Source organism: Amblyomma maculatum, chromosome 10 (assembly GCF_055883805.1).
Source record: "Amblyomma maculatum isolate TAMU_Amacu chromosome 10, ASM5588380v1, whole genome shotgun sequence".
Classification (NCBI taxonomy): domain Eukaryota; kingdom Metazoa; phylum Arthropoda; class Arachnida; order Ixodida; family Ixodidae; genus Amblyomma; species Amblyomma maculatum.
The window spans coordinates 166362315-166434403 of NC_139353.1; the positions used below are offsets into that span (position 1 = coordinate 166362315).

Consider the following 72089-nt stretch of genomic DNA (forward strand, 5'->3'; position numbering starts at 1 on the left):
GCCGGCAATTGTTCCTGAAACCCAGATATGTTCTTTACATGATGATTTAATTCTTTGCGAATTTGTTCCCTGGTCTATCCACATACCTACCCTTCCACCCTTTTTATTTCCGTTCTCGTTCTGTTGCACCCTTCCCAGACGTAGCCTTCTATAAACGGTGGATCTTCTAGTCCCCTGAGATGAGTCTCGCAAAGAGCGTACACACCTATTTTGTCATCCTTCAACTTCTGTTCTATCTCTAGCCATTTCGCTCTTTTTCTACCTCCTTGCATGTTTATGCAGCTGATCCTAGTGTAAAATTTCTTTTTTCTACTTCTCTTTCTCGACCTTCTCCTTGCCATGTTCTGGGGCTCAGCCTCCGTTATTACACTTTCTTCTGCTTCACTTCTAACTACCTCTATGCCGGAGTCCTTGCGGACCCCCTAAAAATAAAAACTACAGCCCTGCCTGCCTGGGGCCAGCCGATCTCTGCTCCCACCCTTCTGTTAAAATGAATGCCATCTAGCTGGAAAGCCCTACCAAAACCTGCTTTATGCACCTCCCTGTTTACCTCAACCACATCGAAACGCTTCTCCAGGCTTAACTTTCTTATGTCCTGATTAACTGTCACCGCGTCCTTTTCCAGCTTCCCGTTCGATCCTAGCACCTCCGGTACTGTGCATACAACTATCTGCGCTTGCTGTGCTATCTCCCTGATCTCGTCAACTCCCTAAGCTAAACTTTCCACCACTCCTGCAGCGTCACCATTTAGGACATCGTTTAGCCCCGCGGCTACTATTACCATACTGCGGTCCGCGGAATTCTTCAACAGCCTATTTTTACTCTCTTGTAGCACTGCCCTCATTGTTCTCCCTGGGAAGACTCCAACCAACACTCTCTTATCACCCCTTACACGTTCCAAGATATCTCGCTTGCACCTGTTCAGGTTAGAATCTCCGGCGATAAGCACCTGGGCCTTCTCTCTGCCTCTCCCAACTGTTGGCTCCTGCTTTCGGTTATCTTATGTCTCTTGGATTTTCATTCTTCCTTACTTCTTCCTTTTTTTCCGGCTTCTTAGTAGCTGCTTCTAAATAACTCTGTCGGTTCGGATCCGCCTGACCTACTTTGCTTATGCCTTCCATGCCAGTGCTGGTCCCAGCCTCGTGGCCCGCACTGGAATGTTCGTCCTCGTTGGTTCCAAGGATAACGTCAGCCACTTTTTTTTTTTTAATTTGAGGAAGCTGTCCAAGCAGTTTCTGATTTTCTGCCCTTAACAAACGTACTTCATTTTAGAAATCATCCACACGAGACACTAAACTGCCCCTTTCTTGATCAAATCTATCTAGACGCGCACTCAGCACGCAACACCGACACAAAACGTCGCTGCCTTCCGCTTCACTTACAGAATCAAAACGCGTTTCCTTGAGATTAACCTGCGCCTCACACTGAGTATACTCTACCTTCTTTTGATTGCACATCTTAAGCATGTATCGACTGAACTATATCTGTTACAAATTCTCAAAATATACAAATTACGAAAAGAAGACACAACAAACGACTAGAAAACACGTGTTAAAATCATTTCTGCGAAAGCCAATAGCCTAGAAAAAAAGTATTTATCTAAACAAGATAGTTAAAGAATGAACGCCGAGAAAACCTAGCTGCTGGCACGAAAAACCAGGCCGCTAGGACCAAGAGCTAATATCCATTCTTTAGTCTGCACCTAACCTAACTAGCTGAAAACGAAATAAAGTTAATAAAAGAAAGAACTCGGCTATTTGACGCTTCGGAAGCTCCCGCTGTCGCCAGTCTGTCCGTTCCGTTTCCGGTAGCCACATGCAATCGGAGGAGCGATGGAACACGCGTCCGCACCACACGGCTGACAACTGTCAACTGCCGACATCAAGTATGTGGCGCCATCTATCGGCGTCAAGGGGATCTGGGCATGCGCAGTGGAACGCGTGGTGGCGGATCACGGTAGCGGATCGCGGGTCGGGGTAAGCTAAATCTCTCTACAGACTTTGAGGGGGGCTGCAGCCTGTGTGAAGCCACTTTGTCGGACGTTTTCCACATGGTCCGGGCCTGTCCACCCAATCCCCACCGTTCCCAATCCTTCATTACCCACCCTTCTAGGGAGGCTTGGGAGACGGCGCTGCTCAGCTGCCATGACCTAAAGTCCCAGCGGACCTTGGTCGCCAGGGCGCGAGCGGCGTTAGACGCCATTGGGGCTCCGGAATAGGAGCTCCACCTAGATTTGTGAGGGCTTGGGCCAATAAGGCCTCGGTCCAAACACCTCCTTTTGCAAAAGAATAAATAAATGTTTGTCACCACCAAGCCTTTATTTCTAACCTCTACTGCGCATTCACGCACACTTACTTTCTTACATCTATATTCCAATGCCTCGTCTAGACTGACTATGTCCCCATGGACATCTGGATCGATACTGCCACACTCTAGCAAAATATGTTCAATTGTTTCTGGGCATCTACCACACGCAGTACAATTTACTTTTGTAGCTTCGGGTTCTAAGGCACCCTGATCTAGCTTCAAGAAGGTCACTGTCTGTCGAGTCGTCATAGAAGGTTTCCTTCCTATTATGAGTTTTCCATTTTTTATATGCGCATATAGGCTGGACTTCATTTCCATTGAATTATTCCAGTTTTTAGACTCTGTGTTCTTTACCGCTCATTTAATGTTTTTTATTTCTCCGTCCTATCGTCTTACATACTTACTCTAGTTTCTTGGTCTTTTTCGCCGCTGTGAGTCAATGTCCTTTCGGTATATGTATTTAAGTACTTTATCTGCTGATCTATGGTCGTCCATTTTGCTGAGGCGTTGTTCGTGCAATATTTTGTGCTGAGCCTCTAGTACCTCGTAAGACGCCCAGTCCATGTCGTCTTGTACTGTGTTTGTAGTTTTGCCGTGGGCTCCAAGTGCTAATCTTCCCACAGGTCTTTGATTTATTTCTAACCCCGACTAGGTTTCTGCCCTTAACCACGAAACCGCGTTCCCGAAGGGAAGTCCTCGTACCATTATCCATTTCCGAATACCTCGATGTACTTCATATCTGTTGCATCCCATAATACCCTGTGCTTCATTAGTGCCACACCTCTTCGCCCTGGTGGCCTGCTCGTGTTTTTCCATGTATACCTGCCCTTCGGTTTTCCATACTCTGAATTACCTACATTCTGCCAGACTTGATATCCCTTGTATTGTAAACGTTTTATCAGTCAATTTGTTGAACACCATTAGACTCGACTTAAATACACCGACGGTAAAGCCGACTGCATCTCCCTGGTATCAACATATATTAACCAGTGATTCTAAATCTTCATGGCTACTGGCTAATAGAACAATGTCGACCGCGTACATTAATCTTGGTAGCGTTTGTTCTAAGTCAGTTTCCCCTTGCTTATACGAGTGATTAAAACCAAGGTTACTTTCCTGCACACTCTTTTCGATATTCTTTGAAATTCGATTTCGAAATTATGAGCAACAGAGGTGATAGCGGACATCATTGTCTTAGTTTTTTGCATAACTCAACAGTATACGTATTTTTAACCCCTCCCATGCAGTCTCAACTTTATTATCTGTATACATTTTCTTTAGTAATTTATGATGATGCTTTTAGATTCAAGTATGTTCCATAGAAAATTCCTATTTACGCTGTTTTATGCACCGCTTGTGTCCAGAAAGGATAAATACAGCGGTCTGTTTCCCGCCCAGGCTATTTCTATGAATTGGAGCATTACGAAAATGCTGTCATCTAGGTGCCTACCACTCCTGAACCAGTTCTGCAGTTCACTCAGTACATTTTTTCTTTCTATCGATGCCTGAATTCTTAATTACGAGCGCAGCGACGGAGGACAACAACGAGAGTGTAATGACAAGGACAGGCGCTGTCCTTGTCATTACTCTCCTTGTCATTTAGCGCCTGTCCTTGTCATTACCCTCTCGTTGTTGTTCTCCGTCGCTGCGCTCGTAATTTGCAATCATGTACCAACTAGCTCAACTTTCCGTATTACTGAATTCTTAGTTTCGCTGCATGCGTTGCCAGCCTGTACGTAACTGACGTTATCCTGATCGACCTAAATGATTTAATGTTCTTCCGTTCTTGCTATACTCCTTTTCCTTCAAAAATTAATTTTACCCTACTCAGTCGCCAGCTGTCCAGATTTTTTTTATCTGTTATGACTGTTTCCAATGCCTTTAGCAACGTGTTTTCGCTTATTGGACCTAGCCAACTCATTAGCTTGATTGGAATTTCGTCCATGCACGTGGTTGTAGGCACAGGAATATTTATCTCCGCTTCCTTTCATTTAAGATTCGTCAATTGTAAGCTCCTTTCCTTCAAGTAGCCTGATACTGTTTCTTCATTAGGGGCGACTATCCTATCGGCGCGCTTAAATTATTCGACAATAACTGATGTATTATATCCTATGGCATCATCTCCCCCTAGACATTTTCCCTCGGCTTCCTGAGTCTGTTCCTGCACCCTAAGGGTGGCGCAGTGGTTAGGGCGCTCGACTGCTATTCCCACGGATGCGAGATTGAATCCCGGTCTCGGCGGCCGCTGTCCGATGGAGGCGAAAGGCAAGGCGCCCGTGTGCTGTGCGATGTCAGTGCACGGTAAAGAGCCCAGATGGCCAAAAATTCCGCAGTCCTCCACTACGGCGTCTCTCATAGCCTGAGTCGCTTCGGGACGTTAAACCCCACAAAACAAACAATTCTTCAGTTGAGCCGTGCACCTCGGTCATCCGGCGATCAGTGTGCTGTTTTATTTTACTCTGCACAAGTATCTGCACTTTCAGTTTCTTTAGCAGAGAAGAGTATCTGCCTACCTTCTTCTCAGATAGCTGCGCTTTCTTAGCTTCTCTGTGTTTCAAGCCATCCATCTTCGATCGATTGCCTGTCTAAATTCATTTATCCACCAGCTTCGAGGAGTCTTTCCACCAATTAGACTTTTACGGGTGAATTGTGCTAACGTATAATCCCGCTCCTATTTTCCTATCGTTTCCTCAACGCCTCATGCTATTAGCTCTAAATGCTTATCGATGAAATTTGCACGAGCTCTTTGTATTTCCTAATTTCTCTTTTTGAGCAAGTGTCTCATCAGCAGACTAATACATTTTGGTCACTCCACAGTCTGAACATAATTAACGCCTTCCTCATCTATTAAAGCGAAAGCCTCTAATGGCTCATACTGTCTTCCGTTCGCGAGAAGCGTCACACTTATTCGCGAGATTCCACGGGATATCGCAAGACTGGGACGTCATGACCTGGTGATGTCATCGACCGTGACCGAACGGGAAGTTAAAATAGATGAATAAATCTTATCTCCACCGGGAATCGAAGCTCAAAACCTTGAATCCCCAGCCTAGGGCTTTAACCAACTGCGCCAAGCCCCACATCGTGAGACGATCGTCATGATTCCCCCGGTCTACCCTGAGGATGATTGCGGCATTTCGCGAGTGAGAGATGCTGCGCCTTTCCTTTCCTGTAAACGAAATATAGAACGCCGTTGAACTTTGATGCGTTTAATAGAATGATGGTTGTGTTTGACAAGGGGCGCGCGATGTACCGTCACTAATGGTCATGATGTCACCAGGCGATTTATGTAAAATTGTTTTGAGCGGCTTTGGTTGACTGTCGCGCAGGTTTCGATTTGCCTTCTCATTCCCATTCTTTTTGTCCCTCCCTTTTGTAGGCATGTGTGCACACTGCCTATAATAAAAGCGGCACTGAGGCGAACAAAATCAGTTGATAGTTTGCGCTCTTACTGTCTACCTTGGGCTTTTTCCTGTGTGTGTCTTTCTGTGCGCAACTCGTTCCTACAGCAGAATACGTGTCGTGAGCAATCACCTTCAATATCGCCCTTTACTACCTATGCATGCAGGTTATTGCAGTGGGTAGCCTACCATGCCGGTTACGAACTGGAAGTCACCCTCTATATGCGTAGAAATGCGCTGATGTTTTCGTTTTTTTTTCGGTGGCTTCCCTTAACCCGTAATTCGCACGTTTGTCTTTTTATTTTTTTCATTTTTTTTGCATCAATATGTAGATGTTTTGCCTTGACGCCATATTGCGAGAGGTAAACGCAACGGCGCGCTTCGCGCTGAAGGCGAAACGCGTGTTTTCAGCTAATAGTCGTTCGTCTTTTGCCATTCTTTTACGGGGATGTAAGCATCACCACCAGCCATAGAGTTTCTTACTCTTACCTAGAGGGAAAGCTGTGCTGCCGTCTATGGGAGTTTACGTGGAGTTTTCAGACAGCCAGTTCAGCCACCATGGGCGCTCAAAGCATCATGGGCCGGAGAGCTACCGAGTGCAGAACTACAACTTTTGGCCAGAACTAATGCAAAGATAAACATTGTTTTACCATTGTCCTAAGATTGAATATTGTGACTATAAATTGCAAAAAGAGAGAGAAACAGAATGCCAGTGTGAGATTTATCCAATATAAGCGATGGCTCTTTCTCCTATTGGCTTAGTTTTGAGCAGCACAAATACCAATATTTCGCACTTAATAGGCACACTTTGAAATAAAAAAAATGTTATGAAAATATTTATCGTTATGCAATCACATAAGGAAGTTTTTAGTGGCATTTCGGGAAACAGAAACCATTTATTGGCGACGTCTGCTTTTGCGCCTTCGCTACTATGGCTTTCGCAGTCTATGTACGCACCTTCAGATGATGATGATGACGAAAAAGAAACATCGCAGTAAGGCCACTCCACGTACCCGAGAAAAACCGACTGTCCCGCAACAAGTAGCACACCGGCCCATGATTCTTAGCGCGCCCATGGTGGCTGAAGTGCAGCGCCCTCAGCTTTCCCTCTAGGTAGTGTAAGGAACTCTATGCCACCAGCGATTCAAATTGTTAGTGCGGCAGCACTACAGCCGCATTCTGCACAAAACCCGATGTCTGAAGCCGACTTGAACTCTGACCTTTCCGAGTGCTGACGGATGAGAAGCGTCCTTGTGCCAAACAACTTTACAAATTGCGATTCATATCTAATGCCATCGCCAATTAAGGTGTTGCTTTAAGCACTCCCGTGATTTTTCTACTGCACTGAGTTAATGATTATTTATTTTGCTGAAGGCTTGGTCACCACTTTAAGCGGTTACATTTTTTACAATATCAAGAAATAATTTTACATAAGCAATAAACTTCAATCAAAATTGACACTCCCACGCGGGGCCCGTAGAGCACTGCCTTGCGTGGCGTCACATGATGACGACACAGGCGCACAGCCGCGCCGCATGCTCCCGCTGGCGTTCTGACGAGGTGTGCAAATGTCAATCGCTGTCGCGTATAATCGTCATCAGCATCATCAGCCTGACTATACCTAGTGTAGGGCGAAGGCCTCTCACATATCTCTCCAATTAACCAGGTTCAGGGCTAGCTGCATCCACATGACTCCTGCGAACTACTTAACCTCATCCGCCCACCTAACTTGCTGCCGCCCCCTGCTACGCTTTCCTTCCCTTGGAATCCAGCTTGTTACCCTAAGCGACCATGGGTTATCCTCTCTTCGCACTACATGTCCTGCACATGTCCATTTCTTCTTCTTAATTTCCGTTAGAATCTCGGTAACCTGGGTTATTTCTCCGACCCACTCTGCACGCTTCCTATCTCTTAATATTACCCCTACCATTTTTCATTCCATAGCTTATTTGGGTTGTCTTCAACTTAAGTAGAACCCTCTTGGTTAGCCTCCACGTTTCAGCCCCATAGGTGAGTACAGGTAAGATGCAACTGTTGCATACTTTCCTCTTGAGCGATACCGGTAAGCTGCTAGTCATAATCTGCGAGTGCTTGCCAAATGCGCTCCATCCCAGTCTTATTCTTCTTGCTATTTACTTTTCATGGTCCGGAACTGTGGTTACTACCTGTCCTATGTAGGCATATTCGCCTACTATTTCCAGTGCTTCGCTACCTAACGTAAACTGCTGTTCCTTCCCGAGGCTGTTGAACATTACCTTAGTCTTCTGCATATTGATTTTCAAGCCTACCTTTCTACTTTTCCTGTCTAGGTAATCAATCATTATTAGCAGTTCATCCCCCGAGTTACTTAGCAAGGCTTTGTCATCAGCAAATCGCAGATTACTGAGGTATTCTCCATCTATCCTTATCCTTAACTGCTCCTATTCGAAGTCTGTGAATACTTCCTCTAAGCAAGCTGTGAATAGTACTGGGGAGATGGTGTCTCGTTGCCTAACACCGTTCTTTATGGGAATTTTGTTACTTTCTTTATAATGAACTATGGTTACTGTGCAGCCACTATATATATCCTCCAGCACTTTCACGTACGGCTCGTCTACCCCCTGATTTCTCAGTGCCTGCATCACCGCCGAGGTTTCAACTGAGTGAAATGCTTTTTCCTAATCAATGAATGCTAAGTATAAGGGCTGGTTATATTCCGAGCATTTTTCTATCACCTGGTTGATGGTATGGATGTGATCGATTGTAGAATACCGTTTCCGAAACCCTGCTTGATCCTCTGCTTGATTGCTGTCTAAGGTTGTCCTGATTCTATTAGCGATTACCTTAGTAAATACCTTATACGTAACCGACAGAAAGCTGATTGGTCTAATTTTAAAGGTTCTTACAGTCCCCTTTCTTAATAATGGGGATAATGTTTGTATTCTTCCATGGTTCCGGTACTGTCGATGACACCAGGCACTCCGTATACAGGGTGGCCAGTTTTTCTAGCACGATATCCCCCTCGTCCTGTAACAAATCTGTAGTTATCTGATCCTCTCCAGCTGATTCCCTCCTTTTCATAGTTTCTAATGCTTTCTTGACCTCGTCCTCGTCACTGCTGGAACGTCTGACTGTGTTTCCCTACCGCCAATCTCATTACGGTCCTGACTACTTTGGCTACAGTAGTCATCTGTATAGAATTACTCGGCTACTTTGACTCTCTTGTCCCTAATCGTGATGACGTTGCCCGCCTTGTCCCTTATCCCATATATCTGGTGATTGCCTATGTCCAATTTCTTCTTTACCGCTTTAAGGCTTCCCCCGTTCTGTGCAGCATGCTCAATATTCTCCATGTTTTACTTTCTTATATCGGCCACCTTGCGCTTATTGATTAGCTTTGATATCTCGGCCAATTCTATCTGATCTGTTGGATTGGATGCTTTCCTTTTCTGGCGTTTCTTAATCAAATCTTTCGTCTCCTTAGACAGCTTACCGGTATATTCTCTAACTATCCTACCCCCTATTTCTGCGGCGCACTCAGTAATGATATCTCTGAAATTATTGTTTATTGCTTCTGGGGTAATGTCGCCATCCTCGGTTAGAGCTGAATATCTATTCTGTAGCGAGATCCCGAACTCTTCCGCCCTCTCCCTCACCGCTAATTCGTTGATGGGTTTCTTTCTTACTAATCTGTTACTTTCCTTCTTCAGATTTAGGCTAATTTTGGACCTCACCATCCTGTGGTCACTGCAGCGCACTTTCCCGATTACCTCTACATCTTGCATAATGGCAGGGGTTGAACACATTATGAAGTCGATTTCATTTTTAGTCTCCCCGTTAGGACTTTTCCATGTCCATTCCCGGTTCTTCCGTTTGCTGAAGAAGATATTCATGATTCTTAAGTTATTGCGCTTTGCAAACTATACTAGTAACTCCCCCCTGCTACTCCTAGAGCCAATGGCATTGCCTGGTCTCCTGCCTGCTTTTTTCCTACCTTGGCATTGAAGTCGCCCATTAGTGCAGTATACTGCGTCTTTACTTTTCGCATTGCCGATTCTACATAGAAGCTTTCAACTGCGTGGTCATCATAACTACATGTAGGTGCACACTCTAAGAAAAAAAGGTGTGATCTTACCCCATTAGGGGGGTAAGTCCACTGACGCACTGGGGAGCCCCTTTGGGTGCAAAGTTACACCCTCGACGGGGGCTTAAGTGCGTCTGGTGTAAAGTTTACGCTACAACGAGGCTAACGTTATGCCATATGGTGAAGTGCAAGTATATGCTTCTGGGGAGTAACGTTACCCTTTCTCAGAAGGACTAAAGGCTAGGCCATGAAAGTGCAAAAATATGCTCTAAAATCGGGTGCATGTTTGCTCCCAGCTGGAATAAGCTTATGCTTAATCATAAGGCGTAAACTTACCCTCACAGGGTCTGCATTTATGCCAGCGTAATGAGCTTACTACAGCACCCCGTAAGTGCATCTTTGCACCCTATGAATGTGCCTAACTTTGCACTTTTACGTTCATATTTATGCTTCGTTTGGAAGGGTAATAATACCACCCAGAGGAATAAAATAAATTCATATTATAGTGTTTTTTACACGCATTTAAGATAATGTTCTTTTCCTTCGAAGGGTATGTTTGCACCCTTCTAAATATAGTCTAGGCGCGCACTGGTACGTTAGTAATTTGAAAACAACCACTCTTCGACTGATTGTGCAGTCAGTCACAAGACAACGCCGCTATCGAAGCGATACGAGACATACATTTTCTTTATTTGCAACGCAAGCGACTCCGTTTGGTATATGTGTGGTAATGCTGCCTCCGCTGCAACATTAGACAGCCTTAATATACGCCCTATACAGAAGAAAAACGTTTGGTGAAAAGATGTATGATGTCTTCATCAGCCGGTCACAGACGCCCTCGCTTCCGCAGTGTTGGTTTCTTCGTGCTAGAGCGACATATTTGTGACGGGCCATGTAGGCATTCAGGGTGCAGTTTGCACACCGATATTAGTACATGAGAACGGAAGGCAGGGTTTACTTTTTATTGCGTTTGGAAATGGCAGGATAACCGAGCAATCTTTTGTCATCGTCGTGGTTGAATCCATACTCCGAGGGAACCTGTGTGAGAGAAAAACGAGAGAAAAATGAGATGTGGAGGGAATAGACACATTCACAATGTATACACATGCAAGCGATGGAAACACCTCGGCGACTAAACTGCGGCGGCGCGGCAAAAAAACAAAAACAAAATGGAAGCGTGTTGGAACCGCGTCGAGACTGCAGATACAGCAAGCGCTTTCTCTTGCATGGAGAACATTTTTCCAGCACCGCATCCATCTTGTGGCCGCCAAGCGAGGAAAATCTGACGGGGCGGGTTACCGAGGATCGTTCCTATCTTTTCTGCACAAATTCTTTCGCAGTAGTGGTGCCGGCCTGTTTTCCAAGCAGGATATATAAGTGCTGGGCTACTTTCAGCTAGCATGTGTAGTGATATGCTTGAGGCATCTGTGGACACACCCTGATATACCTTCCCCCTGCACTTAACCTGCTTCATACATGACAGCCCTGCATTCAACTACTGCTCAGAAAATAAGCCCACTCAACTATAGCGAAAAATTTTTGCTGGAAATATGCGTGGGAACCTCAGTAAGCCGTCCCGTCAAGGGTACTTCACCTGGCTGTCACAAGAGGGGTGCGCAGCTGAGAAAAGGTTCATTATTGTGCAGCAGGCTAGGGCGTCGATAACTGAGGGAACGTTCGTGAAAAATCACGCTCAGAAAACTCCTCCATTTTCGCAAGCATGGTCATCAAAAATGGTAGATGAGGGGGCTTTGTGCAATCGCAGGAAGCTACTGCAAAAATGTCCATTATGAGACATGAAATTAAGCTGCGCGAACTGGCCTGAAGTTCAAAGCTGTGTGCATGATTCTGTTAAGCGGTTTTACTGTAGGAGACAGGATATGACACAGTAATCAACAACGCAAGCTCTCAACGCCAGATAACTCTGAAGGACATGTCCCAAAACTAGACCAAACTTAGGTATGCCTAAATAAGAGTGCAAGGAACCAGAAGGAAACACACAGAAGAATGACGGACACAGGCGCTCAATAACAACTGAAATTTTATTTCGGAGCACAACATATATAAACATGCATAAAGGTGTGAAGCCAAGGTGATGCTGTGCGTTCACCGAAAGCAGTCTATAGTAACCGCCCTGGCTCCACCTCTTTATGCATGTTTATATATGTTTTGCTCGGTAATAAAATTTCAGTTGTTCTTCGTCTCACAAGTTATCTCTGTGGATTTCCACCTGGATTAATCACCGACAATTCCACCACTCGGATTTTCACCGTGGTCCACTGAGGAAGCGCATCGCCGCCGCCGGCCCCTTCGGGGTTGTGCCGGGCTTGCGGCTGCATGGTCCCGCCTTGCCGCTGGGTCCAACTCTTCGTCCTACCGTCGCTTTCAAGGTGAGCTTATAGCGCACTAATTTGCGGTTTCGGCCGCTTTTCTCGCTTGTAGTTTTTTCAGGTTTTTGTTGCTATGGAGCAACATACCACTCGCCGCGGCGGTTCCCAACCGGTCCGCCGCCGTACTCGCAGCCTCGGCCGAGATCCGGCATCCTTCCGTGCCGACATCGAGTGCCATGTCCGGGGACAACTTGAAGACTTCTATGATAGTCTTCGGTTGCTGACAACCCCCTCCATTGAGGAGTCCCGTCGCAACCTTGTCCCCCCTCCTGCCTCAGGGCCTCCACCGCCCCAGGTCTCTTCATCTCCGACCGGTAGCCGCAGCCCATCTCCCCCTGTGACCCGGTTGAGAGCGGCGCAATTCCTGAAGGATCCTGCCGACAACCCACCTCCCAAGCCTCAGCGCAAAGGAAAGGCCAAGCGCCAACAGCGCAAGGTCACCGACGATGCCGCTGCAACAGCCGAGTCGTCCGACTCGTGCCGATCACCTGTTTTGCTCCCTACCGGACAGCCAGAGGCGTCTCTCCAGGCACTCGAGGCTGTCATATCTGGTGAGAGCAACACTTCATCTACTACCTTTCCAGCTGGAAAAGAAGACCTTGCCTCCAAGCTCAAGGCACTGGACGAGGTACTCGCAACTGCGAGCCGCCTCCGCAAGCCTCGTTCCTCCGGACCCTCGCAAGAGCTCACTTCCCAAGGTGAAGTAACTCTGCATAACTCCTTTGCAGCCTTAGCCGAGGATCTTGACCATCAAGATTCTGACAAGACCGCTGCCCTACCATCCTCCGGTTCGCCTCCTGAGGTCCCCTGGTTTACCTCCTCTGATTTAACTCAGGACCAGGCTAACAACTCCACCACGGCACAACAGCCTTCCCGCTCCAACCATCCGGCTCCTGATCACGATCGGGATACCGGTGGCTGGACTACGGTCACACGCCGTATCAACCGCCCCAAGGTGACTCGTGTGTCCACGGTGCTGTTCACCCCTCGAGAGAAGAACACTTCTTTCAGGGCAACCATCAAGGAACACATGAGTGCCTATCTGTATGGCCAGCCAGGGGTCATCGAGGTCCGGCTCAACCGGAAACGAAACATCGTGGCTGCTGATGTGTCATCGCAAGAAGCCCGCGATCACCTCCTGACCCTCAAGTCCCTCCTCGATATTCCCGTTCGCTCGTTCGAGGCTTCCCGCATGGACTTCCATGTGGGCACTATCTTCGGCGTCGATCGCGAGGTCCGGGAACAGGACATTGCCGAGGGCATTGAGGCTGATGTTGAGATACTCGGCGTCCGTCGTCGAGGCCACCCTGTCTCCGTCCGCTTCGCTGCCCCTCCACCTGACCATGTCTACATCAATGGGATGAAGTTTGCTGTTCGACCACTGAAAGCTCGTCCCCTCCAGTGCACCCGCTGCGGAGCCTTTAATCATGTCTCCGCCGCTTGCACCAGGCCTGATCGCTGCTCCATCTGCGGCGGATCACACCACACTCGGAAGTGCACTTCTAGCACTCCCAAGTGTTTCCATTGCGGAGGTCGGCACCGGGCTGCTGATCCCTCGTGTCCCAAGTGGCGACACCAACAGCAGCTAACCACGGCTCTCCGCAAGACAACAACACCTGAAGATCGGCGGCAAGTGCTCAATGAGCTCCACCCTCTTCAGCCCACTGGGTCTGGGTCTACCCAGTTTGAATCCTACTCAAAGGCCCTCCAGTCACGGAGTCCTAAGCACCCCAGCAAACCAGCTAGGGAGCCCCCTCAGCAACCTGTGGCGGTGGATATCCAAGCCACACTCACTTCGGTAACCGAAGCGCTACGACTTGCTGTCCAAGCGCTCATGACCCAGCTCCCACCCAACTCTGGTGCTCGCCGATTGGGAGAAGCTGCTGCTCTCATTACTGGGAGCCCTACCACTCGCCATCATGGCCAGACGTAGGAACAGACGCAACCCTGCTCCCAGGAGACCGCGTGTCTTGCAGTGGAATACCAACTCCCTGCGAGTACGACACGTGGACCTCAAAGATTTAATCCTCCAGAAATCTCTGGAATTTGATGTCTTTGCTTTACAGGAGACCCGAGTCCCAGCGGAGAACCTCCGACTACCAGGATTCACCGGGTACTCTGGCCGCTCATGCTGCTCCAACCAGGACTGCAATGATGCCCCCTGCCTGGATCTTTCGCATCCACAACACAGGCCCCGCACAGCCATCTATGTGAGGAGTGACATACCCCACACACTGATGGATGTTGCCCAACCTGACCTAGGACAACTGGAGATCTGTGCCGTGCGCGTCCGTATGGGTGACACGGACACTACAGTTGCTTCAGTATATGTCCCTCCAGGAGTTCCTTGGGACCCCTCCTGCCTCATTGCCCTTCATTCCCGTCTAGGTAAGGATGTCCTTATCTGCGGGGATTTCAACTCCCACCACAGGGCATGGGGCAACCAGTCCAGCACCACCCGAGGCAAAAAGCTCTTGGACGCCATCAACGCTGCTGGCCTTCGTTTCCTACAGCCTACCTCCCCAACCTTCATTCGGCCAGGACGATCTTCTTTCATCGACCTGGCTCTCATCTCTGATGCCTGCCACTATTCGTGGGCCAGAGCACCTGACTCTTTGGGCTCGGATCATTTTCCCATCTTCCTTAACCCCTCTGTGAGGGGCAGGAGGAGGGAAAAGCTCTACCCCATTACCAAATGGGCCGAGTTCAGAGAACGAGTGAAAGACATCCCACTTGCAGGTGACTTCCTGGATTTTCTTGGACGTTGCGCCAAGAACTCCACAATCACCTGCGCAGTACCACTACATGCACCAGTCCCGGACCTACGTCTACTCGGACTTAGGGCCTCCAGACGAAGGGCTGAGCGAGTGGCCGAGCGAACCCACCATCCCGAGCATTGGAAGGCCTTCCGCAGGATCGATGCTTGCTGCCGTCGTCAGGCCAATCGTCGTTCCCGGGAAAGCTGGGCCAGCATTTGCCGGTCCATACAGTCAGCCAGACAGTCCTCTGCTGCCTGGCGCATCCTCAAATCCCTTTTGCAGGTTGCCTCCAATCGACAACCTGTCCTGGGAGCAGCCATCGCAAGAGGCATTTCCTTTCAAGACTTGGCAGAGCAACTTGCCGACTTCCTTTCCAAGTCAGTCACGCCCCCCCCCATCCGCTGGACTTCCAGTGGCGAATCCCCATTCGCCCCTTCGGGCTACCCCTTCACCACCAGCAGCTTTGGCACAGACCATCTCTGCCCTCTGCAATGAACCCATTGCCCCTCATGAACTTCACCGTGCCCTCAACCGCTCGAAGAAGAAATCAGCTCCTGGCGCTGACGGACTTACACTCCAGATGCTCCGTAATCTGGATGCCCCGGAGAAGAAGCGCCTCCTCGCAGTCTTCAACGACACATGGGACAGCAGCATACTACCGGACAACTGGAGAAATGCCATTGTTGTTCCCATCCTTAAGCCCCGTAAGCCGGCTAAACAACTATCCTCCTACCGTCCTGTATCTCTCACATCTGCAGCCTGCAAGACTATGGAGTTCATTGCCCTGGAACGACTCACATGGATCGCCAGAGCAACCAACTTCCTTCCAGAGATGCAGACAGGATTTCGGAAGCACCGCTGTACTGCAGACTCTATAGCGGATGTGGTCTCCACCCTTGAGGAAGCCAAATATGCGGGCGACGTTGTCTTCCTGGTTCTTCTGGATGTCCAGTCCGCTTTTGACAACCTGCCCCATACCATCATTGAGCAGGCTCTGGATGCCCTTGGAGTGACTGGGAAACTGCGTCGCTTTGTCTCGGCATTCCTCTCCAATCGCTCCTTCCAAGTTCGAGTTGGGCAAACACTTAGCTCTCCTCGTCCTGTTACATCTGGGGTTCCCCAAGGATCAGTCCTCAGTCCTTGGTTGTTCAACCTCGTCCTAGCTGGCCTACCGAACTTTGTTCAGCAGATCAGAATCCACAAAGTTTCCTGCTCCATCTATGCAGATGACATAGCCCTCTGGATCCGAGCTCCAAAGAGACGTATTGTCTCCGCTAGGAAGGCTATGCAACGGACACTGGACGGCGTCCAGTACTTCCTATCATCCAAGGGATTGACCCTCTCGGCTACTAAGTCTGAGGCCCTCGTCTACCATCCCAGAGGAGCACGGAGTTCCCGCCGTCTTGCAACTTTGCATATCGAAGGAACCCTCTTCCATGGAAACGCCAGGTGAAATACCTAGGTCTCACAATTGACGACCGTCTCACCTGGATCCCAGCTGACAAAGCCCTCATTCCCCATCTTGATCGTGTGGGAAGAGCAGTCCAGCGTCTCCTTGCAAATGGCAATGGTTGTTCTTCCACTTGGGCAATCAAGCTCTTCGAGGCAGCGGCGACATCGGTCATCCTATATGCCCTTCCCTTCGTCTCCCTTCGGTCGACTCGAGTCATTCGTCTCGACATGATTCGAAGGCGCTGGATTAGAAGATTCCTCGGAGTCCCTCAATCCTCACAGATTCCCGCTACCCTTGCGGAAGCGGGTATCTATCCTCTGGATCTTCTACTCGCCCAGAGGGGACTGACTCACATTGATCGTCTCAGCCATGCTCCAGATGGTGCCTCACTCCTAGCACGGCTGCACAGCAAATCCCATTCTCGTATGGGTAAGCTGTATACAGTGTACAGAGAAATCATCGGTCCTGTCCCAGGTTTCTCAGTCCTACCCCCTCCACCCAATCGACCCCCAATTCCTGTCTTTTTGGATACGGATGGTCTCACCAAACGTCACACCCCTGCAGCTGCCTTCCAGCAGGCAACTGCAGCCCTCCTTGAGGAGTGTAGAGGATCTACACTCCTCTTTACGGATGGCTCGGTTCGAACAGCTACCTTCCAAGCAGCTGCTGCTATGACAGCACCGCAGCTAGACCAGTCTAGGTCCTGCCGCCTGTCATTCCCTGCCAGTTCAACAGCTGCTGAGCTGGCCGGTCTACATCTAGCCGCACAGTTCATCGCTTCCAGTGTCCCTCCTGGACCTGTGAATGTTCTGTGCGACTCCAGATCTGCTCTGCAGCTCCTGACTATCTACCACGGCACCAACCTCTCGGTGAACATTCTCCGAGCCCGCCTCCTAGACCTTCAGGACTCGGGGTATCAACTGGCCCTACATTGGGTTCCAGGACATACTGGAGTCCAGGGCAATGAAGAGGCGGATGCCCTGGCCAAAGCGGCGCACGACAACGGCGCCCCAGTCACTGAAGCTGTCACACCTTTTGACTTTTCAAGACCCCTCTTGAGAAGGTCGATAAGGTCTTTCCATCCTGACCGTCGTATTGCCGCTGGTGAACATCTCCAACGGCTCTCTGACAAACTTCCACGGAAGGACAAATCCCTCCTCCTACGACTTCGAATAGGCTGCACGTGGACTCCGTCCCGCATGTATGCCTGTGGCCGAGCTCCCAGCCCAGCCTGTCCCTCTTGCGGCAATACTGGCACACTGGGACACTTGCTCCTCGTGTGTCCAGCCTCCGCTGGCCATCGCCAGAAACTTATGAATGGCTATCGGAATCTTGGTCTCCCTGCTGATACGGAAGGGCAATTGCTCTTCCCAGCTCGGAACCAACTTTCTGCTCACCGGCTCCTCCTGATTTATCTGGAAGAGTCTGGCCTCAGCTCTGTTCTGTAGGCCTGCATGGGCCTATAGTGCTTCGTGCGAAAATGGCGGCGACATAGGCGGCGTCAGCAACCTTCCCCTCCCCAACCTTCCCCTAATCCCAACTTCCCCTTCCCCCTGGTCACCAAGAGTGCTGCCACAAAGATGGCTAACATAAGACGTGACCAGTACCCCCTCCCCAAAAATAAACCATAGTCACCACCACCACCACCAGGTCGCACCCCAAACCTGTTTATGCAATTTCAACGACACGCGGATTTGTTTTTTTTTATCTGGTGGAGAATTGCCCGGCACCATGATTTGAACCCCAGTGCTCTTGCATGCGAGGCGGATGTTCTACCGCTACGCCACCGCTGCATCACCGCTGCGCCACCGCGTATGGCACCATGTAAAATATATTTTATGATGTCGGCGAGTCGCCCTCAATATCGCCGGACAGGGACAGCTAGGACTATAGTCATTCAAATGCAAATAAAAAAACAAGAAATATTTGGGAAGCATGAGCAATCGAGCGAGCCATCTTGAATGCGTCTAAATGATTGCCGTATGAAGCATTCATACCCTGGAATGTTTAAGCCATTTATGCACTCACAAACTCCGATACAAGTGGCTGGCGTATATAAGGGCGACTGATCGGTACTACAATTTCCCGTATTGTTTTCCTCGATACCAACCCTAAATCCGCCTCGCTGCTATTGAGAATATAATCCACAAAGCAATATCCTTGTTGATGTTATTGCCACTGAATGGCATTTGTTCATTTTAATATTATTTTTTCTACGCGCTGCCTTTTACAAATATTATTAATTGCAATGCATAAAAATTAGAGAGTAGACAAAATTTTATAGGCCTTCGATATGTTACGAAAATGATTTCGCTTTGAAAGAAAACAGCTTTCAAGTTCCGGTGACGTCTTAGCCATACGTAACCAACCTGCTGATCATAACTATCCCTTACGAGGCTCAGCGGCGGTGTGGGTGTTTCGTTACGGAAGGTGCGCCGAGCCCGGGGCAAAATTGTAAAGGGCACGGGTTGGCTACGCAGTTTCAACTAATTCGCACACTAAAGCGTTTCAATTGTCTATTGTGTGCTGACAGATGGACACGAGATTACGCACCCGACGGCGCAGCCCCGTTCCGTCCTCTCAACGCTATAGTAAATGGAACAGCCTTACTGTCAACCTAACCGTCTCAGAGCAAAAGAAAGATGCAATCTCGGCGACGCCTTAGCAGCGGAGCTGAGTACGTAATCTGATGAGCTCAGCCACATATATCGACACACATTCTCTTGTATTGCAATTGTCCCCATGATCTCGTTGCTGGTCAGCGATCCTCAGTAAGGATTCTTTTACATTATTTCTCCAATCGCGCATAATTTAAAGGATCAACTAATTTTATGTGCTTTTTTTTCTTTCGGTGGCTAGCAAAAAATCCTCCGTGCCGGCACCGGCGGACTGCGGGAGGCTTATGTCGTGTGAGGAAAGATCGTCGATACAGAATCCGATTTCAACCATCGCCTAGTACTCGCGAGGCCAAACTCTTCTATCATAACCCTCCTATGCTGGTATCAGGCCCGCGGGAAATGTTCAGAGCATACCTGCGTTCTTATGTGCAGAGGGTGCGCCGGATCGGACGATTCAATTTATTGGGAAGCTCTTTTTTCTCGGGAAATCGGTGATAATTAATCACTGTGTTGTTTTTCATAGAATAACTTGTGCAGCCAACAACACAACACTAGCTACCACGCATCGTTGAAAAGGAATGCATTGTAGTGTGAGCTGAAACTAGAAGACAATGATTTCAAAATCTATGCTGTTTGCAAGCAGGCTGTCGGCCGTGTCTGCGTCGTGCCACGTTGTTACTGAGTAGCGCCGCCATCGCCTTGCCCCAGTGTGATTAGCATCTCATAGAATCGTACAGGCGACGCCCCACCGTACACGCCGCACCCAGTAGGGGAGCGTTGCATTGTCTTCGTCGTCTGCTTGAAAACCAATGCACGACTGTGACGTCATTAAGCACAGTCTTGGCTATAAAAATTTCCTGTCCGGCAGCGCGAGTCGCGGGTTCAGGAGAGCTATCCGCGGGACCGGCTATGTCCCGGAATTACTTTGCTAGAAAACTATAAAGCGCCACAAATGTTGTTTTTGGAACACGTAATGTTGACGTTGAGAACAACACCTGATGCAAATTTCGTTGATATCTGTGAGCACCGAAAAATCCCCGGAGTTGTCCTTTAAGATTGCGTTTGTGAAGCAGATGCAATGTGTGGTCTGAACGCATGGTCACCTGATTGAGACAGCAAAAAAAAAAAAGTTTAATAATTGAGACACAACAAACAAAATCGTGTCAAAACGTCCTGCTGCAGCGCAATATTCCGCTATACACCGAATTAAACCATCTGTATTTTTCCACATTTGAGGGAGACGTTGGCGCGGAATACGGCTGGTCATAGTGTCTTTTTGCTGTTAGGAAGTTCCTGAGCCGCAACAAATAAATATAGTGTAAAGAAGACGAAGAAGAAACAACCCTGCGGCATCACCATCGCCACCATCGCTGGTCTCCGGCGCCTATCTCTCTCGCGCTGAAGCTGTTCCCTGCGGCTGGTATTCCGATCCCTCTGTGCCCGAGTCACTGCCAGCGCTAGACGTTCAGGCCATCTATTAAATCCACATTTCACTTGGTGGAGGTCAAGCTGAGGTTCTCTGTACCCATCTCGCCCTGGAACTTCGGAGCAGAACGTTGACTACCCCAATGACGGAGCCTACTTCATCGCACCTACATCCGCCAGTCACCTGCACAGGTTCCCTTCGCCAACGGGACCCCGCTACCTTCAGTGGAAGCAGTGATGACGACGTCGACGATTGGCTGTCCACTTACGAAAGGGTCAGCCGCCACAATAACTAGGACGACAATCGTAAACTTAATAATGTCATTTTTTACTTGAGCGACGTCGCTAATCTGTGGTTTCGAAACCACGAGTCCGACTTTACCACCTGGGCGCATTTCAAGACCAAATTTTCTGATGTCTTTGGCCGCCCCACCGTCCGAAAACTCCGCGCGGAACAGCGTCTTCGATCGCGACTACAGCTGCCCGGTGAATCGTTCACCAGTTACATTGAGGACATTGTTGATTTGTGTCGCCGCGTTGACCCGACCATGACCGAGGCCGTTAAAATACGTCATGTCCTCACAGGAGTTAATGACGGCGCTTTCAACATGCCCGTCGCCAAAAGCCCCACTACGGTCAAGGAAATATACGACCTCTGTCAAAGCTACGACGAACTCCGCAAGGAGCGTGTTTTGATTCGCCAGTCTCAAGCATCACTTGCTGAACTTGCCGCGGAGAGGGAGTAATCTAGCCTCTCTGAAGACGTCAAGGCTTTTGTACGTCAGGAGGTCGCGCGACAACTGTCTCTGCAGCCATATATTAAGGAGTCGACACCAACTGGCCTTGTTCCGGAGCTTCGCCGTGCCATCCAGCAGCATGTGTCTGAAGTCGTCCCTAATCCTGTTTCTCAATCAGCTCCGGTCGCACCCTCGATGCCGTTCCCCACGCCCACAATGTCATCGTCCGGCGCTGCGCCACTGAGCTACGCTCCAGCATTCGCGCCGGCTCCTCCTCAAGTATTGCGTCGCACGTATGCCGAAGTCACTTCAAGTTCACCCCCTGAGCCAGCATATGCCTATGCTTCGCCCCCCATGCGGTCGGCACCAACAGCTTTCGCTCACCCCTTGCTTCAGACACGATCTCCATGGCGCACATCAGACAACAGGCCTATTTGCTACCACTGCGGCATCCCTGGACACACTACACGCTACTGCCGGCGCCGAATAAATATGGCCTTTGCTGCACGGCCCTCGCCTCCTTATTTGGCCCCTCAGTTCCCCGTTCCATCGGGTCCTCCAACAGCATCCCCGGATCCTCCGGACTTCCTGCCTCGTCGTTCGCCATCACCACGTCGCCGCTCCATTTCGCCAATGCGCCGACGACCCGCTACTCAGCCGGAAAACTAACCGCCGCAGTTCGCGAGGCGCGAACTGCGTATTCGACAGAATTTCGAAGTCCTCGTCTTAATCCCGCGAATGTTACTGCTGTCATCGTTGAAGGTGTTTATACTCTTGCGCTCGTCGACACCGGTGCCGCTGTATCAGTTATCAGCCAAAAACTCTGCCGCTCCCTCCGAAAAGTGACTACGCCCCTCGAGGGACTATCGCTTCGTACCGCATCCGCTCACAGTATACAGCCGACAGCTGTCTGCACTGCTCGCGTCGTCATTGCTGCAGCCTTGTACATCGTCGAATTCGTCGTCCTCCCCACATGTTCTCATGACGTCATTCTCGGCTGGGATTTCCTGTCCAAGCATCATGCTATCATTGACTGCGCCAGTCCTCAAGTAGAGCTCATTGAATCGAGTGATGCACCGTCTGATGCCCTGCTCCACGAGCCGCGTCCTCGTTTTGCGGCCAAACTCCTCGTAGCTCATGACACAACCATCCCACCCGTTAGCGCTGTTCTGTTTCCCCTCACTGCCTCTTTTACCACCGCCGCGACGGTCCTCTTTGTGCCCTCTAGCGTTGTCTGCCGCCGCCGCCACTTACCGCTGCCGTTGGCCGTCCTTGACATGAACAACGGCGCTAGCACACTTCTGGTAGCCAATCCTCTTGCGTCTCCCGCTATGTTGATCGAAGGGGAGTGCCTCGGCCGCATCGAGCCCGTGGACCTTCTGTTCGCATTTGATGATTTGTCATTCCCTGTTTGCCAAGTTGACGCCTTGACTCCAACTCGTGTGGCTTCAGATCCGCTACAGCGGGATCTTTTTGACCATTCTGTGGACAGCGCTCTAGAGCCGCGCCACCGAGAACAACTTCTTGACCTTCTACACCAATTCCGCTCCTCCTTCGACATCCCGAAATCTTCCTTGGGCCGCACGACGACCGTTACTCACCTCAATGACACTGGCGCTCACCCACCTCTCCATCAGCGGCCGTATCGGGTGTCCCCGACTGAACGCCGTGTTATTGCCCAACAAGTCGATGACATGCTGCAACGCGGAGTAATTAGAGAATCCTGTAGTCCATGGTCGTCTCCTGTGGTCCTAGTTAAGAAGAAGGATGGATCCATACGATTTTGTGTTGATTATCGCCACCTAAACAAAATTACTCGTCGTGATGTGTATCCCCTGCCAAGAATCGACGATGCTATAGACTGCTTGCAAGGCGCAGAATTCTCCTCACTCGATTTGCGCTCTGGATACTGGCAGGTGCCCATGGCAGAGGAGCATCGCGCTAAGACCGCCTTTATTACTTCAGACGGACTATACGAATTTAATGTTATGCCGTTCGGACTCTGTAACGCCCCAGCCACATTTGAAAGAATGATGGACACTGTACTGCGCGGCCTGAAATGGAACATCTGTTTATGCTACCTCGATGATATCGTCGTCTTTTCAACAGACTTCCCGACCCACCTGACTCGACTTCGCCAGGTCTTCACCTGCCTAACCCGCGCCGGTCTTCAACTGAACCTCAAAAAGTGCCGCTTCGGTGCCCGCCAGCTCACAATACTCGGACATGTTGTGTGCAAAGATGGAGTTCTGCCTGATCCTGAGAAGCTCCGCGCCGTTGCTGACTTTCCGAAACCGACCACTTTGAAACAACTGCGAAGCTTCGTGGGCCTCTGCTCGTACGTTCGTCGTTTTGTTCGCAATTTCGCGACCATCATAGCCCCCCTTACACAGCTCTTGAAAGGCGCCCCTAACCTCCCCTCTTGGTCGCCAGCCTGCGATGATGCATTCGCGACGCTGCGCAATGTTCTGACGTCACCGCCAATCCTTCGCCATTACGACCCTACTGCACGTACAGAACTTCACACCGATGCCAGTGGTGTCGGCCTCGGCGCCGTCCTCGCCCAGCGCAAGCCTGGCTTCTCCGAATACGTTGTCGCCTACGCAAGCCGTGCTCTTACCAAAGCCGAGACCAACTACTCCGTTACCGAAAAGGAGTGCTTAGCAATCGTTTGGGCTATAACGAAGTTCCGCCCTTACTTATATGGCCACTCTTTCGATGTAGTTACAGATCACCACGCGCTCTGCTGGCTCGCGTCTCTCAAGGATCCGTCTGGCCGTCTCGGGCGCTGGGCTCTCAGGCTTCAGGAGTACGACATCCGTGTTGTGTACCGCTCTGGCCGCAAGCACTCTGATGCCGATGCTCTTTCTCGGTCACCGGTGCGTTCGCCTAATTCATCATCCCCTCCTGAAGCCTCTTTGTCAGCACTCACCATTGAGGATATGCCTTTCGAGCAACGACAAGATCCTTGGGTTTCTAACCTGCTAGATGTCCTTGGCACTCCTTCCGCGGCTATGCATCCTCGGGCACTCCGCCGACAGGCCTCCCATTTTACCATTCGAGACGGCCTGCTTTACCGCAAGAACTACAACTCAGATGGCAGAAAATGGCTTCTTGTCATTCCGCGCCACCTCCGCTCCGAGGTTTGTGCCCACCATCACACTGACCCGCAAAGCGCTCATGCCGGCCTCCTAAAAACCTATGATCGAATTCGTCAGAGGTATTACTGGCGGGGAATGTACAATTTCGTACGTCGTTACATTCGCTCTTGTACCACCTGTCAACAACGCAAGATTTCTCGCCACCCCGCTGGCCCTCTCCAGCCTTTACCGTGTCCAGCTCGCCCGTTTGATCGTGTGGGAATCGACCTCTATGGTCCGCTACCATGCAGTGCCGCTGGTAATTGATGGGTCATCTCCGCCGTCGACCACCTGACCCGTTATGCGGAGACTGCTGCACTTCCCGCGGCGACAGCCCGAGAGGTAGCCCATTTTCTCCTGCACCACTTCATTCTTTGACACGGCGCCCCTCGCGAACTACTGAGCGATAGAGGTCGTGCCTTTCTTTCCGAAGTAGTCCAAGAGCTTCTGTCGGCTTGCAAATCGATACATCGGACTAAAGCAGCGTACCACCCGCAAACCAACGGCCACACGGAGCGTTTCAACCGTACGCTTGGGGACATGCTCGCAATGTATGTTACATCTGAATCTGGGAGCTCCAACTGGGACCAGGTACTGCCATTCGTAACATTCGCGTACAACACTGCCACCCAGGCAACAACTGAATTTTTCACCCTTCTTTCTCTTATACGGCCGTGAACCATCTTGTACTCTGGACACAATTTTGCCATACCATCCAGATGCCTCTGAGTACAGTGCTTTGTCCGATATTGTACAGAAGGCTGAGGACTGCCGTCAGCTAGCTCGCACGTTTACCTCCAACACTCAAGGCTATCGCAAAGATAAGCTTGATAGCGATACCCCTGCTCCGACGTTCCTGGCCGACAGCTTCGTTTGGCTATGCGTTCCTGCCACCAGCAAACTAGAAACGAAGTACCACGGACCTTATCGCGTCTTGGAACGCACATCCCCTGTTAATTACATCATCGAGCCAGTCACCCCTTCTTCCGACCACCGCCGCCGCGGCCGTGAGGTTGTTCATGTTAGCCGCCTCAAGCCGTATTACAACCCTCTGGTTGTCCCTTCCCCGTGAGTCGCCAGGATGGCGACTTCTTCGCGCGGGGGAAATGTAAAGAAGACGAAGAAGAAACAACCATGCGGCATCACCATCGCCACCATCGCTGGTCTCCGGCGCCCATCTCTCTCGCGCTGAAGCTGTTCCCTGCGGCTGGTATTCCGATCCCTCTGTGCCCGAGTCACTGCCAGCGCTGGACGTTCAGGCCATCTATTAAATCCACATTTCAATAGGCTCAATACATGGTATGATGGTGCCTAAACAGCTGCGCAGCGTTTTCACAGGCACCTTAGCTTTGAAATATAATATACTCGTCTTCTGGCTCCAGAAGATGCCAGAGCTGGCCACTTTGTTGACATTTATTCAAGACCTAATACAAATGGCGAAATGGTGTATGCCCCACAGCGAAGGTTCAGCGGTGAGGGCTGAGCCCGCAAACATGGGTTTGAGCATGGAAGTGACGGTCGCGCTTCGATGGAGGCGAAGCGAAAGGAGCCCATCACCTGTGCGATGTCAGACCACGTTAAAGAACACTACTTGGTTGAAATTTCTGGAACCTTTCACTACGGCTTGTCACATATCCCGAGTAGCTTTAGAATGCTAAACTCCATATACCATATGAAAACTGAGGAGTTATGCTTCACTTAGCATTACTTTGTTTCTGTTTGTTTTCGAACTTTCGGCACAGTGCGTGCAGGATGTAAAAAATATTATGCGTGACATACAAGCTGAACAGATTGAAATGCGCTATAGGTTTTTCGGGGATAAAAAGCAACCATCCTAATGCGGCGGTGGATATATACTATAATGCACTACAAATTTTGATTGTTGTTAGCTTTGCAGTTCAGGTGAGTTTACGGCTATAATTGTTGATGTGACTGGCGCACAACCACGCAGGCAACAACACAGCCAAATTGGTAAGATTCGCTATGATTGGCGAAAAGAAGAGCGCATTTGAAGGGCAATTATATGTGAGCTGTACGCAGGAATAATGCTTCTAATGATTCTAAAACGTTTTCTTTGCTTTAAGGTACCGAAACAGTAGCATTGGCGTGATCTCCTTCTAAGCGCCACCAAAATAATTGTGAATACGAAACTAAATTTCCCAAATAACTCTTTATGACAGACTCGCAACAGGCCTGCCGAAATTACATGCGGGGTAGGATAGCGGCACTCGCCCGCAGAATAATATTGGCACATACGAAAAATTCAGATTCGGCTACTAGTAAAAAACAGGTTATATGGGTGCCCGGTCACCAGGGGTTGGAGGGGAACGAGACCGCTCACGCGGCTGTCCGAGCGCTCCTCCCCCGGGGCTCCGCTCAATCCTCCGGTTCTACGGAGGCAACCATACCAATCCCGCTCATAACTTATGCGGACATTACAAACTATTTACGCCTCTGCAGGAGGGCACTCCCGGGACCCGCCAAAGGTCTCGACAGATCTGAGGAGTGCCACCGTAGACGGCTCCGAACCGGATGTTTTCTAAATCCCGCCATACTAAAACCCATGAATCGGACATTCACGGGTAGGTTAAAATTCTGCGGGCAGTATGCTGGCCCACATGGTGTGGGCCTGCCAGCAAAATACAAAACTAAAAACAATAAAATAGCCAACTAGGGAGGGCTGGGAGGCGGCCCTGTCCAGCTCGGACCTGGAGGCCCAGCGTGTCCTGGTCCAGAGAGCTCGGGCAGCGGAGGCGGCCAATGGCGTCCCGGGATAGCGTCTGCCACTCAGCTCCAGAACGAAACGCACCTCCCTTCCCAAATCAGATCATCGTAAACAAATGTTTTCTCCTCCTCCTCCTGGCATTTAACTCTACGATAACAGAAATTATCTTGCACCAGCATAGCAATGCGGCAAAATTATCTTTGGTAATATCTTGGGTATCAGCGAGCTCGAGTGGACCGGTATTGTGAGAATTTAATTCCGGCGACCATTATGTCTTTTATTGTGGGCAGGAATCCAGGAGAAAGAATGGGGTCACTTTCGTAGTAAACAGAAGAATGGGCAAAGCAGTGCTAGGGTACCACCCCAAAAACGACCGAATGATTTCACTTCGGATCCAAGGTCACCCTTTCAACATAACAATTATAAAAGTCTATGCATTAACCACTACTGCTGAAGAAGCTAACGTTGTGAAATTTTATGCGGACCTACAATGCCTTTTAGACCGCACTCCATCATCAGACGTCCTTTTTCTCATAGGAGACCGGAATGCTAAGGTGGGGAGTGAAGATATATCCGGACTTACAGGCAAGTTTGGTCTTGGTGAGCCAAATGAAGCTGGGCAGAGGCTAGTAGATTTTTGTCAAGAAAACAACCTGACCATAGCGAATACTCATTTTCAACAGCACAAGAGGCGCCTGTATACATTGACTTCACCGGAAGGTTTGTACAGCAATCAGATCGATCATATTCTTTGCCGGCAGAGATGGAGAAGCGCTATACAAGCAGTAAAAACAAGGCCTGGGGCCGATTGTGGCACCGATCATCAGCTTTTCGTTGCCAAATTTAAGCTTCGATTGAGGAAAACGCAGAAACCTGGAAGACCTTTCAAATATGATCTGGATCAAATTCCATTAGAATATGCTGTGGAAGCGAGGAATCGATTTCAAGAATTAGATCTAGAAGACAGAGAGCCTGAAGAGATGTGGACTGATGTTCGTGATATAATACAAGAAGTTGCTACTAAGGTAGTTGCAAAGCAAAATAAATGCAAGAAAGCCAACTGGTTATCTGAAGAGGCTTTGCAAATAGCTGAGGAAAGGAGGATGGCAAACGTTATGGGGGAAAGAGAAAGGTAAAAGGTTCTCAATGCGGATTTTCAGAAAATAGCAAGGAGATATAATAATGCCTTCCTGAACATACTGTGCCAAGCAGTTGAGGACAACAGTCAATTAAGCAACACAAGAGCTCTGTATAAGACAATCAAAGATATCAAAGGAAGCTTCTGTGCTAAGCTGGGCGTGATAAAGGACAAACGAGGCAAGCACCTCACTGAAGCCTCAGACATAAAAAGGTGGTATGAATACACAGAAGAACTGTACCAGAAGGACCCGGATGTGCAAACCCAACATAAGACTGTTATGATTACTGATCTCGAGCCGGGAATCCTGAAGAGTGAAGTTGAATGGGCCTTAGCAAGCCTTGCTAAGAACAAAGCTAGTGGAATTGATGGCATTCAAGTTGCTTCAAAACCTCAACCGTGACACTGTTAACATTATGCATACATTATGTCAGAAGATTTGGACAACCCCGCGGTGGCCACAGGATTGGAGGAGGTCAGTTTACATCCCCATTCCAAAGAAAGACTGTGCCAAAGATTGTTCCAACTACCGAACGATCGCGCTTATTTGGCATGCTAGCAAGGTGATGTTGAAAATCCTCCAAGGTAGGCTGGCGCAGTATGTGGATCGGGAGCTTCCGGACGTACAAGCTGGGTTTCGCAAGGGCAGAGGAACTAGAGACCAGATTGCCAACCTGCGCTGGATCATGGAAAAAGCAAGAGAGTTCCAGAAAGCCATCTACTTCTGCTTTATTGATTATGCGAAAGCATTTGACTGCGTAGATTGTGGCAAGCTCTCCAAGAGATGGGAGTTCCAATACACCTCATCTGTTTCCTCAGGAACCGGTATGAAGGGAAAGAGGCCACAGTGAGAACTAGGCATGGTCTTACTGATTGCTTTCCGATTGAGAAAGGAGTGAGACAAGGCTGCATACTGTCGCCCTGCCTATTTAAACTATATGCTGAGTGCAACATGAGAAAAGCCGGTCTGGATGAGTCTTCAGCTGGAGTGAAGATTGCTGGAAAACGTGTCAACAACCTTAGATATGCGGATGATACCACTTTAATGACAGAAAGTGAAGAGGAAGTCAAGAGACGTCTGATGCGCGTACAAGAAGAGAGTGAGAAGTTTGGGCTTAAACTGAACATTAAAAAGACAATGATCATGGCGTCTTGCCCTATCAAGTCCTGGAGCATCAAGGGATAAGAAGTGGCAGCTGTGACAGATTTTCTCTTCTTGGGCACCAAGATTACCCCGGAAGGAGACTGCAGCCATGAAATTAGGAGACGCCTGCTTCTGGGAAATAGAGCCATGGCTAGCCTTAAGCGCCTAGTAAAGAGCAGAGACATTATTCTGCCAACCAAGATCCGTATAACTCGTGCTATTTTCTTTCCAGCTGTGATGTATGGATACGAGAGTTGGACCGTGAAGAAGGCTGACCGCCGAAGAATTGACGCGTTTGAATTCTGGTGCTGGCGGAGACACTTGAGAGTTCCTTGGACTGCCAGAAGATGAAATCAATCGATATTGTCGACCATAAACCCTGACTGCTACTGGAGGGTCAAATTCTAAAATTAAAGCTCAGCTACTTTGGTCATCTGATGAGAAGAGAGGAGTTGCTGGAGACCGAATTGATGTTGGGAAAGGTTGAGGGTCACCAGAGAAGGGGTAGGCAGCGAACGCGATGGTTATGTGGCATTCTCTAGGTGCTGCAGGTGAAGTTTTGTGATGTTAGCAAGATAGTGAGAGACCGGAAAGCGTGGAGTGATATGGTCCATAGGGTCACGAAGAGTCGGACACGACTGAACGACTGAATTGAACTGAATTAGCGGCTATTTCCCACTACTCTCATGTAATCGTGTGCTAACTATTTGAAGCCTGTCTGTCCTGGCGAAAAGCCTTATTTTATTTTTTTTCCATTTTTTTTCTTGATAGCGTCTTACCGACTGTCAAGAGCACTTGAGTGTGCTATACCGAACAAAGGGGCACATTAGAGCAGGCACACTGTTTTAAGGATTCGTTGCGTTTGTCATTTCCATGATTACACGCCTGCGTTCGAACGACGCATCGTTAGTGCATTGTCAGTGAAGTACCTGCGTTAAATTTTGCCCAGACTACTGCTCGCGCGCTCCGTGCCATTCTTCTTACATGTCTGCACTGGTGTTTGCTGTTGCCAGTGGAGATAGCATTTCGGCACTTTTATTCAATTAAGCATTCTCAGGAGTAATGATCATTTTTGTTTTCGTGCATACATGTAAAATATGCAGTCATTCGCAACATTCTTGTCTAATCGCCTAACTGGGTACACACAATGCTAAAACTAATGTTTTTAACAGATCGCTTTCTTTAAGCTGCAGTCCCCTGGGAAAATGTTTCTTCTGTGTGCTTTACCCGAAGGGATTTTTGTTGAGCCAGATGTTTCTGAAGCATGTTTTTGTGGCTTTCAAGCAAGACCTGCCATGCACACGGGTGGTCAAATTCAGTTAGCATTTTATTCACCATAGTTTCATGTGACTGTTTCCTTGTGGAAAATTGTTTTTGTGAATGACACATCACTCTCATGAATGAAAATTTCAATGGCTTGGTTTTCTGTCAAACAAAATTGCATTTTAATGGCCCTGTCCCATATTCACGCCCGTCTGTCTTTACCGTGTTTACTCATTATGTTTGGGTGGTAGGCCTATTATTAGTTTTTTAAATGCAAGTCCAGAGTCCCGAGCATAACATTGGGGATTGGGAAACGCGTTTCAGCTATCAAAGTGTTGTTACGCCTTACCGAACGAAAATTAGGAAACACATGTGACGGTGATGGACGCTCTGTAATTGCGAAGTTGATTCGAACCTAATAGCATTGGTAAAGGCCGCGATAAAAAGGTCTCATCAATCCGCAAATGAACGTATTTTTCGCAGTAAGCATCTGCTCCCTATATCAATCATGAGTGCTCCACATATTTGGAAGTGAAAATCTACCACATATCACCTCCCGCTGCATTTTGTAACTGCTCCGTTTTTTTTTGGAGAGTGAAAATCTACCCCAAATGAACTCCCGCGGCCACCCGCAAGTGCTCCGTTTTTCTTGGGGTAAAAGTTTACCCTAATCCAGCGTTCTAAATCAAACCTCGTTTAGGGAGGATGTTAGAGAATTTGTGTTTAGTATGTAGTTCCTTGGGTGCATCCTATGGAAGATGCTCCCTCCCTTATGGTATGCAGCACTTGACGAATTGTTCGACGGGCTACTAACCGCTTTCGATGTCGGTACTTCAACGCCATTCCCGCACCCCTACTTGTGTCAGTCGCGTTCGGAGCAGTACTGGGGGCTTTAACACTCTTCCTTGCTCCTACTACTTTCCGGCCCCTTCCGGAGTTGTGCTCGGTCTTTAGACCTTCCCGTACTAGGCGTTTCCACACCTGTTTTCCACTAGTCTGTTCCCAAGTTTCGGTTTTACTAACCTTTTATTTGGCTACTTTGTGGTGGTGCTGGCGGAGACTCTTGAGAGTTCCTTGGACTGCCAGAAGATCACATCAGTTGATATTGTCGACCATAAACCCTGAGTGCTCATTGGAGGGTCAAATTCTAAAGTTAAACCACAGCTACTTTGGTCATGTGATGAGAATAGAGGAGTCGCTGGAGAAAGATTTGATGTTGGGAAAGGTTGAGGGTCGCCAGAGAAGGGGTAGGCAGCGAACGCGATGGTTAGATGGCATCCTCGAGACGCTGCAGATGAAGTTATGTGATGTTAGGAAGATAGTGAGAGACCGGAAAGCATAGCGTGACATGGTCCATGGGGTCACGAAGAGTCGGACACGACTGAACGGCTGCACTGAACTGAATATTCTCCAACGCCCGAAGGCTAGTTAATCGCAGCTGCCATGCAGACGCTGCTTCGGTGAAAACGAAGCTCCACAGTCCCCTACGAAATGGCTGCGCGGTGGCGCGCCGTCGGCAGAAAGAGGCCGTGCTCAGGCAAGGTCTTTAATATCTGGTCTGTAGTTAATGATTTAGCGAAGCTGATGCTTTTGCTGAACGAACCGCTTTCTACGTTTGGCTAAATTCCTACTGCCATCTACACACTTGATGTTATTCGGTGTGATGTCTTCAGATGAAAGATGAAAAATGAAGGATGTGCAGTACTTGCAGTTGCTAGTACAGCATGTACTTTTGGTTGAATCGTTTAACAGTTTTGCTGTTAAAAGGATGCCAACCTACCACGTACAATTTATGTGTACTGATGTTTTGATATGTCACTGCTAGAGACACTGTGATACATCTGCTGATCTTTCCTGAACTTGTTGGTGTATTTGGCGGTATGAAAAAGCTTGCAGATTTTGACCAAAGCATAGTGGCGACCAGTGCCTCTGGCTTTTTGCAGTGTTCCCTGTTCACCTTCTGGCTTGTGAGCACTCTTGCTACGGCTGGCTACAGTTACGGGCTGTTGGGGGGTTGGCTTGGAGGCTCTGGAGGATACTCTGGTTGGCACGGCGGCTCGGCTGACTACAGCAGCTATGGATGGCACGGAGGCAGTGGCGGGTACCTGACTCCTGGGTGGTATGGCGGAAGTGAAGGGTATCAGAATCCTGGCTGGTACGGAGGCAGCAGCGGCTGGTATGGTGGCAGTGCAGGGTACCATAATCCTGGATGGCACGGTGGCAACAGCGGCTGGTATGGCGGCAGTGCAGGGTACCAGAATCCTGGCTGGTACGGTGGCAGCAGCGGCTGGTATGGTGGCAGTGCAGGGTACCAGAATCCTGGCTGGTACGGTGGCAGCAGCGGCTGGTATGGCGGCAGTGCAGGGTACCAGAATCCTGGCTGGTACGGTGGCAGCAGCGGCTGGTATGGTGGCAGTGCAGGGTACCTGAATTCTGGCTGGCACGGTGGCAGCAGCGGCTGGTATGGCGGCAGTGCAGGGTACCAGAATCCTGGCTGGCATGGTGGCAGCGGAGCGTTGACTACGCCTGCTTGGTACGGGGGTAGCGGATACGGGACTGCTGGCTGGCGTGGTGGCGGCCTCATCAAAGTATAGAGCAAAAGTTAAAGAATTCAGTCTTAGCCGCAAGAAGTAGCAGATTGACAGTGGAGGCGTATTCAATAAATTTCAAATTTGTTTGCAACTGACCCTTACTTTTTCAGTCGCCGTGGCACATCATATTGAGAACAGAGGCACTGCGAAAAAATGTCATTTCTTTCACCAAATAACGTGTGCTACATAACTTCATCCGTAGCACTTGCTCCGAAAAATGAAAATCGCCCGCAGTGCCTGTGTTTACCGCGCATTAATTTCCCCGGAGGGACACACCCCCTTAGCAAAATAGAACTGCCAAAGGACATCCTAAAAGAAAAGGAGTTTTGTGCGTTCTTATGTTTTGAGACGTGTGATAACGCGACATTAGAGACCACATGACCTAACAATGTTGGTGGTGTCGGGAAATTCTTTTCATTGAGACATAATGACTTGACATTGTTTGAGATGAGGACTGGTTGTTAGCTGTTGTGTGACGCTGCCAATACTATGGCTAGATGAGTAGGTATGCAGACCGGCAGAGCATCAAGTGTAGTTCCGTGTGCCTCCGTTTCATGACGACAAAACTGCCGCTGCTGTTCTTTATATGATAAATATGGAAAGGAGGATACAAGAAAGTAATCTATGTTTTAACCTGTCATATATATTAGGCGCAAAGGTCGTAGAGCAGCGCCTCCCCGGTGTAATGTATGCAGACGATATTGTGCTGTTAGCACATAGCCACGATGACTAGCAGACTCTAGTAAAGTACTGCGGAGACGAAGGGGGTACTCTCAGCTTCAGTGTTAGCGCAGTTAAGTCGGGTCTGATGATTTTTAACGTCTCAACTGATCCCGGTCTTCAAAATTCAAGGCCATGAGATACCCAGAGAGGCAGCATATAAATATCTCGGTGTATGGGTAAACGAAGGATTGGCATGCATTTAATAGCATAAGCGATCACTTAGGGCAAACGGGCGCAGAAATGCTGTGATAATGAAGCATATGGCATAGTGGGGATATAGCAACTGTCAGGTGTTGAGGGGTATTTGGAAAGGAATTGTAGTTTCCGGGCTTACTATCGGAAATGAGTTTTTGTGCCTAAAATGAGAGGTACAGTCGACATTAGAAATAAATCAGAGAGCAGTCGAACGATTAGCTCTGGGTGCCCACGGCAAAACCAAAAATGAGGCGGTAAACGGATATATAGGCTGGGCATCATTCGAAGTACGGGAAGCTAAGAGTAAAATATTATGAGGAACACACGAGGAAATTTGACAGTAACAGGTGCCAGCCTAAGTATTTAAATACATTTAACTTAATAGCGTTGACTCACAATGGAGGAAAAAAACTAGGAAAATAACCAGTAAGTACGCTGGTCGCAAGGACGAAGAAATAAAGAGCGTTAAGGGTAAGGCGAAAAACATAAGGTAAAAATTTGATAAATTCTATGGAAAAGAAACAGAGTGTGGAACTGTACCGAAAGGGAAATGCAGATCAGGAAGGAAGTTTTCTTTGATAACTCAAGAAGCAGTGCCCTACTTTTTGAAGCTAGATCAGGGTGCCTTAGAACACGCAGCTACAAAAAGAAATTTAACCATGAAGACGACACATGTGCAGTATGTGTAAATCCACAGAAACAATTACCATCTCGAATGTGATGGTATCCAGCCGGAAGTCGATGCAGGCGCAGTCACTCTTCCTGAGGCCCTGGGGTTTAGAGATACCAGTGGCCGGGTGAATGAACCTGCGGTGGAAGCTGGCAAAAAACGATTGGAAGACTGGTGGCTTAAAAGCAGAAAAGTAAAATAATGTTAGTAATGTAGAAAAAAAATTGAATCATAGAATGATGGTAGAGTTAGCCGTTCTAAAACAAGAATTAAGATATAAGCAAAAATCGAGCATAATAGCAACTGTTATCACCCCGTTTCATAGGGGAGGCTCCTATATTCCATCCATCCATCCATCCATCCATCCATCCATCCATCCATCCATCCATCCATCCATCCATCCATCCATCCATCCATCCATCCATCCATCCATCCATCCATCCATCCATCCATCCATCCATCCATCCATCCATCCGTCCGTCCGTCCGTCCGTCCGTCCGTCCGTCCGTCCGTCCATCCATCCATCCATCCATCCATCCATCCATCCATCCATCCATCCATCCGTCAATCCATCCATCCATCCATCCATCCGTCAATCCATCCGTCAATCCGTCCATCCCTCCGTCCGTCCGTCCGTCCGTCCATCCATCCGTCCATCCATCCATCCATCCATCCATCCATCCATCCATCCATCCATCCATCCATCCATCCATCCATCCATCCATCCATCCATCCATCCATCCATCCATCCATCCATCCATCCATCCATCCATCCATCCATCCATCCATCCGGAGCTCGTCGGCGCATCGTCTGTGCTTGTCGCATTCAATCGCGTGTTTGGTCACCTTAATCTTATTTATTAACATTGTTTTTGAAGACGCAGTCACAAGAAATAGAATCTGAAACTCACACTTTTGCGGTCTGGCATTTAAACAATAAGCATATGACGCGAATACCTTTTAACGTCTATTTGCTGTCGGTCATAATTGGCCTTTAAGCACCCTAGTGAAGCAGATGTTGTGCGTTTTCTCTGATTGGAATGAAGACATAAAAAGACAGCTTTTTTCGAACTATTCTACAAATCTCGGTATATTTCAGAGAGAAAATTACCAGAACTTTGGCGTCTTTCTTTTTACGGCGCCACGGGATCCTGAAATGTTCAAAAGGTGGGAGTTTGCTCTTCAGTCTGCAGAAGCTGCAGCCGCAATCCGTTGTTTGCGAGTGACATTTGGCAAACACTTTGTTGAATGGGACTAGAAATGTGTCATAGAAGTACGGTGTTGTAGAACACTGTAACGTAAGGTGACAAGGTTTGCCTCCCATCGCCAGATTCATCATTAAGAAACGATGCTATACTTTGGGTCCTGCCCGATGCTCCTGCTTAGCTGTGAAGGAAGACGAAGAATTCGAGAGGCTGCCGCCGAAGCAAGGCTGCTAGAAGGGACAACCGCGAAACGTTCTATTAAATATAAAAAATGGACATCTTTTAAGATCTGATGACTACCTGCATCTAAGTTATTCTTGGAATAGAAAATTATGTCATACACGGCAACTTGAGATTTCACTAACAAGGCTGCGATGCCGTATCCCACCTTTAAATATCTATCTTTACAGGTCTGGTTTGGCACTGTCTCCCGTCTGCGCATTTTGCGGTGAACAAGAAACATTAAATCACTTTTTATTGTTTTGCCGCCGCTTTACTACGTTGAGAAAACAGTTGATGGAAAGGCCATTGCAACAGCTTGGCCTTAGTTTACTCAACCCAACATTGTTATCATTTGGCGCCACCATCCTTGGGCACAGTCACAGGTCTGTTTTTACCGCCATGCAAAATTTTTTACTGGACTCAAGTCGTTTGCTTCGCTAAAAATTTAAACATCACTTGTTCTGCAATTGTAGTGTCAATCTCCCGTGAGTGTTACCACTTTTCATTTTATATTTCACTTATTTCCCGTTTTGTTTCCTTTCCTCTATCCCTCAAATCATTTTTTTATGCAAGTATATTTAAAAAAAATATTCTTTGCTACCCAATTCTTGGCCGATCCCCCTCTGTGGGTATGTGCCATAAGTTATTTGGACAACAGCAACAACAACAACCGCGGCATGCATGAGAGAATGCCGGACGATTCAGTAGCTTCAAGGGAAAGTAAATGTGGTACCGAAATGTCCCTATTTCCAGTTGATGGGGTTGTTTGCGGTTGCCCCACAGTTACTAGACCGATTATGTAATTCAAGATTTCGTTGCCGGGAATTTCTGACTTGCAGAAGAAGTGAACAGGCCTGGTAAAAGCAATACTCGTGGAGCAATGCGCGTCAAAACTCCGAGCCACGCACAATCCGTGCAAGGGCTGATGCAAGAAGTGAGTACGACCCCCCCACCTCCCCCCAAGAAAAACAAAATCTCATTTTGAGATGCGAGCTTCAAACGACGCACGGGTACATTTTCTTGAATGTATCTCAATTTGTTATCTCAAAAACATTATTGTATGCGTGTCGTTTACTTCACTTTAAGCTAGATATCGTTATAGAAAGCAAGCTTGAATATTCAATCACTTTAGTCGCGATGAAAGTTGAGCATTGTTTTATTATATTTTGACTTTGACTATTGATGGCACGCGATATTTAAACAAAAGAAATATGAAGAGGACGTTGCGCAGCGGTATTTGCAGCTCGTTACTAGAAACATAGGACCAATGAAAGGCGCAAGGCCATGATCACAGGAAAAGAAGAGGGATAGAAAATGCGCCTACTACCAACTGAGTTTATTGCAGAAGACAACGTTTTTACGCCAGTGTGCATCAGATATAAAACATTGCAAAAACATAAATACAATAAATATATAATGTAGAACGTTGCGAAAAAAAAACCCAGAGATATGATCTGTTGAAGGAAATGCGTATCGAAGCCAAAACGACGCACAGAAACCCGAATCGCGATAAAATAGCTCATTGTCAAGACCTTCACATAGTCTTGAAATCAGAACATGGTATTCAAAAGACCCGAAAAAATGCCGTTCTCAGTATTTACACGTGACCGCCTAAAAATCCCAGTTCCTGGTCCCTGAGCTTTACCCAAGTGCTTAAGCATGTGGGCTTAGATATGAGAACGGCATTTTATTGTTTTTTTATATCATGCTCTGGAATACCATGTTTTAGCTAGTTAAGCTAGTTTAGCAGTGCAGTTAGAGGAACTAAAGGGCATGAAATGGGATGTCAGAGGGCTTACTGAGCTTAGGAGGCCGAATTAGTCATATACTGTACTGCGTTACCGAGGTTCACCGGAGAGGCGAGAACTAGAAGTGTGATTCCTTGTCAATAAGTATATAGCTGGTAATATAGATGAATTCTATAGAATCAACAAGAGGGTAGCAGGCCTCGTAATTAAGCTTAATAAGTGGTACAAACTGAAGGTTGTACAGGCCTACGCACCTACATTCAGTCATGATGTCATGATGACCAGAAGGTAGAAAGCTTTTACGAAGATGCGGAACCGGCAATGTGAAAAGGAAAGACACATCATACTCTACTAATGGGCCACTTCAATAACAAGGTAGGAAAAAAGCAGGCAGGAGACCCGGCAAAGGGTTACTATGGCATTGGTTCTAGGAATAGCAGGGAGAAGTTACTAGCTGAGCCTGCAGAGCGCAATAACTTACGAATCATCAATAACTTCTTCAACAAGCAGAATAATTGGAAGTGGTTATGAAAACGTCCTAACAGGGAGAGTAAAAATGAAATTGACTTCATATTGGGTTCTAACCCCGGCACTATACAGGATGTAGACGTAATCGGGAAAGTGCAATGCAATGACCACATGATCGTAGAGTCTCGAATTAGTCTAAATCTTAAGAAGGAACGAAACAGATTAGTAAGAATGAAGTCCATCAAAGAATTAGCGGCGAGGGGAGGGCAGAAGAGTTCAAAATCTTGCTAATCAATAAATATTCAGCTCTAACCGATAATGACGGGCTAGCCTAGAAGCAATAAACGATAATTTCATACGTATCAGTACTCAGTGCGCAGTAGAAGTAGGCGGTAGGATAGTTAGATAGGATACCGGTAAGCTGTCTAAGGAGACGAAAGATTTGATTCAGAAAAGCCAAAGTACGAAAGCTTCCAATCCAACAGACCAGATAGAATTGGCAAAGATATCAAAGCAATCAATAAGCACATAGCGGCCGATATAAGGAAGTATAACATGGAGAAAATTGAGCTTGCTGCATAGAAAGGGGAAAGCCTTAAAGCGACGAAGAAGAAATTGGGTATAGGCAAAAATCAGATGTATTTGCTAAGGGACAAGGCGGTCAATGTCATCACGGATATGTACAAGATATTCAAAGTAACCGAGGAGTTCTATACAGATCTCTAAAGTAGCCAAAGAAGTCAGGACAATAATGAGATTGTCGCCAGGTAAATGCAGTCAGACGTTCCGCCAGTGACGAAGGACGAAGGTAAGAAAGCATTAGAAACTTTAGAAAGGGGAAAGCAGCTGAAGAGGATCAGGCAACTGTAGATTTGTTGAAGGACGGGGGGATATCATGCTAAGAAAACTGGCCACCGTGTATACTTAGTGCCTAGTGTCATCGACGCTACTGGAACTATGGAAAAATGCAAGCATTATCTTAATTCATAAGAAAGATGACGCTAAGGAGCTGAAAAATGTCAGACTATTCAGCTTACTGTCTGTTACGTATAAAGTATTTATTAATGCAGTCGCTAATAGAATCACGACAACCTTAGACCGCAATCAAGCAAAAGATCGAGCTGGTTTTCGTAAAGGGTACTCTACTAACGATAATATCGTTTCCATTACCAGGTGATAGAAAATTGCTGAGAATATAACCAGCCCTTATACATTGCATTAATTGATTACGAAAAAGCATTTGACTCAGTAGAAACCACGGTGGTCATGCAGGCATGCAGCTAACTTTACCAAAAGGTTAACAAATGACACACTTGAGGTAGGCCAGAGAAACCACTTTATACTACTGTTAGATATCTGGCGCACCAGAAAGAATTTTTTGTTTTCAAATTAACTTCTTAAATTAAATTTCTTTAGAGCTTGGAAAAACGATACACGTGAGGCGTCCTTTATCGGAAATAAATGGAATGGAGGTTTTAGAAGATGCTTTCCACCTTTACAAATCACATTTATTGTCTAAAGGCAATACTTACAATAGAAAAAGTATCTGAATTACTAATTAGTTATTTGTGCAATAAAAATTGCCTGTGGTGCACCAGCTGGTTGGCAGCTGTACACAGGGAATTTTCTAGCCTATCTCAAATGTTTTATTTCTTAACTCCTGGCTAAAGCTAGCTTGGACACCCGGACACAGCTAACATAGTTCTGCATAAAGAAAGTAACTAAGATGATGGTGTGTGGGGATTCTCTACGGGGATGCCCCACGTTGGGCGCCAATTTGTGGGGATTCTCTACGGGGCTGCGGCTCCGCTCTGAGAACCGAAGCCACACCACTAGCTCTGACCTCAGCCGTGGCCGTGAAGAACGTCACACCGAGGCAAGCATAGCCAGCGGCCCAAGTTATTTATTGGGAACGCCCAATGTTCTGCCTGGGTTTCATAGCAGCATCCGCACGCACCGGCGACGCCGTGTCGTCTCTTTCTGGGTGCTGTCCGCTGAGATGAGAGGGTAAGGAGGGGCCGTTCTCTCACCCCCGCCCTTTCCGCCACAGCGCCAGGGGAAGGAGGCCAGGAGGAGAAAGATGAGGGCTCCCCGAGAGAAAGAGAGGGTGTTCGCCGCGACGTGCGGGCGAGGGAATTGTTGAATTCCCACAGGTGTTAGTCCAGGACGCACGATCTCTCTAGTACTATTCACAGCTGCTTTGAAAACGTATTCAGAGACTGGAATGGGAGCAGTTAGGGATAAGGGTAGATGAAGGACCGCTCAGTAAGCTGCGATTTGCTGATGACATTGCCTTGCTAACTCTGGAGATCAACTGCAAAGAATGATTGATGACCTAGACAGGAAAAGTAGAACAGTAGGCTTGAAAATCAATATGCAGAAGACTAAGGTACTGTTCAACCGCCTCGGGAATAAACAGCAGTTTACGTTAGGTAGCGAAACACTGGAATTAGTTGACGAATATGTCTACTTAGGACAGGTAGTAACCGCAGATCCGAACCATGAAAAGGAAATAACAAGAAGAATAAGATTGGGATGGAGCGCATTTGGCAAGCACTCGCAGATTATGACTAGCAGCTTACCGGTATCGCTCAAGAGGAAAGTATACAACAGTTGCATCTTACCTGTACTCACCTATGGGGCTGAAACGCGGAGGCTAACAAAGAGGGTTCTACGTAAGTTGAAGACAACCCAAAGGGCTATGGAACGAAAAATGGTAGGGGTAACGCTAAGAGATAGGAAGCGTGCAGAGTGGGTCAAAGAAATAACCCAGGTTACCGAGATTCTAACGAAAATTAGGAAGAAATGGACATGTGCAGGACAGGTAGTGCGAAGAGAGGATAACCGATGGTCGCTTATGGTAACAAATCGGACTCCAAGGAAAAAAAAAGCGTATCAGGAGGCGCAAAATGTTAGGTGCGCGGATGAGGTTACGAAATTCGCACGGGGTCAAGTGAATACAGCTAGCACAGGATCAGCTTAATTGGAAGAATATAGTGGGTATAGTCAGGCTGATGATGATGGTGACCATGATGATTCGACTCTACTAGTAATGTATGCTTGAGTGAGGAGAACTGTATTTCTTTCGTGAAGATCTGTTTTCCGATGTGCTACAGGACGGATGAGCCGATTAGTTTATTGAGCATGAGTCTCAACTGCTTTGATTTGTGGGTTTGGGTCGGTAGAGGAAGAGTCCAGATTAGACGGTGAGCAGAATAGGCCTCTCCCCTTCACATGGGTGTCAATAGTGCTGAGGGTTGTTTGGAGGTGGATCTCTATGGTGGTGTCCCTGCCTCAGCACGCCCAGACAGTGATGTCATTCGCACAGAGCGAAATGTATGTCCGGCATTTCAGAAAGTTGTATGGGAAGCTGAATTAGGGCAATGCTAAAGAGTGTCAGTGAAAGGTGTTCCCCGAACACCGAGCTTGATGTTTGGAAGCGTATGAGGGCCTAGTGTGAGAGTCGCTGTTTAGTTGCTGAGGAAAGCCCTTATAGTTATAGGCCGACTTGTAGTGTCTTTAGATTATTAAGAATGTCAGTGTGTTACATTATCAAATGCTTTGGTGAGATCGACTCCAAGAATAGCTTGTGTATCTGGAGTTTTTGAATCAAGGATACGGTGCTTATTTGAGAGAATACATGTTTAGTTAGCAGACGCGGACAGAAACCAAACATGCAGTTTGGCAGGAGCTTCCGTTGCTCCAGAAAGCTGCTTAGTCCTGTATTAATCTGACGCTTTATTAATTTTCCTACACAAGAAGTGAGGGAGATAGGTCAGAGATTGATGGGAAGAAGCGGTTTGCCTGCGTTTTGTTATGAAGACTGCTTTTGCCTCCTTCCACTAGGTTGGCAATGTACCTTGTTGGCAGCATTCATTAAATTAGTTGGTTTATTTCGGTTATAGAGCGGATGTCTGAGATGCGCATGCAGAGCTGTATTGGTGATACCGTCTAATCGAGGAGCTGAGGAGGTATTTAGGTTGTTCAGTTCTGCCATTACTTGTGCTTCAGTGATAGGCTGACTTAGAAGGTAATTATGAAGTCCTTTATGGTTAGGATGGGACGTTGGTTGGTAAGGGGAAAAGTATGTGCCTCAAGTAGCCTTGAGGGCGGTGTGGGAGAAGTGTGAATTAGTTTTGTAAGGTAATGCCTTTGTGGTGCCATAGATTGAGATGTGGCTATGAGATGTCGGAGGAGGTTCCATGTTTTCGAAAGGCTCATGTTACCATCAAGACGGTTGCTTTAAGATTTCTAGTTCTGTCTAGAAAGCGTAGCTGCATGTATTTCTGCCTTTGTTTACTGGGCTCACTCTGTGGCAGAGGTTTCTGTCCCCATCACTGGAATTGCCAGCACGTTTTAAGACTGGCTCTAGCTTCCCAGAGATGTAGGAGCCGAGCATCAACAGTGTCACTGGGGCAATCAATAGGAAGTTATGTGAGTGCATGGATATGCTTCTGTATAGTGAAGTCCAAGCAGTGATGTCGGTGATTGGAGCAGCTGTCTTGATAGATCTGCATGTCCGAAGGGAGTCCCACTTGATGTGAGAGTGGATCCCCTAGGTAGACGGTGAGGAAGGTGTGTTAAGAAGTATTTTAAGGATGTAGTGATCACTGCCAAAGCACTCCTTATTTTCCATCAAGTAGCTGCTGGGAGCCTGTAAGTGAAGCAAAGATTGGATAAGGTGTCTTTGCACACACTATTGCCTATATGTGTTGGGTAAGTGGGGTCAGTGATGAGTGAGAGCCCTGCCTGTTGCGCAGCGAGCCATACTCTGCGGTCTTTTGGGGAATCATGTAGGTATCCCCATGTTAAATGCGGTGCGTTCAAATCACGCAAAATCAGGAGAAGACACCTGCTGGCAGTTATTTTGGTCAGTGGGAAAAGACAATCGAAGTTGGTCTGTAGCCGTTTTGGTTGACTATATACATTGAGAATGAAAATGCATTTAGCCTGTGCATGCTGAGAGACCCATTCCAGGAGGACATGGCCGAGGTCTGGTATAGCTAACGTATGAGGGATGGTAGGGAGTGAGCGCTTAACTAGAAAAGCAACTTTGGATATCGCGGCTGATTTTGGAAGTAATGGGGCATAACTTCCGAGTGTTGTAGGATTGCTGGGTTCCTGCAGAACCAGGACGTCAAGGCAGGTTGCGCAATGAAGAAGTTGTTGAGGTACTCTGCGGTTTTGGCCAAAACACCGGCAGTTCCACTGCCATAGAGTTATCATTGACTTAAGTTTCGCCATCACGGATTATAGGCATAATAGAACCTGCAACAGGAGGGGGATGGTGTTGTACAGTGGGAATAAGGTGTATGTCCTGGATGGGAATGGGGTGTTATTGTACAACAGGAGTGGGAGATGTGTCGTGATACTCCGGAACTTTTGTCTTTCGACGTCTGTACTGGTGACTGTCGAGGGGGATGATACGCTCCTCTAGATTCTCAAAGCGTCGCATTGTCTGTTCTTCTGTGACTTCGAGGCACCTGTTGAATTCATTGACTACATGTGTTAGCATAGCTTGTATGGATTGGAATCAGACAGCTTCTACACGTTCTACTATCTTGGTGTCAAACAGTTCGATTATTTTCTTCCTAGCATTGCTGTTATGATAACGGCTCACTCCTTCGCGCATTTCTTCACGCGCCTGCTCTCATTGTCGATGTACCGCACACTCCTACTTGCAGTCCTGTTATCGCACTCTCTCACACCAAAACATCGACGCTGCATTCGCTGCGCGCTAGGCTCATTCCAAAACAAAACACCATGCCAAAAGAAGGTAAACATGGACAGCAAGGCGCCAGCCACCGCGCCGCCGACTTGTCAGAGGCACGCTGCAGGTGGGAGTCGTCAGTTTACATGTTCCCAAGCGCACTCACGGGACGATCACGTGTGGTTCAAGGTTCAGACAGCCGCCGCCCAGGCGGGAATTCCCGGCGCAATAAGTCAGCCGCTAACGCTCGGGAATTCTGACAGATTTAACATCCTCGTTAAAGGAAAAAAGGAGTACAACAATGGGGATGGCATGCAGCGCCAGAAAAGTAACAAACAATAAAAGTAAATCCAACTTGAGCTACACGCGTTTACGCTGGTGGTGTTGTCGTTGTGATCGTCTGAGCGTCTACGGGTGCTTTCCGCTTCGCTTACAATCTGTTCCTTTTCAATGAAGATGCCGTCGTTGTGCAGCCGTTCTGGTGCTTTTGTCGACGTACGCTCTTTTTCGCCGTTTTTCCTTTCGTACAAGGATTACTGTACTGGCGTAAGGTGAAGACCTCTTGGTCACAACCCCCTTCGCTTCCTGTCTGCGAAAATTGCCCGAATGACCTCTCGTTCCGCGGCATTCATCTTGTACTGCCTAACTGCCACGGGGGAGCTGCCCGGCATCTCATCAATGTCCACCTTCAGGACAGCGGTACAACTCAGATCTCTGAAATTGTTGGCGAAACACTCTCACTACTCGTTCAAGAGCCTATAAGCTCTACCTTTTGTCCCGTGATCACTGAAGGTCTAACCTCCAGCTGTCGCGCCTCGATGGGTTCCCGATCTGTTCCGACACACGCAATAACAAAATCATTCCAACAAGAAATTACCAACTAGCCAAAATTGAAGTTTTAACCCAATCTCTGGCTCATTCACTTCACTTTTTGGTGGTCATCTCAACAACATCAACCTCTGTTACTCGCCCCAATCGCTCTCATTTTCTGATAACGACTTCTCGGTCCCCGCTCGTGAAAACCGAGATAGTAATTTAAACATTTTTTATTTCGACAAGGATGTTGCTCCCAAAGGTGCCGAGCAAAACTGTCCCCGAACTATCTGAAGTCGTCGATAGTGAGATCAATTTGATTGAGTTAGGTTGCAGAACGCTCTCGCCAGTGGTCTGCACAGGCAACTTCGACTCATCTAATAGCTCCAGATGAAATAAAGGACATTCTTCTTTGCGCCAAGAACGCAGGCAAACTCCTAGCCTTCCGTAAGCCACGTATGGAAGCTCTGTGCAACGTCTGCCCACGAGTAAATCGACCGACAAAGTATCGTCCGGGACAACAAGAATTGGACTGATCTTGTCTTTGACTTCGTCGATCACCAGGTCGGCGTAACACTTCCCTATCGCTAGTGCTGATGGTGTGCCCTGTCTACTCAATCCGTAGGTCGCTGTCGAGTCATCAGTCAGCTCTGCGCCACAGCGTGCTGCCGCCGACGCGTGGAGGAGGCACCCAGAGCTCCCGTTGTCAATCATGCCGATGAGGGTCCTCGTGCCGTTCCAGGTGACTTGCTTGAGCAGCGCTCCCGGGGTGAACTTTCCTTTGCCTGCCTCACTCACTGTGTTGATCACGCTGTTGCCCGTTGTTTCCAAAGAATGACGCTGGATGTGGCTGGTCCTATAACACCGCAGACATCTCATTTCTCGCGTCTCTTCGAGACAGTCCCGTGAGATGGGTCCGAAGCGTCCGTAGGTGTAGCATTTTCGTTCGCCATTTTCATTGGTTAGGGGTGGGCTCTTGTCTCTCCCTTGTCTCTCGTAGTTAGCCTTCCACGCAGGCGGACTGGCCGTGTGTCTCGTACCCGGTGAGGCACTTGCCTCTCTTTCTTCCCTCGTACCACCAAAGCGCTGCTCTCTCTCTCGGTCATTCCTCTCAAATTCAGTAACAGCGTGTGCGTCCTCATATTCGTGAGTGCGTCCGAACAGCACAGTGCATATCTGCCTAGAACGAAGGCCGGTCAGCTCGTGCTCCCGCGTATAGCAAAAATCTAGGTTAGCTTCTCGGCAAAGACGAACCTTGGCGTGGAAGTAGGTTGTCATGCATTCGTTTCTCTGTTGAACGCGGTCTTGCATTTTTCTCCATCTCTCCACAGCTCTGGTCTGGCTGCACAAGGTGCGACGGGAGTAGTATTTGAAGTTTTGCCATGAGATACCCACTTGACTTCGGGAACGCGGTCAATCCTGGGCGGCTCCAACAAGATGGCATTTGGCGGTCTCCAGTTGAAATGACTCTGGCCGCTGGTGCAGCGTAGCAGTCGTCTGCAGGTTTTCCAGCCACTCATTAGCTGTTGCCGCATCACCACAGCCATCGAAGTCGCAAATATGTTTGCTCAGGTCTGGCATTATTTGATATGCTGTTGCAGGTGTGCCTCATACTCCCGTTGACGCCGGCGAGCAAGTCGCTCAAGCAGGTTGCTCATCGAAGGGTCCTTCTCACGCAATGCACTTAGAAGTTTCGTCACGGTAATGCTATCGTTCGCCCTTGTGCCATCCGCGCTATCCGCACCTTCACGGGTGTCCACGGTCGTATCTTAAGGTGTTACACTCATGCTAGTTCCTATAGCGCACACGGTCACAACTTACACAGTTCGCTCATGAGGAGGGTTGCGCAGTCCTCAGTCTTCTCCGGTTTGCGCTGGTCTCAATCCCACTTCTGATAATTCAGCATTAGAATGAAAAAAAAAAGGAGATGTGAAAGAAAAGACTGGAGACACAATAAAATACGAAAAAGTAAATGGGTATATTAACAATTAACTACTCAATTACAAATACACTTCTTCGTTTGCACACGAACGTTCGCAGAATTTTCAAACTTCCGCTCTCCGTGCTGACGCACCGCTCACACCTTCGTACATTTCTTCATGCGCCCGCTCCCATTATCGACGCACCGCGCACTCCTGCTCGGTGTCCTGTGATCGCACTCTCACACCAAAACATGCGCGCTGTATTCCAAAATAAAACACCACAATCAAAACAAGGTAAACACGAACGGCACGCCACCAGCCACCGCGGCGCCGACTCGTCGCAGATGGGCCGCAAAAGCAGAGGGGATGCGCAACAAACCACCAGAGTCGATTCATTCGTGAAGTGAGCGAAAGGCGTTGTTTATTCCACACTCTTGAAGTGTGGGAAGGAATACGTAGGACAGACTGGCAAATGTACAAGTGACAAGCTGAAAGAACACAAAAACAACGTCCAACAAGCAAGCAGGCACTTGGGATCCATGTTAGAGACTGCGCAGCGAAAACTTGCTCCGTGCAATTCAAACAATGTAAACTGCTAGCAAACCATAATCAGCAGCTGGTTCGTGAGATACTTCAGGTAGCTGAGATAGCCAGACTGCGGGAACGATGTGTAAGCAAACGGTCCCTTTGCTAACACAAAAAGAAATTGAGCTGCTAAATGTGCAATATTTTCCGTAAGTGTTCAGGAGTGAGTGTACCGCGTTGTGTGCAAGAGAAGTGTATGCGGTACGTGTATTTTTTTATTAGGACTGTGCTGAGATGTACAAGTCACCTTTACGGGATATGTGTGGCGTAAGGGTATAAGAAGTTGCCTGTTTTTTCAAAATAAACGTTGTTGAAAGTCAGCGCTCGTTGTGTCACCTTCTGATCTTGTGCTCCCATCCACGTTTTGCGATGTTACCTCAAGAGGCTCCGAGGCCGAGACACGATAAGGACGTTGGCGTAATGGGGCGTGCGTATCAGTGTAGATGTGATGGGTCACGTTTGATGCCCGACCGAAAATGGCTGCTGGATGTCAAAATAGGTACAGAATCGGTTCTGAAAGTCGAGGAGCTTGGTTCCTTGACCAGGAGAGAGAGGGCTGTCGACGGCTTTGTCGAAGGCAACTGGAATCGATGATGGGGCGAGGTACGAGGTGGCCTGAGGGCACTGACACTATCGGAAATTGTATCGGCCCATGGAGGACAGAGGCGGCGGAACAGAAATACAATGTTGGGAATGAGGCTCGCCATGCCCAACGCACTCATCACGTTACAAAGTGAGTGGGTAGAAAGAATTGCTACTAGTAGATAGTTCTGTTCGGCCGCTTCGTACACTTACGATGACGCATGGCAGAGGAAGACATCTTAGCGAGACGAAAAGGGAAGATGGGGTGAAAAGCGCTGTACAGTTATTATGAGAGGCGCAGTTTATGGACACAATCACAGCAGATGAAGTAAGGATAACGGTAGCATCCGCAAAGTAACATTTGGCTTCCTCAAAACGTTAGCAGTGGTCGCGGCGGTACACAAGGGTGAAAGCTCGACTTCGGCACGAGCGCAATGAATTATGGTGCGATGGCGGCACAAGAAGTCCCATCCTAATGTAATGTCGTGAGAGAAGTTGTGCAGAACAATAAAGCTGAATCGTGACTGGGGCTGTGCAGCTCCCTAGCGGCTCGATGTGCTGTGCAGTGGCGGTGCGCAGTGAAACCCCAGAAAACGGCAGGACGTTTCGTAATAAGCGGTAATCTAGCATCAATAACGGATACAGCAGCACCAGTATCTACAAGCGCAAAGGGACAAACATTTTTGTTCGGTGGCATTCATTGGCTGACGAAAGCGCAGTTTTTGCCTGCGGACCTGCGTCTAGTGGTTTTCCGGCGATGGTTAGGTTGCACGGCGACGCATCGGCGACCGCGAGCGACGACGCGGAGAGGTTGAGCGTTGCCCAGGCAGGAACTGGTTGCAGGCGAGAAGTGGGTCGAGGCCTGAGGTGGCGCACGAGGAGGGGACCGCTGGTGAGCATAGGTAGGCGGGGTCTGACTGGAAACTTACGGGGCTGGGTGACGGAGGCCACGGAGGCTACATGCGAAGTAAATTAGCTGGTTATCAGAGGTGCGCCAAATGTGTACAAAAGACGGCGCACGGCGGTGAGTGAGAAAGGCCCGTACGATGTAAAAGGCGTATGAGGGGGTGGTCGTACGGCGTCGTCATGAGTCAGCAGAGCTGTGAGCGGAGGGGCATAAAGAGTTGTTTGTCGAGTGGGCGGAAGTGATTCGGGAACTTGTTCCTTAATAACCTGACGTATCGTTGACGGCAGGTGTGTGGTGGACTGCGGAATGTTTGGTAGGAGGAACAATTGCCGAGCAATCTCTTCCCTCAAGAATTCTTTGATTTCTTGAATAAAGGTAGAACTGACAATGGCATCAGACGAAGTCGCGATCGTGGCTTCAGGTTGTCAAGGGACGACGCGTTGGCGACGAAGGTTGCAACTTTGGCACATGGTGACAACATCAGTTACAGCGCAGGGGTCTTTGGCCATAAGCAAGTGGAATGCGCCTTCGTGGAGGCCCTTATTTATTTATTTATATACCCTAAAGGCCCTTTCAGGCATTACATAGGGGGGGGGGAGGAGTCACATGAACAAAGTTGGTTATAACAGGCACATAAGTAACAATTGCACTTAAGGATCAGAGAGGAGGAAAAAAACAAGTCATTCAGGTCGCTATTTTTCCTTTTTTTTTTACACAGTAGTTATATGACCTAAGCAATTTTACATGCTCTGAAGAAACGAGGTATGTGCGCGCTTAATACCGAGCAGTAGGCTGAAATGAACAAGAAATAACACAGCACTACACATCAAGGAAAAAAGGTAATGAGCATTGCAAAATATTATTAAGAAAGTTAAGTCAGTTTAACATTCAATTCCCTCCAAAGCCTTGAGGAATGAACTATGGTCAGGTAGGGTAGCGACATCTGCTGGCAAACTGTTGCATTGTGAAATAGCAAGTAGCAGTGGTGAATATTTAAACAGATTTGTGCGCGCATGTACGGGGTTGATTTTAAATGGATGGTCTACGCGAGCAGATATGAGGGGGGCAGGGCGAAGGAACGTTTTTCGAAAGTCTGATGAACCATGATATAGTTTGTGCATGAAAGATAGGCGGGCATTTCGTCGCCTAGTCTCAAGGGGCAATAAATTACATCGTTGCTTGATACTGTTTACGCTAGTTGGGTAGGAATAATCGTGGGCAATAAACCTGGCTGCTTTACTCTGTAGAGATTCAATGGAGTTTGCTAAGTAAGCTTGATGAGGGTGCCAAATGATGGATGCATATTCTAGCTGAGACCTGACAAGTGTTGTATAGGCTAGGAGTTTCGTTTTTTCATTAGCTTGATAGAGAGTGCGTTTTAGAAAGCCTAATGTTTTAGCGGCCTTGTTGATAATGTGTTCAATGTAAGCATTCCAAGTAAGGTCATACGATAAATGTACGCCTAGGTATTTAATAGATGATACATGTTCAATGGCATCGTTTCCAATGAAATTGGTATGAAGGACTACGCGTCGCCTTTTAGCAAACGTTTGAGCTTTAGTATTGTCAGTATTTACTTGCATTAGCCACGTTGTACACCAGTCAGAAATAACGTTTAAGTCATCCTGTAAGATAATGTCGTCACGAGCGCTTTTAATGGGACGGTAAATGACACAATCGTCTGCAAACAAACGAATACTAGAGGCAATGTTAAAATGTAGGTCATTTATGTACATGAGAAAAAGAATCGGTCCTAAGACGGAACCCTGAGGTACACCCGATTTCACTGAGACAGGAGCAGAGGCATTTTTGTTAATGATGACAGATTGAGAGCGATCAGTTAAAAAATCCTTGATCCAGTCAATGACCCCAGGGGATAAATTCATTGCATTAAGTTTATGGATTAGGCGAAAGTGAGGAACGCGATCGAAGGCTTTAGCGAAATCAATAAAGATGGCATCAATGGGATGAGTCGAATGAACAGAATGGTGAAGATCAGTGACCAACTCAAACAGCTGCGATTCCACGTTGAAACCCGTGCTGATTAGAAAAGATGAGCTTAGAATTTACAAGGTACTGCATGATTTGAGATGCTATAATGTGCTCAAGGAGTTTACATGAAACGCAAGTGAGCGAAATAGGCCTGTAATTGTGAAGTGAATTTTTGTCTCCATACTTAAAGACAGGAATGACATGAGCAATTTTCCAATCCTTAGGCAATTTGCCTGTGTCAAGGGAGTACCGAAACAGCCTGCACAGTAGTGGTCCGGAGATGTGTTTGGTTAGTTTTAACAGTTTTGTGGAAATTCCATCGAGTCCGGGACTAGAGTTCGAAGGCAAACGGTCAATGTCACACTCTACCCCATGACAGGAAACAGTGATATCATTTATGGAGTGACCAATAGATTTCAGAATGCCCGTGTCGGAAAAAGACTCTTCGTCAGAAAAAACAGTACTAAAATACACATTGAATTGATTCGCCAAAAGAGTTTCGTCGATTGGCATGCCATCTATATCTAAACTCGGGAGAGCGTAGAAGAACTGGGTTTTAAAACCTTCCAAAATTTCTTCGGGTGATTCCGCATCTTGTTAGCAATTTCAGTATTAAAGAAAGCATCTTTAGCTTCTTTTATCTGTTTTTTCACGAGAAGAGACTGCGCATAATAAGCCTCCCAACGCTGCTCCGAGTCCGAGACAGCTGCATGCCTGTATAGGCGTTTCTTTTTGCGTATACTGCGCCTAATTATTGTCGTGAACCATGGGTTACGATGACAAGGGGCTATTTCTAACACAGGTACACATTCGTTCTGACATTCTAGAAGTTTATCACGAAGCAATACCCAGTTGTCACTGATCGACCGATTCTCGAATCCATCGAGATAAAAAGACGAGAAATCGACCAGCATTGTCGTCATATTTTCAACGTCTGCCCGTCTGTAATCATATATTTTTTTCTTTACACGGTCGCATTTCTCGACTTCGAGGGAGAGATTAACATGAACGGCAAGATGATCACTTATTTTATCAGTAACCATTGTTGTCGAATGCGCAGGGTGGGTCGTGAAAAACAGGTCTAAAACAGCAGTGTCACGAGTTGGCGAAGTCACAAGTTGTTGTAAGCAAAAAAAGTGAGCTATATCAAGTATTTTTATACATTCACTTTTATTTGTACACTCACTGAGGACAGTGTTTGAAGTCCAGTTGATGCCGGGATAATTAAAATCGCCTGCCAGAACTAACACAGCATTTAGGAACAACGACTGAACTTTAGCGATAGTATCATGAAGACTATCCGTGAAGTCAGAATTGGAGTTAGGTGGCTTGTAGCAGGCGCCAACTAAGATTTTCTTAAAGCCCAGACCGATATTCACCCATAAAATTTCCAGCTCTGAATCTACATCGACCATAGTAGATGGTACCGAATGTGACGCTGGGATCATAACACCGCCTTCTTTGGCGCCAATGCGATCATTTCTATAAATTGTAAATGCATTTGAAAAAGAAAGTTCCGAGTCTGAGATGCTTGGGTTAAGCCATGTTTCTGTCCCCAAAATAACATTTGCATCGCACGTGTCAATTAGAGACAGTAAGTCATCCTGTTTTGGTAGAAGGCTGCGGAAATCGGCAAGAAGGAATGACAACGGACCGAGTTTGCTAACCGAGTTGGTTCTGAAATGACTTTTCTTGATGAACATTAGGACAGCGTTGGCTTTGCTTACGTTCTACGACACGGTCACAGGACGCGTCATATCTGTAGATGCTGCCGTTTAGTTTTAGTTTGTTATAAGAAAAACTGTACTTTCCTTCATCTTTATTTGCCTTCGCGAAATCTCTCAACTTTTTCCGTGCGAGTTGAACTTTCGGTGAAAAATCTTCCTCTATCCATACTTTTGGCGCAGATATATCTTTCAGTTTGTGGGCATGTCCTAAAATAGCATTCCTGCTTTTGTAGTTCAGAAACTTAACAATGATAGGGCGGCGAAATACAGAATTATACTTCCCGATACGATGGGCCCGTTCAATTTCGCCAGCATCCACCTTCAAGTGGGTACGAAAAAAAGGTCTAAAAATATTTTCTGTCTCATCCCAGGTTTCTGATGCAGACTCAGGTAAACCTTTAATTATTAAGTTGTTCCTGCGAATTCGGTTGTTCAGATCATCAACCACACCAGCCAAACCTTCAATAGCTTGTTTTACGTTCATGTCTGATCTCAGGACACTTATATCACATTTGACCGCATTCACGTCCTTCGTCAATCCAGTAAATTCACTCATTTTCACTTCAAGTCTTGATACTCGGTTGGTGATGTCAAGCATCCCCGAAGAGAGTGTTTCAAGCTTCAAATCAATTTTTTTCTGGTGCTCAGCGTTAGAACTGATAGCCTTCTCAAGGTTGCTGATTGTTTCCAGGATTAGTTCTAGTTGGTCAGGACCGGGATTCAGTTGTACATCACCGGAACATAGCAATAGTTTCGCGATGCATAGTGCAAGCAGAAGTGTTCTCATGCTGGGGAACCAACACCCAGCCTTCAGCCACATCAAGCCACAACTCTTCTGGGCATGTTTTCTGCAGTATTGAAGGAAACAGCCAATGCGAACGCGGTACGTGTTCAAATCAACACCCATAACAGCAATGCACGACAGCAAGTTTCACTGGGATCTGCGGCCAATTACAGCAAAGTTCAAGCTTGTATCAGGATAAAAGTTACTCACCTAGAAGAGAGCACAATCAAAGCTTAGTGCATGAAACACTTGGCCGCAGAATCCCGCATCCGTTAATTACGGCAGCCTTTAAGTAGGCGAGTGCGGTGTTGCCACCCGGAGCCACAGGAGCGGCCGTCGCTGTGAATCCTCGGAGATGAAACATCGGTAGGCGGTAGATCCGATATCAATAAAGCATCGGTGATATAATGGCCGCGTCACCAAGCTTGCAGGAAGAGCACGCGGCAACGGGCACTAGAAGAGAGCACAATCAAAGCTTAGTGCATGAAACGCTTGGCCGCAGAATCCCCGCAGATGTGGCGAATCTTGGTGGCTTTAGGTATTGATGTACTTACACGACGGCACAAGTCCAAAACGTCTTCGATGTACCTGGCGAAAGTTTCTCTTGCCTGCTGCGCCCGGGGGGCCAAATACGATCCGGCAACATGCACATGATGAAGGTATAAGGTGATGAAGGATAAGGGTGATGAAGGTATAAGAAGCAATGTTTCTTCGAAATAAAAACCAGTTGTAAGTCAGCGCTTGTCTCTTGTCCCAATGTTTTGCGCTGTTCCATCAAGAACATGCACATCGTCCCCCCTGCCGGTTGAGTGAACCGAGGCGGTTACGGCTGCCAGGCTTTGCTCAATCTCAACAGCCAGCGGCCGGTATAGGTTCAGCCGAGGCCCATACTGAGGGGTGGCAAATCCCCGGGGAGTTGTGCTCCCTTGGCATTGTCAGCGTTTTATTTGTATCAGCAGCGCTCACATAATCACGAAAAAAGCAAATAGGACAAAGCGCTTTCTTCCTTTTTCTCGATGGTGCGCGCTGTTGTTACAAACGGGTAGCAACAAACTAGCCCGGCAAATCATGTTATTTTGAGCGTGCCATGCGCGCGTTAACGCGTTGCCATTTGAGGCGGCAGGCCCAGAGTGGGTCTGGGCGCGTGGATTCTGGTAAAAAGAGAAGGGTCAGTTGTGCAGGGAAAGCGTTGCCCGCTGCTAATGGAAGGACGGCGTAACTGCGGATTACTAAAGGAAACGCAGCTAGCTGATTCTGTATTCCCCTCGTGCCTAGATGCATTGCCCAGCAGGAAACACGTTTGTGTCCGTTGCCGAAAAGAACATCCTGGCCTGGCAGCTGGGACGAGCAAGCCTGGGTTCTGGGGAATTCACCTTTAGACTCAAAAGAGAGAAAAAGTCTGTGAAAAGTAGCCAAATAAAAAGTTAGTAAAACCGAAACTTGGGAACAGACTAGTGGAAAACAGGTGTGGAAACGCCTAGTACGGAAAGGTCTAAAGACCGAGCACTACTCCGGAAGAGGCCGGAAAGTAGTAGGAGAAGGAAGAGTGTTAAAGCACCCAGTACTGCTCCGAACGCGACTGACACAAGTAGGGGTGCGGGAATGGCGTTAAAGTACCGACATCGAAAGCGGTTAGTAGCACGTCGAAGAATTCGTCAAGTGCTACATACCCTAAGGGAGGCAACATCTTCCATAGGATGCACCTAAGGAACTACATACTAAGCATGAATCCTCTAACATCCTCCCTAAACGAGGTTTGATTTATAACGCTGGATTAGGGTAAACGTTTACCCCAAGAAAAACGGAGCACTTGCGGGTGGCTGCGGGAGTTCATTTGGGGTAGATTTTCACCCTCCAAAAAAACGGAACAGTTACACAACGCGGCGGGAGGTGATATGGGGTAGATTTTCACTTCCAAATATGTGGAGCACTTACGATTGCTATAGGGAGCAGATGCTTACTGCAAAAATACGTTCATTTGCGGCTATTATGAGACCTTTTTACCGCGGCCTTTACCAATGCTATTAGGTTCGAATCAATTTCGCAATTACAGAGCGTCCATCGCCGTCACATGTGTTTCCTAATTTTCGTTCGGTAAGGCGTAACAACACTTTGATAGCTGAAACGCGTTTCCCAATCCCCAATGTTATGCTCGGGACTCTGGACGTGCATTTAAAAAATAATAATAGGCTTACCGCCCAAACATAATGAGTAAACAGGGTAAAGAGAGACGAGTGTGAATATGGGACAGGGCCATAAAAATGCAATTTTATTTGACAGAAAACCAAGCCATTTAAACTTTCATTCATGAGAGCGATGTGTCATTCACAAAAGCAATTTTCCACAGGAAACAGTCAACATGAAACTATGGTGAATAAAATGCTAACTGAGTTTGACCACCCGTGTGCATGGCAGGTCTTGCTTCAAAGCCACAAAAACATGCTTCAGAAACATCTGGCTCAACAAAAAGCCTTTCAGGTAAAGCACACAGATGAGACATTTTCCCAGGGGACTGCAGTTTAAAGAAAGCGATCTGTTAAAAACATTAATTTTTAGCATTGTGTGTACAAGAAGGTAAGACAAGACGATTGCGAATGGCTGCAGATTTTACATGTATGCACGAAAACAAAAATGATAATTACTCCTGGGAATGCTTAATTGAATAAAAGTGCCGAAATGCTATCTCCACTGGCAACAGCAAACACCAGTACAGAAATATAAGAAGACTAGCACGGAGCGCGCGAGCAGTGGTCTTGGCAACAGTTAACGCAGTACATCACTGACAATGCACTAACGATGCGTCGTTCGAACGCAGGCGTATAATCATGGCAATGACAAAAAGCAACGAATCCTTAAAACAGTGTATTTGCTCTAATACGCCAATTTGTTCGGTATAGCACACTCAAGCGCGGAACAATCTTTTGGACTGACTTTCTTTGGAATGGGAATGTAAACTGACCTCCTCCAATCCTGTGGCCACTGCAGTGTTGTCTAAATCTGCTGACATAATGTATAGACAACGTTAACAGCATCATGGTTGAGGTTTTGAAGCAACTCGGCGGGAATGCCATCAATTCCGCTACCTTTGTTCTTGACAAGCCTGGCTAAGGCCCATTCAACTTCACTCTTCAGGATGCCCGGCTCGGGATTGGTAATCACCACCGTCTTATGTTGGGTTTCCACATCCGAGTCCTTCTTGTACAGATCTTCTGTGTATTCCTGCCACCTCTTCATTATCTTTGAGGCTCCAGTGATGTCCCTGCCTTGTTTGTCCTTTATCACGCCCAGCTTAGCACAGAAGCTTCCTTTGATATATTTGATTGTCTTATACAGAGGTCTTGTGTTCCTCAATTGGCTGTTGTCTTCAACTGCTTGGCACTGTATGTTCAGGAAGGCATTCTTATCTCTCCTTGCTATTTTCTGAAAATCCGCATTGAGAACCTTGTATCTTTCTCCTTCCCCCATAACTTTTGCCATCCTCCTTTACTCAGCTATTTGCAAAGCCTCTTCAGATAACCAGTTTGCTTTCTTGCATTTCTTTTGCTTTGGAACTACCTATATCATATCGCGATATATTTGGAACTACCTATATTATATCACGAACATCAGTCCACATCTCTTCAGGCTCTCTGTCTTCTAGATCTAATTCTTGAAATCGATTCCTCACTTCCACAGCACATTCTAATGGAATTTGATCCAGATCATACCTGAAAGGCCTTCTAGTTTTCTGCATTTTCCTCAATCGAGGCTTAATTTAGGCAACAAGAAGCTGATGATCGGTGCCACAATCGACCCCAGGCCTTGTTTTTACTGCTTGTATAGCGCTTCTCCATCTCTGCCGGCAAAGAATATAATCAATCTGATTCCTGCACAGACCATCCGGTGAAGTCCATGTGTACAGGCGCCTGTTGTGCTGTTGATAATGAGTATTCCCTATGGTCAGGCTGTTTTCTTGACAAAACTCTACTAGCCTCTGCCCAGCTTCATTTGGGTCACCAAGACCGAACTTGCCTGTAATTCCGGATATTTCTTCACTCCCCACCTTAGCATTCCAGTCTCCTATGAGAAAACGGACGTCTGATGATGGAGTGCGGTGTAAAATGCATTGTAGGTCAGAATAAAAGCTCTCAACATCAGCTTCTTCAGCAGTAGTGGTTGGTGCATAGACTTGGATAACTGTTATGTTGAAAGGGTGACCTTGGATCCGAAGTGAAATCATTCGGTCGTTTTTGGGGTTGTACCGTAGCACTGCTTTGCTCATTCTTCTGTTTATTATGAAAGCGACCCCATTCCTTCTCCTGGATTCTTGCCCACAATAAAAGACATAATGTTGCCGGAATTAAATTCTCCCATTCCGGTCCACTTGAGCTCGCTGATAGCCAAGATATCAATGCTCAATCTGTCCATTTCTCGCTTGATTACATCCAGTTTACCTTGCGTCATAGATCTTACATTCCATGCTGCTATGTGATATATCTCTTTGTAACACCGGACTTTCCCGTTGCTTCCCGACGCATCCACAACTGAGCGTTTCTTTTTGGCTTTAGCCCAGCCGCTTCATTCGTCCTGGAGCTACTAGGAATCGCCCTTTGTTCATCCCCAGTAACATGTGGGACGCCTTCCAACCTGGGGGGCTCATCTTCCGGCGCATATCATTAATGCTATTGTGACTGGTCATAGGGTTTTCTTGGCAGGAAATACTGGAGCGGGTTGCCATTACCTTCTACAGTGAATCACAGTTTGTCAAAACTCTCTGCCGTGACCTGTCTATCTTGGGTGACCCTACAGAGCAGAGCTCACGATTTCATCGAGTTTCTCAATCCCCTCCGCCTTGACAAGGCAGTGATCCATGAAGGGGCTCATTACTTGACCTCATATTTGTCAGTGAAAGTGTCGAGTCCCTGCCGAGCATCGTGGAACCTCTGCCAGGCATCTCTGATCACCCGATCGTTAGCATGACATTGAGTTGGTCATTTCAAAACGGCTGTTTCAAGATAGCGCGACTTTAACACGGCTGACGACACGACTATTCTTTATGAATTAAACCTACGCTATGGAAACTTCGTTACATGTATCAAGAACCCATCGGTAACTGTTAATGAACTTTGGTTGGAATTTAAAACTATGGTTGAAAAATAAATTAACCAGTATGTACCACTAAATAATAAAAGAAGGAGAACAAACAACTCTTGGATAACAAGGAAAGTCATTCAAGTAAAGAGGAAACTTGAACGACGAAAGAAAGCTTTACTCGATACACATAATTCATCAATATTGAATGACATTACCCTTTGAGTGCCGAGTTGAGGCATCTTATAAAAATCTAAAAACACAAATATTATAATTTCAGTCTGAAGAAATGCCGGTGTCAATCCCCAGATACGTTTCGGAGGCAGTTAACTCCATCTAACAAGTATGTTTCCGAAGTAACAACAGAAAACGGTAGTTTTACGAACAAACAAGAAATATCGAATTGTTTAAATCACTATTTCTCCAGTGTTTTTACCAAAGATAGTCATCAAATTGTAGAATACCAAATTACAACTCAACATATACCAGTCGGCGATGTTGATTTGACGACCGAAGGAATCCTAATGCAGTTGCTTAACCTGAAAGTAACAAAAACTATTGGTTTCGATGAAATAACGAATGTTTTTCTCAAGTCATGTGCCGAATGGACGGCTACTCTTACTAATATTCTTACCTCTTACTAATATTCCAAAAATCCTTGTCCTCTGGTTCACTCCCGAAGGACTGGCGAATAAGTAAAATAATCCCCATATTGAAAAGTGGGAACCCGAAACACGTGTCCAAATACTGACCAATTGCACTCACGTGTCGTGCTTGTAAGATGTTGGAGCACATTGTTTCCAAACACATTCGTATACATTTAGAAAGTAACAACTTCTTCAGTGATTGCCAGCACGGCTTCAGGCAACGATTGTAGACTGTCGTGCAACTAATAGAAACTGTGCACGATATCAGTGAGGCATTGGACCACCGAAATCAAGTATATATAAGGTTCCTTGATTTTAAAAAGGCGTTTAACTGTTATCTATAAAACATGGATATTTAAGCTAAGAGGTATTTTGGGAAACAATAATGTTGTGCGGTGGATAGAAGCTTTTATTGATGAGAGGCACCAATTTGTCAGTATTGAGGGGAACAGGTCCGACACATGTAGAGTGGGATCAGGTGTGCCGCAAGGCTCAGTCCTTGGCCCCCTTTAGTTCCTGTTGTGTGCGAACAAAGCTGATTAAAAATTCATGTGTGAAAGCAAAGCTCTTCGTAGATGACTGAATATTTATTTATACAGAAGTGAAATCAGTGGCCGACCAAGTTAGACTTAACGAGCAGTTTTCAAGAATAAATGACTGGTGCACAGCCTGGCAAATGTCCTTAAACTTGAAACAGTCAGTATATAGGACCATTTCCCATAAGCACCAACCTCAGCAATATACGTACACATTACTAGAACACTCCCTTAGCAAAGGTCACAGAATATAGCTACCTAGGTGTTACGCCTATTTCTAATCTTGACTGGACTATGCATATAATTAAATAACATAATAGGGAAGGCAAATCAAACATTAGGATACTTAAGACGATCGCTCAGACCTGCCACACCGGAAACAAAACTAATAGCTTACAAAATGATAGGGCGGCCAGTGTTGTAATATGCGTGTGAAGTCTGGGACCCTCTCACTAAGTGTCTAACATCAAAACGAACCAGTGCACAGACGTGCACTGCGTTTAATTTTTTTGAAGTGCAGAAGAGAGGAACACATTTTCCCATTGTATAGTAGAGCTGACGTACCTCCACTAGAGGTCCGCAGAAAGATAAAAAGATTGAATCCGTTGTATAGTATTATAAATAACAAGACACTCATTGACAAACGCAAATACATCAATGAAACTCTGTCACGTATAACTCGAAATAAGCACTTCAGAACCGTAAAAGAGCGAAAGTTCTCAAGAAATTGTTTTACACATTCCTTTTTTTTTTTTTTTTTTTGCTAACAGCGCACGATTGGAACAAGCTCCCAGAACCAGCAGTTAAGGCTGAGAGTCGTGAAGCATTCTCATCGTTGATTCTCGATGTTTTTAAAAGCGAAAATATTGCTGGTTACTGAGGTTTACTACACTATGGTTTTGCTGCACTGCTTTACATTCCTTGTTCTTCAGGTTCTCATATTTGGTTGAGAAACGTTTCCTCAGATATGTTTAAGTATTGTGCATTTTGTACTGTTGTTGCCATCCCGCTTACAAATAGATTTTTGAATACCATTTGCGGTATTTTTGCAATGTTTTTTTTCCTTTCCTTTCCCATATTAGGCCTTATGTAACCACTCCTATTGTGGCCCTATTTGGGCTAATAGTATCTGTAAATAAATACAATAAATAAAGGCAAAAACACGCTGCTTGAGACAAGACTGGGTTTCAAGCATAGCCTTCAGGGCTGTCATATCAAAGCAGACATATTTCGCAGATCAGGAGCGCGACAAAACCCACACAAGAACTCAGGCTCCCTCCGCGGCGGCCGTCGATGCGTGACCCCTTTGCGTTTCCGCTCATCAGATGGCGCGGCGGCCGCCGTTAGCCCGGCGGCCCGAGCAGCGCAACGCGAAGCGCTTACGGCTTGCCTGGCAAATCGAGTAGTTTGCCTTAAAATTGTGACATGCATTGCGTTGCTCATAGTTTTGCCACTCTTTAGGGCTCTATTCAGACATTGGGGAGAGGCTATAATTGAACGGAATGAACTCGAGAAAGCACGAGCGACGAAGCTACCTAGCTGGAACATACTTTCACTGCCGCTCTTTGCGTGCAGTAATTGCTGAAAACAAGAAATAAGCAAAGGAAACTGCTTCTCTGAGTAGTGTAAGCGTATTCATTGTGAGGCACAAAGAACGCAAACACATATTTCACTTGGTCAACACCCCTTTACAACCGACGAGCTTTCTTAGTCGTAATGGCGACTTTTACACATGCATGGTTTCATAGGCGGCGGTTCACATGCTTCGCATTAAAATCAATGCGCGTTACGATAAAAAAAATACAAGACTTGGCACGTGAACGGGGGCTTGTGCTGATCGCAACCCAGCCGCGTTAGACTACAGTCATCCAGGACCATTCCAAAATAGGTCGCCACATTCCTCATCAAGTGAAAGCGAATATGACTCATTTGCAACTCTTATAAAGTGCAGCATCTTCCTGCTGGGTTGCCTCAGGCTTCCTTCTGTGAAGCACCGATATGTGGTCAAATATGCACCGGAACAGCTACTACTGGAGCTTCTGAACTTATGACACAACTGTCAACCTGCGCGCTTGCCGACTTTATATACTACATATCGAGCTAAGCAGTCCTCTACAGAACCTCTGTAGTAGCTGTGTTCATCACTCGTTTGTTCAGGAAGGAACAATGGAAACGAAGCAATTTCTGACAACCTAGCCTCAATTTCACTTTGCAATGCATATCGTTCGAACAGAGGTAGCTTAAGCTAGCTCTGTTCAAGCGATATGTCTTTTCAGCGGTATTCAATATTTCTTCCACATTTACAAGTACAGCACTTAGTTCCCCTTGACCACTTTCACGCAGTGCTGTTTTTATAGGTATGTACAAGCTCAGCAGGCGAAATATCTGCGATAAATTCACGACAGTAGGATGGGATTCGTCCCCTCAAGTGAACCTGCTAAGCTAAAATGCTGCTGAAAACGAAAAGCAGCATTATAGAGTAAACGTGCGCATCTGTAACTTTAAAGGCAAACTGAAACAAAGCCATTCTGTTACCCCAACGGATCGTGGTTAAGCTGGACGGTCAATATGTAAATTGCGCCCTTGTCGAATAGGTAACTGATAATGTGTAGGGTCGATGACAATGGGACACGCATGGACTCCGTTGTCATTTGCGAGGCAAACAGCTTCGTACCCTTTTCGACTGCGTTTTTCTCAGTCGTGTTCGAAAGGTTTCGAAAGGTGCTTCGGACAATTTGGGAAGAAGCTAGGAATGACATCGTCTTTCATTGCCCATTTTTCAAGTGGTATTGTCACCAAATTGCCACAAATGTTGTGCTTTAACACTTTCGAAACATCCTCATCTTGGAAATGGAGGTCGCAAATTGAACACGAGCTCGAAAGCTTTTTGTCCTGCCTTGGTACTGCGCGTTCCCATAGCTGCAGGCTTCCAGAGTTGCGGGGTGGCCTGAAAAAAAATATTGCCTTCTCTCCAACAGATTGCACAGAACCGTAACCGTTTTTACAACCCGGCACGAAACAGCGCGGCATGATTTACTGTCACACACTGCGCGACAACCGCGCATACAAAAGCAAACGTTCCCAGACGTGCACGCTGCCGCAGGACAAGCCCGGCACCCACCTTGACGTGCTGTTCGCTACGTTCGCTGCGCCTAGTAGCACGTTGGTGTCAAAAACAACGTTGTGCTGCTATTCGCCGGGCCACGGCCCGTCTGGAGCCATGCACGAGCGCTTTGAAAAAAGCGCGCGCCGCTGCGTTCAGTGCGGCTGTGTCCGGGCAAACTGTAGGCTCCCTATTCTCCCTAGGAAACATGTAGGCTCCCTAGGCAAACTGCGTAGCGCGCGCCCACGCGCGAAGCGCAACGAAGAAGCGTCAGGCGGCGCGCCGGAATTTGAGAACTGGAAAAGTATCTAGTAACGTTGCACAACAACGTCGAGCCAAAACAAAACAAAACCCAGCACACCGTTCACGACGTCCACTCATGTGAACAACTAGCGCAGACGTCGTTTGATTCCCAGTAGCACTTGGAAACTGTTGGAGGCAGACGCGAAGGTGCCGCCGCTCACATGTTCATTCCAAAATATTGACCGCAGTGGCCGAGCTCGCCATGAAGGAGCGATTTGAGGACGTTAGGCCTGCACCTACGTAGCGCCCGCGTCACTCGGTGAGACAACATCTTTAGCGTCACTCGCGCAGGCGTCTTTGCACTCCCAATCTCACGTCGAACTCGGATGAAAACACGAAAACGCCGCTCACGATCTCAGCAGAGGCCGTAGTCAAACCGTGCAGCCTACCGGGCTGCATTCAGTGGCGCGATTCGAGATGTCAGGATTATTAAGGAGGCTTGCCGCTCTACGCCAGCTTTTTTACCAATTTTCTTCAGGTTATGGGATATTTGGTACAGGTACGGCAGAACGGCAACCATTTTGTTCGATTGACGCGTTGCATCTTAGAGAAAAAGCTGGCGTAGACGTTGATTTTCAGACCCACTGCGCCGGTCGAGCCTGTGTGTAAGGCCGCATTGAAAAGCGACTCGCGCGTGGAGTCAAGCTGGCGGTCGAACCCCCGCGCGTCGAGGCCAAGGAGCCAGCGTTTTTTTTTTCTCCTTTTGTCCCCTCTTCTTGGGCGCGGGCGCGCGCGAGGCTTGGTTTGTTTTGTCCCTTCGCCCCGAGGCGTCGCCAAGAAGCGAACAGCAGACGCATCCAATTATCAGCCGGGAACAACAGCGGCACGCTTCTGCGAGCCACTTTACGGCCGGCTCGTCCAGCGATGTCCCGCCGTGGCGCCAAGCATGGGTGCAGGGAGACGCCGTTAATGAAGCTTTTTGCACTGCCACAAGCGCTCACTAAATGTCCTGCAGAAGGCGACAATAGGCGCGACCCTCGGCCCTCCCAAGTAGGCAATCAGCCCAGCGGCCTCCCGCTGTGTCGCGAGACATTGGGTCCGAGCGACGGCGACTGTACACTGCTTTGGGACAGTGCCCCCCCCCCCCCCCCCTTTTCCTCGAACGGGACGGCTGAGTGGCCTGGTCTCCAGATCCCTCGCGGCGTTTCTTTCACAAAGAAGCCAGCTGCAAGGTCGCTTCGCAAACACGCTGAAGAGGGGAAGCAAAGACAGGCGCCGTGTGAGAGGGTTTGGGGTCCAGCGAGTGGAGAGAGTGTGTGTTTTGAATGTTGTATTTTTATTTGACGTAATTAAGGATCTGGGTCCGAGATTATTCCCAACCCACTGGGGTTGTGGCATGTTTTTAAATAATTTGATTGGCTGCTTCATTTTCGGGGCGGATCACCTAAGGTGACCGCCCTTAGGTGTTTGTTGATGTCTGGTATCAAAAAGCGGTCCTCGGACCATGTTCGACAGTCAAGTTTGAGGCTCCGTGCTTAGCACGTATTTACAGTCCCTAGGCTTTAACCGAAATGCTCGGTAGAAAAGTAAGGGCTTGTAGAGTGACTTCTCTGTGTGAGAGTCTATTTTGTCTTAAGTTGCAGTTGTCTGTGTGACTCTTGTTACTGTAACTTACAGTTTGCCAATGTAAACAATTTTGCTTCTGTAAATATATATCTCCTCCTGACCATCATCAGATCATCGTCTTCTGCTTCTCTACCTGCCGAACACGAACCTAACATCACTCTGTGCAACAAAGTAAACAAAACGGAAATGAAAAATGACTATACAATTACGCACCGAGACCCTTTTGAGGCCTGTGAACAGGGCGTTATTTACTCCATTTCTCTAGCTGGTGGTAAAGCAAACATAGGCCAAACAGGAAGATGTTTAAATGAAAAACGTATGGAACACAAGAATGACCTATCTTGGGCGCCGCTGAGAAATTTGCCTTCCCACTGCCGCGACTATGACAGAAAAATATTTCCTGATTTGAAAAAAACAACAATCCTGGAAAAACATAAGAACCAACTGACGCGCGGAACTGTTGAAGCCGCCTTCCTTTCAGGCATTAGGGAGGGTTGCGTCACCACACCTTCCATCTCACTAGATAAAAAGGAAATCATTTTTCTCTCTGGTTTTATCTGTCTACTGATTTTTAACGACACTCTTCATATGTTGCTCTTTTTTGTTCTAGCCGTGTTATTTGTTGGCACTCATCCCTCGTTCCGCTAATCTTTTCACCGTACCATGTTCTAACATCATTGCGCCGTTAATTCTCTTTTTCCGCTCTTTTTGCATTTGTCATTCTTGTGCCTTCTCAACCCTGTTTTTCCATCTTTTTGACATTTGTGCTGGATCATGATTGAATTCATTGTCTAGTGGTATTTAGCCATGATGCATCTTTTGATATCCTAAAAAACATATGATTACCAGTTCGATAGCGCAGCCTCACTGTCACTTTTATTATTCCCTTGCTGGCTTTTTACCCAGCGTCTGTATAATAAGTACAGGCTTCAGTTTTTCTTGAAATAAAGTTGAATGTTCAGCGGTCTGTCCTATCTCCTTCTCTTTTTTCCTGATTGTGTGCGCGCCGCTGATACAAATGAATCGCAAACAACTAGCGGTCAGATCGTGTTATTCAAGCTTTTTTTATTCGACAGTGGTTTTAGGCAGAAACGAAAATTCAACAAAACGTTCAACTTGTAGCATCCAAACGACTGGACCATATAATATAGGTGTGCCCAGTGTATGCGTGCGAAAGGAATGTGCTAGCCGCTTCCTTGAAGCGTTTGGACAAGAGGCCTCTAATGGAGAAACTGCTGCTGCGCGCTTGGAAGGACAAGGGGAAGGGTGGCCAGGCAGTGCGGGCTCTTGCCGTTTTTCTTTTTTGTGCGCCACTGGACTTGAACAGCGCTAGTAAATGCAAGCTGCCATGCCTGTATATATATTTCACATTCCTTCTCCCACATCGTCACCCATCATGATCTTCTTTCTTCTCCCCTTCCCCTTCCCCAGTGCAGAGTAGCAGGCCAGATTTTAATCATTCCAGCCAACCTCTCTGCCTTTTCTTTCAATAAATCCATCTATCTATCCAGTCAGGGCATTCCAAGTTGGTAAAAGATGGCGCAACCGTACAGTCTCTTCGCGTTGGTCTAGTCAAGTCATGCTTCCATCTGATCGAGGAAAGCCTGAAATGCCAATTTTCCAGGCTTAGAGAGGCAGGTGCTCCTTATGTGATGATAGGAATGTTATGCGAGAGGATGGTTCCTAAAACGAAGTTGAGTAGAACCGACAGTTGGCCTAGTTGGTATATGATAAGAGTAGATACACAGAGCAAAATGAACAGGAAGAAACAAAGAAATAAGGTGCCTTGCTTATGATTATTTCTTCATTTCGTCCTATTAATTTTGCGGCTTGTATCTACTAGTAAACTTAATTTTAAAAAAGAGCGTAAAACAGCAAAGCGCCTGAAAACCATGTATCTCATCGTCTGAAGAAAGTGGGTGCAAATTTGAAGTTGACCTTGTGTTTTCTTCTCGCAGAAAATCAGGTAATATTTGCTGCTCTCTACAAGAAAGGCGTGAGTCCCTATTAGGAAGGAAGGCCGATATTGAATATTCTATTAACCACGCTGAAAGGAGGGTGGACTGCGACATAGGCGTTGTATTCCGAATTCCCCTGTTTTGCGGGGCGTGGTATGTTGGTCAGACAGGGCGTTGTTTAAATGACCGCCTGACTTTAATGCCCTGGATAAAGCAAGCGGCTGGAACCTAGCTGTGCACTGTAGACAACGAGAACACATGAGGAACCCTTTGATCCATCAAGCATCTATGATTTTCAAACATATGGATACGGCCGTAAAAAAATTAGTAAAAGGAGGAGGAAGATGAGGAGGAAAGGCCGGCAGGTTAACCAGTTAAAGAAACCGGTTTGCTACCCTGCACTGTGGGAAAAAGGTGAGTGGATATAAAAGTTGTGGGTAAGAAAGGGATGGGTGAATCAGTACAGGCGCGTCAACATTGATAAGGGGGATTTTCTGCTTGCGTTAGCAAACGTTTGTTCTCACTAGTTAGTCTTGAATTTACCCTTCTTGATAGCATGCTTTCCAAACTGCAACATTGAAACTGTGATGACACAGCGTTGCTTTGTACTGTTTTTCGGTGCGTTTCATTTCGCAGGAAAATGTATCAATTTCACGTGTGCGCAATACTTTGTCAGTTGAAAGTCGGCGCTCGCGTCGTTGTACTTGTTCCGCCTTTGTCTTTTTCGCGCTGTTTCAATATGGACAACTCTAGACATAAGACATAACGGCAAGGGTTTGGTTAGTACAAGATGACACTTCCGGGAGGCCGCAAGTACAAGGCTGAAATTACTGTGGTAAAGCTGATAAAAGAGCTTGAGGCTAGCAATTTTTCTGAGTTGGCAGTTGAGCAAGTGAGAACGTTCTGTTGTGGACTGTGTTCTTCGGTAACAAGAAAATACAATCCTCCCTACTAATCAGCGAACATGTTGAAGTTTCTGCACGAGGTTTTTAAAGCCTCATCTAAGTGGGGCTTCTGTTTCGCCAGTGTATTCCGATTTTGCGCATTGAGCAATTAGCTTGTAGATTACACTATTAGTATTGCAAGTATAGTCACCTTTAATTATGGTAGTGAAGTTGGATGCACTGCTTAAGGCTGTTAAGAATGTTGTCATCAGTGCACAAACTTTGCAGTGCAATTTATTACACAGGTGGCACCCAGCCTGTACAGTGGGGCTAATTCTAAATGGAGGTAGAATATCGCGCTAGATCTCCAAGTCGGGCTTCTGAGAAACAGATTGTAATTATATTTGTCTAGCAAGTCTGCCAATTTCTACTGCTCGGTCGATACTTCCATGGGCCAAGAAGTTAGCTGGTTGCATTACAGTCCTGTACACAGTTAAATAAGGTACATTTATTGATTTGTCAAGTACACCCGGCTCTATTGATGGTGTTTGGCAAGGGTAGGGGGTGAAAATGGTTGACACGAAAAAATATTGGAAAAGTAGTAACAAGCAAACACAGTCAAAAGCAATTTGCAGACTCTACGCAAAAAAAAAAAAAAGGCAGAGCACAGAAGGCAAATACACAGTTCTCCCTTTCAAAGAAAAATAGCTATCAGACCTCCTGAAGCTCTCCTCTCCATGCGGATTGGAGCCGCAGTGAGAGTAATCAACTGAGCAGCTCTACTCGAAATCATGCTTTCCTTCAGCAGCTACAAAACTGCGCCAGCGCTTCGAACTTGCATCACATTCAGAACACAATACATATCACATTTCACACACTGCACTAGCCTCAACAACGCATTCTGGCAGTGGTCTTTAATAAAGAGCGCATGGACAAAAAAGAAAAAAAGAATGTTCGGAACAAATAAGCCAAGGTTTTACTCAAGAAGCTAGACAAAACCAAGATAAGAATTTTACTAGACCATATAGATGTACCATATAGATGTATCAAAGCTGAAGATTTAGGGTTACACTTTGAGAGGTTTTACTTAGATAGGAATATCAAATATTCAATGGGTAGCATCACGGATGAGCATGGCGTGATATCCAGTCGTTCGTTCCTTCCCATAAGACAGCACCTAACTATTACAACTAAGCAGAGTGGTAGCGCACGAAGAATTTTTCGGTCAAAGTGCTTGCGAACTTTGCGAACTGCAAGTCTTTTTTAACTTTCAGCGTCTAATACTGTCAATTTGCAACCTTGTGTCTCACATTTATAGTTTTATGTCATAGGCGCTTGTAGACATTGGTTCCGCACGCTGAATCGTTATGCATGATACTTTAATGCACTGTATTTAGGGATAGACGAAGTAATCCTTTTAGGTGGTGTAGATGTAATTTCGCTATGTGTCAAATCTAAAATTACCTTTAAGTAGTGATATACCCTAAACACATTCGCCGATAAACTTCATCGCTCAAGCTCATACCGTAGTCGCTCCTAGTCCATTTTGTTTCTTTTAAAGTTATGTGGAAAAAGTAAATCACTCTCACATTCGTCTGAGTAGATTAAGAAGCACTAAGCTTGAAGAAGTACGCGATGCCCGTCAATTTAGAAGCGCTACCTGAGTGTTGTCATTGGCTTCTTGAATGCGGATTGGCCGCACATGACGCTTCAAACAACGGATGAGTCACTCAATTCTATAAAGCAGAGCGGAGGACGAGGGATGTGTGTAGATAGATTGTGAATATGAGCGCGATCCCACGGCAGTTTACAACAATTCTATTTAAACATCGAAAAGGATAATATGATCAGATCTAACAATGAATACTGAAGTAGGAAGTGGGCATGCGCTATAACATTGAGTATTGTTTGACAATCGCTACAAATGCGCCAAATGTCTTAAAAGCCAGCCAGATCCGGAGGTAATGCACACAATCCGCCAGTTCAGCAGAAAAACTGGTATGACAATCAGTTGTTTTTCTCTGATAGGATATCGGCGAGTTGAAGGCCCAGCTGCAAAGGTCTTATCTCTCCCCGTACAATTTGCTTAACTACGGAGCTTTCGGGAAAAATGCAGTGCTTGGCAGCTAAGGAGACTTTCGTGGCTGCGGTGGCCGCTGAGGAAGTGCCGCAGGATGCATCGTTAGCGATAACAGTCGCATACCCCAACTGTAAGGCATGGAGCGCTGTTGCAGCCACACAAATATCGTAAGCTATTCCACATATGACAACGTGCGTTATATTTCTCACCTTCAGCTCTGCGTCAAGAATTGTTGCGTTGCGATTGTCGTTATCCCAGAAGGCCGAGTAGCTGTCAACATCTGGATCCGTGCCTTTTCGGATTAACAGTGAGTTCTCAGCTACCCTCAATTGATGGTGCAGCTGTGATCCCCACGTACCCTGCACGCAGTGCGTCGGCCATAGAGTCTGCAGAATGATTTCAGAGGTACGGTTGTTGTCAACAAACGCCACGTTATCAAAAACGCGGGCTTCCTCAGCTCTTACTGGGCTTCTGGAATGAAATGTTCGGCTGTCTTTGTTTTCAAAAAATGAAATGTGATTTTGCGGGTGCCAGTTCATAGTATACACCACCACCTCCCATGAGGGATTTTCTGCGAGGTCATTGATCACGGGAACAATGCGTTCAGGGTCTCGACTGTCAGTGAGATTTTTCACTGAAAGGCTTCCAGTGATGAAATCGTTCTGGACGTCGACAACAAGTAAGGCAAACCTCGGGGAAAGTATCTTTTCAATCCATGATGCCCACATTATTTTAAACTCTGAGATATCTATCCCTTCATTATGATCACGGTCGAAAGTGCTGAAAAACAGTAGAGCAGCTGCTTCTGTTTCGTCCGTTGCTTCTGAATCAATGTCAGTAAAAAGTGATTGCAGAAGGCTTAGAAAATCTCCCTGCGACAAGTAATTCCCTTGCTGCCCAGTCGTCTGATAGAACCACTCCACGGGTGTCTTGAATTGACTCCCGAGGTCCAGCTTTTCCATCAGCGTAGAGGTTTTCAAATCGGAGTCCCTGTCCTGGTGACCTGTAAAAAAAAAAAAAACACATCAGGTGATGGAGAGGACTAGCTGAATGAACCCTCCGGTTTACTATGCTGTCTCCGCTTTCTGGAGTGATTTTGAAAAGACGCAGCCACACTGATTTGAGAAGCGCTGCCTGAAATTTCTGTCAAATTAAGTTTATGAAGCGATGGCAAACGCACTAGCTCTGTTTTTGAGGCATTCCAGACATGTAAAGCCGTAATTCAAAGTATCATAGCTTAGAAATACTGCTACTTTATTACTTAGAAAGAATAATTGCACAGCTTTATAGAGCTGTGTAATTTGTAAAACATGGCCTAGACCCCTCGTAAATATTGTTAAACTTGCACGAAGGGCCAAGAACTCATTAGACGACAGTCTAGGAAACAAATAAAGCAAAATTAGATGTGTTTAGTCCGTACGAACAACAAGCAGAGAAATGGTAATATGCTAAAATTGATCTCATGTAAAATAAACAAACTTGTTTACGCAAGTAAATTGTCTTGTAAAGGTCTTGTGTTCAGGTAAGGTTCAGTAAAGGTCTTGAGTTCAGCGCCGACGTACTACATGGCGATCATGTCCGCGATCGTTTTGTTAAGGCGCTCCGTAAGGCCATTGGTCTGGGGATGGTACGCAGTTGTTCGTCGATGGCTTGTATGACTGCATTCCAGGATGGCTCTCTTCAACTCTGCCGTAAATGCTGTTCCCCTGTCCGTGATGAGCACTTCTGGGGTACCGTGTCGCAAGATAATTTGTTCGACAAACAATGTGGCGACTTCTGCCGCGGTGCCATTGGATAGGGCTTTTGCTTCGGCGTAACGGGTGAGGCAGTCAGTGGCCACGATGATCCACTTGTTACCCATAGACGAAGATGGAAAGCGGCCGAAGAGATCCATCCCAATTTGCTGAAAGGGCAGGATTGGGGGCGGAATACGGTTTAGTAATCCTGCTGGTCTGATAGGCGGCATCTTGTGTCGTTGGCACTCACGACACGTCTTCACGTAGTGGGAAACTTCGGCAGGCAGTCGCGGCCAGTAGTACTTCTCCTGGATTCGATGCAACGTGCGCGCAAATCCGAGATGGCCTGCTGTGGGCTCATCATGCAACGCCTGCAGTATATACAGCCGGAGGTTTTTAGGCACTACAAAAAGATGCGCGGTCCTGTTGGGTGCGACGTTCTTCTTCACCAGGAGGCCATTGCTTAACGCGAAGGATGATAAATGTAGCCTGAACACACTAGGAGGGGAAGCGGTCTTTTCTAAGTAATCGGTTAGCGCTTTCAGCTCAGGGTCTGATTGCTGTTGTTCATTGAAACTGCTGGCGCTTACCGGTCCTAAAAAGGCGTCGTCGTCATCGTCCTTCGGGGGAGCGTGAACGGGAGCGCGGGATAAGCAGTCTGCGTCGGAATGCTTCCGTCCCGCCTTATAGACTACAGTCAAGTCAAATTTTTGAAGTCGTAGGCTCCATTTGGCAAGGCGGCCGGCGGGATATTTCAAATTAGCCAGCCAGCAGAGCGCGTGATGGTCGCTTGCCACCT

General features: G+C 47.1%; 1 pseudogene; it reads right to left on the reverse strand.

The window, feature by feature from the left end:
• Positions 1–42940: 42940 nt before the first annotated feature.
• LOC146177864 (uncharacterized) lies at positions 42941–48235 on the reverse strand (annotated as a pseudogene).
• Positions 48236–72089: the final 23854 nt, after the last annotated feature.